Source organism: Leucopleurus acutus, assembly GCF_964270905.1.
Source record: "Leucopleurus acutus genome assembly, chromosome: 17".
Lineage (NCBI taxonomy): Eukaryota > Metazoa > Chordata > Mammalia > Artiodactyla > Delphinidae > Leucopleurus > Leucopleurus acutus.
In genome coordinates, this window is record NC_139159.1 from 48,209,798 (window position 1) to 48,281,886 (window position 72,089).

Genomic DNA, 72,089 nt, shown 5'->3' on the forward strand with positions numbered 1-72,089 from the left:
GCCCTGGAGAATCACTGGACCCACAGCTCTACTATGGAACTGCTGGACTTTTTGCGTGAGTGAGAAATAAACTGTAGTGGTATTAAGCAGCTGAGATTTGGGGGTCTTTGTTACTGCAGCATAAAATAGCCTATACTTTCTGATACCAGTAAATATTATTACCTTAATTTAGAGATAAAGAAATGGTAGAGCCCGCCTGGCCTAGCCCCGCCGGCCCGCCCGCGCGCCCCACGCCGTTGGCGCCGGCATGTCGGGCCCCGGACAGCCGGAGCCGCCGCAGGCGGGCGGGCCGGCGGGCCCCGAGAGCGCGGACGCGGCGCTGGGCGAGGCGGGGCTGAGTTTCACGACCACCGACCTGAGCCTTGTGGAGATGACCGAGATCGAGTACACGCAGCTGCAGCACATCCTCTACTCGCACATGGAGGCGGCGGCGGCCGACGGCGAGCTCGAGACGCGCCTCAACTCGGCCCTCTTGGCGCGGAAGGCGGGGGTCTTCGCGGCGGCTGGGGGCGCGGCGGCGGGGGGCGCGCCGCCCGTGTACCCGGTGCTGTGCCCGCCTGCGCTGGCCGATGGCGGCTTCGCGGGCGCCAACCAGTGCCTGGGCCACATCGACTTCCAGGAGCTGCGCATGATGCTGCTGAGCGAGGCGGGCGCGCCCCCCGCCGCCGAGAAGACGCCGGGCGCCGACGGCCCGGGCGCCGGCGCACGCCGGCCCAAGGCGCCCGACGGCGCCGGCAAGGAGAACGTGGAGGGCGCGCCCGAGGCGCGGGCCAAGTCGGCCGTGCGCGTCCGCCTGGAGGACCGCTTCAACAGCATCCCAGCCGAGCCCCCGCCAGCCCCGCGCGGCGCGGATGCCCCCGAGCCCGGCATGGCGCTCAACAATTTGGTAACTCTTATTCGCCATCCATCCGAATTAATGAATGTTCCTCTTCATCAGCAACAAAACAAATGTACAACATTAGTGAAAAATAAAACTGCTGCTGCAACTACTGCTCTGCAATTTACATACCCTCTGTTTACTGCAAATAATTGCTCTACTAGTGGAAATTCTAATCTTTCACAAACACAGAGTTCTAGTAACTTATGTTCTGTACTTGAAGCTACCAAGCATCCAAGCTTTGCCTGAGCAGGTTTGGATTAAAGTAGGAGAAGCGCTATGTAAACAAGCAATAAATAAGAGGAGTCGGAGTAGGGTACGTCAGTTGGACACAAACATAGAACGAAGAGCCCTTGGAGAGCTCCAGAATGTGGGTGAAGGCTCCACAGCAGCGCAGGGTGCTTGGCAAGTCGGTGGAGTCGTCCCAGGCCACCCTCGGGGAGCAGACCCAGAGCGGGCCCCAGCGGGGCAGGTCCCAGCGCAGGGAGAGGCACAACCGCATGGAAAGAGATAGAAGGCGCAGAATCCGCATTTGTTGTGATGAGTTGAATCTTTTAGTCCCGTTCTGCAACGCCGAGACCGATAAGGCAACGACTCTGCAGTGGACCACAGCGTTCCTGAAATATATTCAGGAAAGACATGGAGATTCTCTTAAAAAGGAATTTGAGAGTGTATTTTGCAGTAAAACTGGCTGAAGGCTAAAGTTGACCAGACCAGACTCCTTGGTGACGTGTCCCACACAGGAGAGTACAGAGTAGCCCAGCTATGGAGATCAAGTGACTGGATGTGAACACTAATGCCTGGGAAGTAAACGGCTGTTCCTTCGTGACCCATAAACATTTCCTAAGACCCTGGAACTCAGCTCTGATAGTCTAACTCTAAAGGAACATGATTCAGCTGATGGGACTCCAGTGGGGACTTTGAAAGCACATTTTGTAAAAATATTTATCTAAAACAAAATGCTTACCGATTAATGTCCTCTTAGACCATTTGGGGAGGAAGACATCTTGACAATTAGTAAGTAATTTTTCAATTATCTGTCTGATTCTGTCATGTTTTCTTAACATGATAACTTGAAAAATTAACATCCTTTGTAATTTCTTTAGTCTTAGAAGGTACATTGCTTTTTACTTATTTTATTTACATTTTAAATAAGCCCCCTTAGCAACTAGAACAAGTTAAATTGTTGTTAACTATAAGTAGTTTGGACATTTTATTTCATTTGTTTATCGCTTCCCCTTGTAATGATTTCTAGCTGCATAGAACTGTATTGCAAAATGCAGTCCTATTTTAAACCTTTCTGCTAGAAATTTTCCAGAGATCTCCTTTAAAGGTACTTTTGTCCATAAATGAAATATTGTCACGGTAGATTGCTTCAATGCCCTCATTTTCATATTGAGAGTCATTACTTTCTGTGTAATAAACTGTAGTGTTTGGAACTGAGTTTTTCAAATGAGTGGCTTTATTTATTACAATAGATAATACCAATAGACTTTAGTGCAATACAGTCACTTTCAATAAATACTGTCAATGGGAGATAGTTAAATGTTTGTACACAAAGGAGGCAGGTAAATCAGACGAGACCTTTGTATGGAAGGGATACTGTACATTAAATTCTTTATTTTTTTTGTAATACTGTGGCCAGTCATTAATCTGAAGATTTCATATATCGTTTTGTTTCCTAGCTATAGATCACCAGAACACTGAAGAATAAATATTTGAAAGTGAAAGTGACCAACGATTGTTTCTTTAATCACCCTGTATTTAGGATATAAGTCGTATGTTGCAGACTTCCACAGACCATGAGTTCCAAAGAGATCAGATTAACGTCAGTCTCCAAAATACAGTGGTCCTGAGCCCCCAGCTGCTTGACTGCAAGCCCATAGGCCTTGTCCCCGCCCTCACTCTGTTCAATTCTCCCAGTTACTTGTAGGAGCCCCTATGTGCCCTCAAACCAGACTGTCTGTTGCTGGCAGTCACCATGGACTGTCCAATGTTACTCCTCTTATGCTCCAAATCCCACTCATTACTGTTCACTGCCTGAGATGCCACTGAAAGCTGTCTCACCATTGCCACTGCTGACTGGCCTTGTCACGGATGCTGCCCCAGGTGCAGTCTTGGCCGCTGATCCCTGGTGTGAGACGAGCCCGGAGTCTCACGAGGTCTCTGGTGAAGCCAGTTCCTTCAGTGCTGGTCCTCGGCCCCTAACAAAGGCTGTGTCCTGCTCAAGGAGCCAGGTGGGAAACAGCCAGCCCACGGTTGATCCCTTTCTCCTGCCCCTGCGCCTCTCCAGTGGCCGCTACACAGTCTATGCAACCCACTCACTCCTCTTCTCTACCACTCACACAACCAGGGGCTCCCGGGCAATCAGGGTGTACAAAGGAGCCAACAGAAGGAAGCCTGTGGTCCTTCTCCCCAGCTGCCCGGCCAAGATGCCCTGTTTGAACAATTCACAAGGATCTTGGGGGAAAAAAGAGCAACAAACAATCAAAAACCTATAAATGTTCCTACACACAAAGCCTTTTTAAGTATGATGAAGAATTGGAAGAATTCTTAACTACATCTTTCCTCTTGGACTCTTGCATCTCTGCATGTGTAGGATGACAGCATATGGGTGTGGAAAACTGTACAAAATCTGAAAGGTGTCCACACCATATGATGGGGAACAGACTCAGAGAAAGAGTAGAGAAAGGAGATGAAAATGAAGGGCTGAGAAAGGAAGGGAGGAGTAACGGGGTAGGCATCCAGGCTGGAGCTTAATAATGAATGGTGTTCGCTGGCTCCCCGGGGAAGCCCTGGAGCCTCTACTGCTGATATAATTGAATTATTGATAGGAAATATATGAAGCTCTGGCCCAAACTGACAGCTGGAAGACAAGCTGACAGCAATTGAAATTGATTTTGCCCCCAATAAAGTGGAGGCATTTCTGATCTTCAGAGATGCTCAAGGCCCCTGTGGGCAGAGATGGTGAGGAGATCCAGGTTTTCAAAGGGTCTGTGACTCTCCCCGACCAGGTCTGGAAGCAGCAGGGGACCTTGGCCAGAATCATGGGCTTACCCAGTGATGTTATTTTTTTTGTTTTTTGTTTTTTGTTTTTGTGGTATGCGGGCCTCTCACTGTTGTGGCCTCTTGCGTTGCGGAGCACAGGCTCTGGACGCGCAGACTCAGTGGCCATGGCTCACGGGCCGAGCCGCTCCGCGGTATGTGGGATCCTCCCAGACCGGGGCACGAATCCATGTCCCCTGCATGAGCAGGCAGACTCTCAACCACTGCGCCACCAGGGAAGCCCTGTTATTTTTTTTTTTTAATTTTTATTGGAGTAGAGTTGATTTACAATGTTGTATTAGTTTCAGGTGTACAGCAAAGTGAATCAGTTATACATATACATATATCCATTCTTTTTTAGATTCTTTTCCCATATAGGCCATTACAGAGTATTGAGTAGAGTTCCCTGTGCTATACAGTAGGCCCTTATTAGTTATCTATTTTATATACAGTAGTGTGTATATGTCAATCCCAGTCTCCCAGTTTATCCCTCCCCCCTTCCCCCGTGATGTTCTTTATTTTAGTGTGAATCCCTGATGGCTCCTCCAGGACTCTGGGCATTTCTCAAGCAGTGTCCAGCTCCCACTCTAATCTGCTCACTCCAGTTGGAGCCTGTACTACTTTGCTAAGGGCTGATGTAACACAGTACAGTCGACCCTCAGTATCCACGGAGACTGGTTCCAAGACCAAAATCCCATAGTCAGCTTTCTGTACCTGCCATTCTGTATCCACGGCTCACCCAACTAGGGATCATGTCATACTGTATTTACTGCTGAAAAAAATCCACCTGTAAGTGGACCCACACCATTCAAACCTGTGTTGTTCAAGGGTCAACTATACCACAATCTGGGTGGCTTAAAAATGACAGAGATCTATCTATTGTCTCAGTTCTGGAGGTTAGTAGTCCGTGATCAAGGTGTCAGAAGGGTGGTTCCTTCTGAGGTTTCTGAAGAAGGCTCTGTTCCAGGTCTCTTTCCTTGCTGCTGGTGGTTTGCTAGCAATCCTTGGTGTTGCTTGGCTTATAGACACATCATCCCAATATCTGTCTTTATCTTCACACGGCACTCTCCCTGTGAGTGGGTCTGTCTCCACATCCAAATTTCCCCTTTTTATAAGGACACCAGTCATATTGGGTTAGGACCCACTCTACTGACCTCATCTTGATTATCTATTTGATGATTCTGTTTCCAAATAATTAAGAAATAAGGGTCCAAAGGGTCCTATTACCACAGTTTGCAATATATAAGTGTATCAAATCAAATAAATAAATGTACACAATGTTATATGTTAATTATATCTCAATAAAGCTAGGAAAAAAAGAAGCAGAAAACAAACAAACTCTATTACCAAATAAGGCCACATTCACAGGTACGGGAGCTTAGGACTTCAACACCTTTCTCTCCCATTGCAGAGCACAGGCTCTGGATGCGCAGGCTCAGTGGCCATGGCTCACAGGCCCAGCCGCTCCACGGCACGTGGGATCTTCCCATACCAGGGCACGAACCCGTGTCCCCTGCATCGGCAGGCGGACTCTCAACCACTGCGCCACCAGGGAAGCCCTTCAACACGTTTTTGAGGGAGACAGTTCAACCTATAACAGAGCGGTTTACACCAGACCTGGCTTTCTCTTCTTTGCAATGACTCCTGGCCCTCTTCATATAGAAGACTCTGCATTCTGCTTGTCTCCCGGGCCCGGCCCCAGGGGCATCCCGGCTCAGTCCTGGAGCTCCATGCCTTGTCTGCGCCCAGCTGGCTCCAGAGCGCTCTCAGGTAGGCACCGCTGGCCCTGAAGGCCCAGGGCTTTTGGACAATAGTGCCCTGTGTCACCGCCATTAGTCTCATCAGCTTCTACAGGGTCCGGACCACTTCTGTTCACCTAGTGTGCTCAAGCACCAGCCCTGCTAAGATGTGTGCAAGCACCATCCTGACAGATGCTAAGCCCGCAGAGCATCTGTTAGGGTGATAATCAACATCAGGAAAGTGGATTTGCTACAACGTTCATGTATCTCAAAGGTTAAGGGAAAAAAACCCTGCATTTTCTCAGTCTCTGGGGTCATCGCCAGAGCACAGAACTAGTTCTCAAAGGATCTGTGTAGGAGTCCCAGCTCCCACTTACCAATTGGAGTGGCTTTGAGCAGATCATCGAACTCTCTGGCACTTTCTTCTCTCACCTGGAACACACATGCCTTGAACTAGGCATTTCTAAGTTCTTTGGCTCTACAATTCAAGGAGAACAGGCAGAAATCAGGCAGGAAGTATGTGTGATATATGGTGATATCTATTCTTCCTGGAAGCTACAGGGCAAATAAAGTCTCTGTTGTTCACTGGTGAAAATTTAGGGCCCAGCACACTACCTGGGGTATGTAAGGTGCTCAATTGATATTTGCTGAATAAATACAAGAATCCACGAATGAAGGAATGTCACAGAAATGCAATGATTTTCATAAATTCTGACCCTCTCACCCTGCCTGAGACAAGCTCTAGGAATAAGATTCCTTACAGTCACACTGTGTTCCTTAACTAGATCGGAGCAACTCTGGCATTAGAGGGGCTGAGTATGCCCCTAAAAGGGGGCAGGGACCCCAGGAAGGAGACCAGCGCTGAATGGCTTTTCTGAAACAAATTTTATCTGCAAGTTTCTCAGACACCCTTTTCTCAGCTCCCACTCTCTTAACTTGGTGTTGACTCAATCGCCAGGCCACCTGAAACTCTGGCATTTAACTATTGTCCCGCCCCAGGAAAATTCCCAAGAAAAGGGAAAGCCCTTGAGTAAAACAAAAATGTTGGCTTCCGTGCACTTGTTTGTAGAGGGGAATCCCAGAAGACAAAAAAATTCTCTCGGGATAAAAAAACGTACAATTTTTTTCCTCCCTCTGCTTCTTCCCTTCACTGTCCTTCTTTCCAACCTGGGCCTCTTCCCCCACTCAGGGCTCAGAAAAGGAGAAGAAGATAAAATAATTGCAGGAGAAACAGAGGTAAAGGAAAAGAAATGGACCAAACAAGGGATGTCCAAAGTTCTGGAGAGATTTTTTTCCTTTTTTTTACCAGAAAAAGGAAAAGACTATGTACATCTGGCATCTCAGCAAAAGAGAACTGGAGAACTCTAACCCCTCCTCCACCAAATCCTTGCACAACTGCCCCAGACACTGTGTGCCTTTCAGAATTGCCTCATCTGGGCCGGGGCCCCATGACCTGCTGCAGATCTGGAGCACCGTCCAGGGGGCTGGCCCGAGGGGCTGGGCAAGGGGGCAGCCGCTTCAGGAGCAGGTGTTGCAGGCCCAGGGCCAGGCGTGATGCTGAGTCCTGGAGCTGCCTAGATGGGAAGGCAAAGGCTACAGGAGAGGCCCCGCAGGCACCGCGGGGACCCACGGGGACCCACGGGGACGAGTTCTTGATTCTACGTGGGGGCACCAGGGAGCCTTCACAGAGGAGCTGAGACTTGGGGGATAAGTAGGTGTTTGCCAAGGAGAAAAACAACGAGGGCGTTCCAGTCAAGGGAACAGCATGTGCAAAGGCACAGAGCTGTAATGGGAGCTGGAATATTCTGTCAACCAGAAGCAATTAAGTAGGGCTGGATGGCACAGCTCGAGGTGAGAAGGAGAAGAAGGTGAGGTCAGGCTGAGAGGTGTGACTGTTGCTTGATGTGCTGAAGGAGGATACGGGAAAGGGACAGGGTGAAATTTGTGACCTAGACAGGGTAGGATTCAAGGTCAGGCGACCAGAAAGAGCAGTTGCTATGGACTGAATGTTTGTGTGCCCCTAAATTCCTAACCCTCAGTATAATGGTATCAGGAGGTGGGCCTTTGAGAGGTGCTTAGGGTATAAGGGTGGAACCTTGGTGAAAGGGACTGCATAAAAGACCCCAGAGGGCTCCCTGGACCCTCCCGCCACGTGAGGATGCAGGGAGGAGTCTACCGCCCAGAAGAGGGCCCTCACCAGGCCATGTCTGCACCTGCTGTCAGTCTTTCAGCCTCCAGAACCGAGAGAAATAAATTCCTGTTGTTTATAACTACCCGGCCTCTGGTATTTTCTTATAGTAGCCTGAATGGGCAAAGGCAGAAGCCAAGAGGGGAATGAGCTCTAGACGCAGCATGGCAAGGTGGCGGTCAGGGGCTTGGCGGTTGATACTACCTGGGCGTCGGACAGCTCCTTAACCTGTCAGGGTCTCTCCTGTGAAATAGCACATCTACACTTGAAGGCATTGTGATTATGAGAAATAAAGCAGGTGCCTGGCCTATAGGAGGCCCTCAGTGCGGAGAAGCCATGATTCGAAGTACAGTGGAGGCCCACTTAGTCACACTGAGACTGTGCAAATTCAACTAGCTACGCTCAGCAACGCCCTCCAGCCCCCCCAAAAAAAGTGCAAGAGAAAAAAAGGATTTCATTTTACTTATTGTGGTGCTTTAAAGATGGCCACAAATTCTTTGACACTCCTCCCATAGATAGTTGAGGTCTGTGTCTTGTCCCCTCGAGTTCAGACAGGCTCCGTACATGCATACAATGGAAACTTATTCAGCTATAAAAAGTGAAGTACTGATATCTGCTGCAATGTGGATGAACCTTGAAAACATTATGCTAAGTGAAAGAAGCTAGACAGAAAAAGCCACATATGCTATGATTACATGAATATGAAATGTCCAGGTTAGGTAAATCCACAGAGACAAAAAAGCAGATTGGGGGTTGCCAGGGGCTAGAGGGAGAAGGAAACGGGGAGCAGCTGCTTACTGGACATGCTATTACCTTTTGGGGGGTGATGAAAATTGTTTAGAACTAAACAGAGGTGGTATTTGCACAACATTGTGAATGTACTAAATGCCACTGAATTGTTCACTATAAAATGATTAACATTGTGTTACATGAATTTCACATAAATACAAAAATAAAGGTAGTTGCCTTTGTGGAGCATAAAAAAATATTTCTCATAATTTGGGAACTTTTTTCCCCCGTTGTAGAGAGCTTCAAAGGACATTTTGCATTTGTCAAAAATCACACATACTGGCCTGCCATGGAGGACTGAGTGCAGAATAAGAGAATTAGCCTTTTTCTTGCGGGGGATGGGGGGGCTATTTATTTATTTATTTATTTGGCTGTGCCGGGTCTTAGTTGCAGCGTGCGGGATCTTTCATTATGGCATGTGGGATCTAGTTCCCTGACCAGGGATCAACCCACGCCCCCTGCATTGGGAGCGTGGAGTCTTAGCCACTGGACCACCAGGGAAGCCCCGAGGATAAGCCATTTTCTTTGACAAACTTGGCAGCATTTCCAAAATGATAAAATGGTTTTAATCACATTAGTAATTGGAATATACCCAGACTACTGGTTTAATATGTATATTCCTAGTAGTGTAATATCCTATATGTAGGAAAAAATCCACTAATGTGAGCACTTAGAATTTGTAGACTCCACTTAAAATTCTGTAGAGAATTGTTCTCTTATCAGGAGCGTATTGATTAAAGGGTAACAGTTTGAGGACTAGACATCCCACATGTTAATGCTGGGGGGGTGGGAAGGAGTGGCTAACAGAAGCAGGGAAATACGACGCTTGCTTCTGGGGCTTGAGTGTTTCCTTTAGCATTCCTGGTGGTACCAAGAAATGGTGAGTCGGGTGGGAATCACTGGGAATGCTTTGGCAATACGATGGATGAGTTGAGGAGGAATTCTGGGGAATGGGGACAGCGTGGAGCTCAGAGGCCTGACTATTATGGTTTTGTGTGGGGTTACAGCCCGGGAGATCAACCAGGGAGACAAGTGCTGCTTTGAGCGGCAGTGCCGCCCTAGTTCCTAGGGAGCCGATGTTCTTTAAAACCTTGCCCTAGATTCGCTGAGCAGTCAGTCCTTGCAGCAAGGTGAGGGTTTTCAGAGGTGGCCCTTAAAAAGCCTTCTTCAAGGATCGACTTAGCATTTGGGGGGGTCATCACAACCTATTTCATTAAGGTGGAGATAAATACAAGGATTCAGATTACGAGCACAGGAAATACCCCGATTCGGGGTCAGGAGACCCGACTTACGGTCTCAGTCATGTCACCAACTGCATGACGTCAGGCAGGTCACTGAACTTCTCTATTGCCCGCTTCTGTCAAGTGAGAGGCAGCCCCAGAAGCCCTCCCCAGCAGTTGGTTCTAAGTCGGTATCATTCTAGAAGAACACAAACATATAGTTACACTGACCAGCTCATCTCTAAGCTAGAAGCCTGGGGATGAATATGTTTTATAAACTATAAAAGCCATGCGAAGGTAAGGAATTTTCTTCTGGAGGCTGAAAACACTAAGGTATATTTAATTCTCTCAATCAACAATCATACATAGGGCAACAGATACTTAGCGAGCTCTGTGCTGGGTGCTGAGAATACAAAGAAATGTAGAACAAGCCCCTGACCTGGAGGAGCCTAGAGTCAAGAGAGGAGACAGCCAAGGGCAGTGACTGTTGGGACGGGGGAGTCCTTGCACAAGGAGGCATTCAATCCTAGCCTCAAAGTATAATATTGTAGCCAAGGTGCATTTGTCTTCAAGGAATAGAAATCTCTTCAAATTAGGAATTGAGAGATCTCCTGGAACCTAAGCCAGGAAATGAGTTATGTAGCCCAGGGTCGTTAATCTGGAGCAGGACACTGGAAAGTGTAGAGGAGACACAGAGGCCCTCTGCCCCTCCCTTCCTCTCTCTCTCTCTCTCTTTCATTCCCCCCCCCTCACTCCTTCCCTCCCTCCCTCCCTGCCTCCCTCTCATTTCTGATTCCCTCTGTGTGTCTCTTCCTTCTCCGCTGTAGATCAGCTTCTCTGCTGGCTCATCACTTTATAAGTGATCCCCAAATGGCTGTCATAGGCTCCAAGCCCAGAATCCAAAGAAACTTCTACTACCATTTTTTTTTTTTTTTTTTTTTTTTGCGGTACACGGGCCTCTCACTGCTGTGGCCTCTCCCGTTGCGGAGCACAGGCTCCTGACGCGCAGGCTCAGCGGCCATGGCTCACGGGCCCAGCCGCTCCGCGGCATGTGGGATCTTCCCAGACCGGGGCACGAACCCGTGTCCCCTGCATCGGCAGGCGGACTCTCAACCACTGCGCCACCAGGGAAGCCCTAGTACCATTTTTGATTTGCTTTGTTTTTGTTTATTTATCACTACCTGGCCACAGTGTATAGAAGCTGATTGATCCAGCTCAATTCTCCAATCCAGGACACCCAACTCACTAGCCAGCCAATGGTCAGCTGTTTGGGGCTCAGCTGACCATCTCTGGTCCAATCAACAGAGCGCGTACTATCGGGAACTCTCTCTTCCAAGGGCCAGGCAAGCTACGGAGGAGTAGCTGGCTTGTTTGTTGATGTTGAATCTCGTGGAGAAGAGGTAGGAAGAGAGATGGAAAGGGCAAGGTAGTAGCACGTGTGAAGGACCGTAGGTCCATCTTGGCATAATGAGGCATCTTGAGAGGCTCCGTAAAGGACACCTCCATCCAGAGGTACTATTTGAATAACAACATCTTAACCGGAGAGGCCTGGGCACCAGCCCATCAGAACAGGCAGCGGCTGTCAACAGCCGGAATGGCATTAATGGCTGAATATCAGGCCTGCCTTTATGTATTATGAAAGCTTTTCATGCACCTGCATTTTCACTAAAGGGTGTGGCCCTCTCTTATCAGACTCCCCTGACCTCACTTTCTCTTTTATCAAATGGACAGTTCTCAGACCGGGGAGAAGAGTCGGCTCTGTGGGCTGGGTCCGGGCTGGACTTCACTTCCACGCCGCCTGTGGAGTGGATGGCACGGTTGTTCCTTCTGCCTGCTGCTAGGGTCTTAGGGGACTTGATCTGCCTGAGGGAGTTTAGGAGCTGATTTTCCCTTTCTCAGCCTTTCTGAGGAGAAAGAGAAGGAGGGAGCTAAGTGTTCGAGCCCCATTGGAGGCTGCAGAGAATTCTGGAAGAGTGAGTACTAAAAACAGGGGAAGTTTCTGAAAAGGGTTTCTCAGCCAGCAGTACTTTAGCCCTGGCTGGGGCGAGTCACTGCCATTCTGTGTAGACGAATAACTCATCTGAGTGACTCTCTCCCTTGCCAGAGGGGCCACTGGTACTTATGGAGCACCTCCTATGTGCCAGACATTGAGCTAGATGTGATGTGTATCATCTCATTCAATCCTTGCAAGGATTCGATCCCAGACTGTCTCCACAGCCCACATTCAGATTCACTGCATGAACTTTTGCATCCCAAACATCCTTAGAGCCCACCTATTTCATATGAAGCTCTGGGTACTGTCAGAAAAAACAACCAACATTTGGAAATAAGGCAGATAAGGTGGACGGCACACCTTTCCATATCATAGCAGGAAAAGACCACCCAAGAGTGTCTGGAATTACCCTGCCCAATGCAATAGCCACTAGCCATTGCGGCTACTGAGCTTCTGAGTGGTTGCCTCTGAATTGAGACATGCTGTAAGTGGAAAATCTACACTGGATTTCATAGACTCAGCATGGAAAAAAATTGTAACATAGCTTATTAATAATTTTCATGTTGATTACATGTTGAAGTGATAATATTTCAGATATATTGGGTTAAATAAAATTTATTACTAAAATTAATTTCACCTTTTTTAATACGGCGACTCAAAAATTTAAAATTGCGTATGTGGTTTGTATTTTATTTCTATTGTAAGCACTGGTCCAGTGGAATGTACTTAGTACATCTCATTGTTTCCTATTGATTAAAAGTCCCAGACTTAGTGATGTTACTTGTTAATTTATAAATTTTGTCCAGGGACTTCCCTGGTGGTACAGTGGTTGGTGGGGCAGTGATTAAGAACCCACCTACCAACGCAGGGGACACGGGTTCGAGCCCTGGTCTGGGAAGATCCCACATGCCGCGGAGCAACTAAGCCCGTGCGCCACAACTACTGAGCCTCCGCTCTAGAGCCCGCGAGCCACGACTACTGAGCCCGCGTACCACTACTACTGAAGCCTGCGCCTAGAGCCCGTGCTCCACAGCAAGAGAAGCCACCGCGATGAGAAGCCCGTGCACCGCAACAAAGAGTAGCCCCCGCTCGCCGCAACTAGAGAAAGCCCGCGCGCAGCAACGAAGACCCAACGCAGCCAAATATAAATAAATAAATGAATTATAAATTTTGTCCAGTAAAGAAGCAGATAATTTCTGTTGAGTGGAACAAATAACCCTTAAGGATTAACTGGTTTTATATCTAACCCAGCCATTGTGTCCTAACATTTTGTTATTAAATTTCGTTGTTAAATCCTAACATCTTGGCTTCTCACGTATTGGTTCTCTCATTAATTAATGAGTTTCAAAGAATCCTTGACACGTTCATGACACATTTGAGAGTTGTGATTTTTACTTTTGAGACAAGCACTGTCTAATAGAAACAGAATGCAAGCCACATATGTAATTTTAAATTTTCTAGTAGTCACATTAAAAAGTAAAATTAGGGCTTCCCTGGTGGCGCAGTGTTGAGAGTGCGCCTGCCGAGGCAGGAGACACGGGTTCGTGCCCCGGTCCGGGAAGATGCCACATGCCGCGGAGCGGCTGGGCCCGTGAGCCTTGGCCACTGAGCCTGCGCGTCCGGAGCCTGTGCTCCGCAACGGGAGAGGCCACAACAGTGAGAGGCCCGCGTACCGCAAAAACAAAAAGGGAAAATTAATTTTTAAAATATATGCCTTTTAATTCTATATGCACCAAACATTATCATTTCTACCTATAATCAAGATAAAAACATCTTGATTGATAAAAACGTTATCAATGAGATATTTTACATTCTTTTTTCATACTAAGCCTCAGAAATCCGGCGCAGCTCAGTCTGGACCAGACACATTTCAAGTTCTTCACAGTCACCAGTGGCAAGTGGCTCCTGCACTGGACAGGGCGGATTTTGACTTTATCCTTTGAAGTAAAGAATATGACCAACAAATAAAGGCAGCTTGAGACATCTGGGATCCATGTGTGAGCTGGAAGGCAGTTGTCTCTATAAAGACAACCAGAGGCCTGGGCGGAGCAGGGCTGTACCTGAAAGTGTGTCCCAGTGCTCACATCACTTCAGTGGGGCTCCTGAAAAAGGGCACAACCTGAAACTAATGAGAAAACATCAGGGAAAAAGAAAGGAAACAATAAAAAAAGAAACATTCTATAAATTAATTGGTCTGTACTCTTCAAAATGCCATGAAGACAAAAACCGAGAAATTGTTCCAGATTAAAGGAAACTAAAGAGACATAACAACTAAATACATACAACTGAAGATCCTGGATTGGATCTGAGACCCAGACAAAAAGTTTCTTTCTTCTGCCACAAAGGTCATTTGTAGGATAACTGGTAGATTTGAATAAGGTCTGCAGATTAGATACTAGTATCACATCAGTGTAAATTTTCTGGTTTTGATAATTATATAGTTTCATATGAGACTAACTTTTTTTTTTGGCTGCGCTGTGCACCTTGCGGTATCTTAGTTCCCGGACCAGGGACCCGGCAGTGAAAGCGCTGAGTCCTAACCACTGGGCTGCTGGGGAATTCCTGAGACTATCTTTTTTTAAAGAAATAAACACTCAAGCATATAGAGGTAAAGAGGCATCATATCTCTCAAATTTACTCTCAAATGATTCAGAAAAAAATATTTAAGGAGAAAAATGTGGTAATATATTGACATTTGGAAAATCTAGGTGAAAGGTACATAAAAATTCTTTGTACTATTTTTGCAACTTTTTTGTAAGTCTAAAACTTTAAGAAGACTATTTCACGTTTGCTACTCTAGTTAGGAATATGCAACCAAAAAAGGCCTTTAACTCCAAATTACCAAGTTCCACAATGTTGAGTCTATTTCTTTGATGAGAGGCCACTCTCAAGTTTTGCTAAATGATACAATCAAGATTTTAAAAATAAGATACAATATATAATAAATGTTTTTTTCTTAATAAAAGACAAGACTTTATTCTCAGGAAAATATAGTTGTTGTTTTGTTGTCATTAGGCAGAAAAGATTTTATTTCCTGGGAAAAGTAAAATTCCTCATTGTTAGTGTTTTGCTTTAAAGTTCCTTGAAAGAAAGAAAAAAAAATGAAACAAAAAAATCAAGTAGGAAATAGGAACATGTTTTCTTAGTTTGTTGAGCTGGGTTTTAGTTCTAAATTAGATTACTGGCCAGATTACTCAACTACCTGTTCAATTCATTTTTTTCAGTGTCTTTTTAATTTTTTTCATTTTTGTTTCTATTCTTTCTTTCACCTTCTTAATATATCAAACACATTTTATAACTTCTTTCAGATGGCTCTTTCACTCAAGCTCTTGGTGAGCTAATCCTTTGTCTTTTGCAGACTCACCCTTGTCATTTTTCACTGAGCTGAGATTGTTTTATAAGTGGGGATGAAGATCTAATTGCACTTCCTGTTAAAGCTCCTTTCCTTCGTGGTCCACTACTGGAGCGACTTGTGGGCAGCTTCATTCTCCATGTCCTCACCTGGCCCACTCCTCCCTCAGCCACTGGCTGCACTCGCTCCACCGCGGTTGCCTTGGGTGGAGGGCGGAAAAGGTCTCACAGGATGGAACCTGAAGGAAACTAGGCACTGCTCTCCTCTGACCATGACAGTTGTTACAGCCAACTTTCTTAGTCACTCGCTGATTCTTTGGAGACAAGTCACAGGTTAGATGTTGAGCACTCTCACCATCGGCTGCTGCTGCTCTGCCCCTCAGACTATGGTACAGGGATCCTATCCAGGCAGCCCTTTTAGGCCAAGTTCCTTGTCTTGATCCTGGCTTCCTGGAAACACGTCTACATTCTTCGCCTCCACAAACCCTGAGAGAGCGGACGATTTCTTAATGCAGTTACTTCTCACGGCTCTGCCATCAGCATTGCCAGCTAGACACTATCTCGACTTGAGAATTTCCAATGAGCCTAGCTTCACTCTGTGTCGTATATTAGATTCCAGAATAGTTTGTGAAGTGCCCCCCTCCTCTCCTCCACTGAGCAGGCAGGTGATGCTGGAGGGACATGCCCAGCACTCTAAAGCATTCTCCAAAGAAACTGTCTCATTTCCAATTTTTCTGGCTCTTCTACCTTGATCCTTCATAAGACCCTCCAAGTATGGACTAAAGTCACCAAAAATGACTTTCTGGACACCTCTCTTGCAAATCCTGGGAAAGAAAATAAAATAAAGGACCAACAACCATATGTCTATTTGACCTAGTACTGTTTATGGATCATATAAGTAGATTTTGTACTTTAAACTCAAGTTAGTAGACTTTCCCTACAGAAGCCAATTAAGAACTCTTGAATCCAAGAGAAGATGAGGAAAAAATATTGAAAAATTTAAGACTTGGCTATACATAGGGTACGATAGGAGATGCCTCAGTGATTCAGGACTGAATGCAGTATGTTTCCTCTAAAGGTTAAGAAGTGAGGAACCTTAGGCTGAATCTGCTGAAGTGGTTTGGCTGGTATGACAAAACTCCTCAGGCCTCACAAGGACAGACTCAGAACGTGCTACCAGAAGTTCTTGAAGACTTTCCTCTTTCGAAACCCTTCACTTTTCACTTGCTTCCGTGTTTCCTAATACAGCCTTCCCAGCTCAGTCATTCTTCTGCCCAGATCTCTGGTTCTTGCTTCTCGCTCCTGCGGAGTTAAATGGAAAGGATCGTAGGACAGTTTTAGGGTGTAATGTATGGGGCAGCAATTTTTAAGTCTCTATTGACAGTTTCACATGCTGTTTCATCAAACTTGCTATTTTCCATGTTTTAAAACTGTGCCAATCTTTTTACCATTCAAGCAAGCCTTTGACTAATGAATTTATTGGCCTACTGTACTGTTTCATTTAGTTCCTTTCCTTTCTGTGACTTCTCATGCCCAGAACTGGATTAATCATAATCCTTGTTTCACCCGTTCTTGAATGGATCTTTCTAATGAGTATTTGTGAACCCACCGCCCTGCTCCCAAGCTGATAACTTACACTTACCTTGTCTTCCTGTCCTAGCCTGTCCCCCTGCTTCTTCTCCAGTTAACCTCTAAATTTTGTACTTGTCATTCATACCCTTGGCAAAGGAGTTTTGTCACATATATGTACGCCTAAGCATAAGATCTGCTCATGTTTGAACTTTATAAAGATATTGTACTGTTTTATGTAGTTTACTGGGGCTATTTTTCCCTCAATATTGTTATTAAAATTCAACCATGTTCCCGACTGGACTATAGTTGACTTATTTTCACAAATGAAGACGACGTCATCAGGAAAATATCCATTTCCCTTCAATGAACATTTGGATCGTCTCCAATTTATTCGAATTCAAATTGTGCAGCTCTGAATAATCTTTTTCAATTTCCTGAAAGCACACATGCAAGTATTTTAAATACTTAAAAAAGATATGCTCAACAGAGAATTGCTCAGTTGTAGGGATGTGGAATGTTCAACTTCACAATACCAAATTGTTTTCCAAAGGGATGTACTAATTTAAACTCCCATCAGCAATGTATGAGATCTCCATCCACAACTTCTCTATGTCTGGTATGGCCAGACTTTCAAACTATGCTAATCAAGATTGTGGTCTTGGTTTGCATCTTCCTGGTTAAGCCTCTTTTCATGTATTTATTGATCAGATATCTCTTCTATAAAAAAGCACTTTTAAAATCTTTGTCCATTTTTCTATTTTCTTGTAATTCTTTATATATTTATACCAATTTTTTGTCCACTAGGTTTTTTCTCAGGTGCTTCTTTCCACTTCCAGATATAAAAATTCCTATGCAATTGAATTTATATTAACGTTCATATATAAAGATCCTGAATTTACATATAATTTTTCTAGTTAGGTTTTCTATGTCCATCTTAAGAGATCCTTCCTTACAAACTTCAAGGTCAGCAAGTTATTCACTTACATCTTATGAACATTCCAAAGTTTGCTTTTAAATCTTTCATTTTTAATTTGATTTTTGCCACGCCTCGTGGCTTGCGGGATCTTAGTTCCCCAACCAGGGATTGAATCCGTGCCCTCGGCAGTGAGTCCTAACCACTTGACTGACAGGGAATTCCCTGGATTTGATTTTTATGCATGGCAGGAGTTAAGGAAAACAGTAGAAATGGCATTCATTAAAAATACAAACAAACAAAAACCCCCATAAAATCATGTGTTACCTTTCTTCTCTTGACACACTAGAAGTCCTAAAGTGCCTACCTGTTTCCAAACTAAACCAGGATCATTAATGTGAAAAACCTTTTGTGACAGGTAAACTTTATCATTAAAGTCTGGGAAACATGATCTGCTGAGCAGATCCACACTTTTGTTTTGCAGACTGAAGTTCTCAAGTTTAGAAACAGCTTTTATTTTTGGGGGGTGGGGCCCGCCATGGTTTTACACGCCCTTGTTTTCCCAAACGTTACACATTCCCTCTCCTCCTATAGATTTCAGCAATGTGGGCACTAAGTTATTACAGCTCATGAAGTAAATGCATATCCCTGGGCTTTAGAAATTAGAATCCCAGAGACTGGGTGCTGGGAATAAGCACTTTAACCCTGATTTGATCAAAAGCATTAAAAGTGAAAGCCACTTGCCTGTTACTTAGAAAGCAGAGCCTATTTCTTCTTCCTACACTCTGTCACGGAGTTCCTCACCTGTGAGTGCACGGAAGTCGTCTTTAAATTCTCCTATCTTGATGCCTTTGTTCATACTCCATCGGATACCATCCATTCTGCAAGTCTGACTCAAACATAAATCTTCTCTGAAAAGTCCTTCTTAATCACTCAGAACAGTGACTGGCCCTAACCAACCTCCGATAATAGAAAAAAATGTAAGCCCCTACTGAAATACTGATAGGTTTTAGAAGTTCTTGAATTGGAAATAAATTTACTACGGACAAGTCTTCGACTAACATTAGTTAAGTTTGGTCTTTCAGAAATTTTATAGAACGGACTTATAAGAAAAAAAGTACTCATCACCCTGGCATCACCTAGGATTGATAATAGCTGTGCCTAAATATATGCATTCAATATATTCTTGGTTTCTGCATCCAAAAGACACATATGCTTGCTTGACCAGCAGGATGGTTGGATATTCTTACAAACTGAGTAATTATGGTACACAGGTCAGAAGCATATGTCTTCCAAATAGTTGGTCTACCATCAAGTTTTGAAATACTTGGGGGTTGACAGTCATACATATCAAAGGACCCGGGTGAGTAGCATAACCAGACTTGGATGTATACAAGCAACATTTTTAAGGTTAGTTTTCAGACTTTTAAAGCAGATCTACCACTGTGTTGGGTTCTTGAATACCATTTTGTTATCCAAGAGTATCAGTTTCCTTAGAGGCCTGTTGTAAAGTTTCTAAAAAAAACAAAAACAAAAATCCTACAAAGACCCAGCAGTATCTTATGTTTAGGTCTCCAGTCTATTAAAAGGAACTAGAATTAATCGAGATTGTGACTGCTATAGGTCACACTAAAAATAACACAAAACTACTTTACAGATGCAATTTTCAGAAAAGTATCCAAGTCCAGCCATTTTCCAAGGGCCCCATCTAAGCCACCACCTTAAGACTGTAGATATTTCAATTCCACCACTGTAATTTCCTATATGGTATATAACAAAGTATAATAAAGCAATTTATTTAATGATTCCTTCACCTTTTCCCACAGGAAGGTGTATATCTCTTAGCACCAGTTAAAGTTCCTCACACACTGCAGGCTCTCGTGCAGTGACTATGATGTACTTGAATCCAAACACACTGCCATTCTCTCCTAATGGAGAGAGAAACCATTTAAATGATGCCACCACCGCTGAAAAGGGTCACATTCTTAGATCTACATTCAGAGCCTCCTGAAGATATTTAAACATCTCACCATTGTTAGAGTTCCCAAATTATTCAATCAAGTTGAGACCTGACCTCAAATAATCTAAGATTGCAGATTATAAATTGGCTTTAACTAGCTTTAAAATATGTACTGGGCCATGGCAGGATTGGTGACTATTTTTAGGGAAGACGGGAAAAGGACTGAGCTCCTATAGTTACTAAGCCACTTGACATTACATTCTTTTAATTCTTTTGCTCCTCCACACCAATTTCTATCTTCATCACACAAAAAACTAACAGCTATTAACTGGAAAAGCCAAGACCATAGGCCGAAGTGGCAGCAAAATCCATCCTTTTAACTGATCACACTCCTGCCCACTCTCAAGGCACAACTCTGAAGTGGACATAATACATTTAACAACTCCAATACTACACACACACACCAAATACATTACATTGCTGGAGCCTCCAAATTCCTGAAACTGTTGACAGAAACAGACATGAAGCCTGAATTTGGGGCAATTTAAGAAATGTTATAAAAAATTTATTATTCAAATCTCAAGGCAAAAAAATCTCAGGATGAAATCTTCCTTTATCTACTGGGCACTACTATGTAGAAACCTATTAACACCTAATATTAATGAAGTATTATCACAATTTATTTCAGAATCAAAGTAGTAGATAAGACTGAGGCACATGAATAGGCAAAATGAGACAAGCTTTAGATTTTATTTATAATTTACTTGAATAAAACCCATCTCCTCAGTCTTACTTCATTCTCCATAGCTATAAAATGATTATTTCATGTCCTTGGCCTGGGGGTCAGGAAAAATCAATAGAAAAAGAAAAGAGCTGTGTGTGAAGATGCATTATGATGTTGTCCCAAATGCATAAGAGATCTTTTCCTCCTTGAAAGAAAGACCCCAAGGCCTCCATTGCACTTTTATTTGAATGTAACATTTGGGACAATTGTCCCAAAGGGCTGATATTTCCCAATTTAATCTGAGGTCATAATAAAACAAGCAACAAAACAGTATTCGGGATTTCAGTTCTCACCCTTATCATCAAGACTCACTGCCTCCCATCATCAGTATTTATTGAGCATTTACAGTGTACTAGGCACAATAGAACATACAGAAAACATTGTCCCTGCTCTCGAGGAGCTTACATTCTAAAAGAAAAAAAAAATACACCTCTTTTAAAATGGTATTTTTGTTTGGTGTTTTCTGCAAGGTACTGAGGAAATAGCTTGTAGGGTGAGCTTTGGGTATAACTTAGCCCCATCATTATTCAGAGAGGAAGAGGAAGGATTTTAAAGGCAAAGACAATGACAGACCATTCAGGATAGGTAGGGTTTATAGGGAGATAAACACAATCTCATCAACTAGGGAGAGATTTGCTGCAGTGTATAGGATGAGGGAAATAGTTTGTGGGATGCAAGCAAAGGAAGCAGGGTATCCTTAGGCATTGAGTGGAGCCAGAAAGATCATGCGGCCTTTTCCCCAAGAACATGGCCACCAAGTAGGAACGGTTGGTGACAAGACACAAGGCTTAAAAAAGGTAATCCTGTGCACCTGACAAATAGAAAGAATAAAAGATCAAAATTGAAGGCAGGCTATAAGAGTATCAAGAAATTCTTAAAAACAAAAGTGATTTGGAAGCACGAAACTTACAGTTAATGCTACCCAATGTCATGATGGGCCAAGAACATTGCGGCTTCCTAAGTTAGAAAATGCCATATACCAAAATTTTAAATGGAACACATTACTTTTTTTTTCATTCAATCCCCCTGTCTCTGAAAAAAAAAAAAAAATTTTTTTTCAGGGGGATGGGGAAGTAGGGACATGGTTGGGAACAGTAGTAGCTATCTTAGTAGTATTTTGCTGTTATGATAAACTTTGTATTCAAACTTAGTAAAAGCCCATTTAGCTGCCAAGAGGGAATAAGGAATAAATTTCCAAAAATGTACAATTTTCTTTAGAGAAGTTTCAGAACCAAAAGACTAATTTACATGAAAAGCTGTAGAGAAAGTAGTTGAAAAGTCCATTCATAAAACTTTTATTCCACTTACATGAACTTAATACACATGTTCTTAACAATTATGCTTGGATTGTTCATGAAAATCTCATAAGACATTAAACAAAGCTAGCCATCATCTCAAGTTATTTCCCTGTTAACTATTTTTACAGCACATGCATGTTAGGCAAGTATCAAAAAAAAAAAAAACCCAAAAAACAAAACAAAAACAAAACAAAACAAAACCCACAAAAGCAAAAAAAAAACCTAAAAAATGTTAAATACATGGGTTTTTTGTTTTACTGCTGCGCTTGATATACATGAAGTAATGAATATCAAGCAATTCATTTTTACTGCATCTTTACTTGTACATTTGTTCTTAGGTTGCCTAAAACATTTAAATACAAATAAAATGAGTGTAGCAAAAATAATGAAAGCAAACAGCAGTTAACTTTACAAATAATGGAATGTGAACCGTTTCTGCCCTTATCCAGAGTAAATTGAGTCACAACTAAAGGAACGCTTCTGTAGCTGTAGTCAATGGTGTGCACATTGAGACTTGAGTATTCCACAGATAACACATGGTTTAACATGTAATATCCATGGGGTATCTATTTCTACTATAGCCTTATAAGTGCTCCAAACCTTAAAGTACCCACAGCTACACCTGTGACTGGAACCAATTATCCCTTTTATTCCCCACCAGGACAAACCAATACGAGGCAGTTTTCTTTGCTTAGACATGGAAGCAGTTTTAACACTGGCCCTTGTGAAGCCACAATGTACCAAAAGTACTATGCCAAACATTTATAACTTGTATAAAAATTCCACATTCCCATATTGGCCACCTCAAGATGAAAACAGATAACTCCCTAAATGTTAACTGGCTCTACTCCCCTAATATTAAACATAAAAACCACATGGGAAATATAGAAATTCAAATAGAAGTAACATAAACCTGTCATAAATCGTAAACAAAAAACTATTTGTGGGACAGCATGGATGACAAATGGTCTACTGTGTAAATTTTAGAATGAGGCAGACAAAAGTTGGAAGGCCTTTTAATTTTCCCCTCCTTCTCCTGCTTCAGCTTCGTCTCCTTGGGTATCCGATGTCCACAACTAGTTAAAAGAGGAAGGGGGGAGAGGGAGGGAGGGAGAGAGAGAAATTTTAGTATATTTCAGTTTAAAAAACCTTAATATATATGCCAAAGTACCAGAATCTAAGCAGTTTTTGTTGGAAGGCTTTCTTTAAAAAATTGCAGCATTTAAGATAGCTTCAAGATGTAAAACGCCTCCAGGGAATTTATTCAATATCCTGTGATAAACCACAATGGAAAATAATATGAAAAAGAATGTATATGTGTATAACTGAATCCCTTTGCTCTATAGCAGAAATTAACACAACACTGGAAATCAACTATACTTCAATACAATAAATTTTAAAAAAAGATACAAAAGACATCAACATAATACATTTATTTCCTCCCTAATCATTCTGTAAGCATACTAAGTACACAACAGAGTTGTCTTCAAATAACAAAGTCAGATACAGGAAATTCTTGGTTATTCATAGGTGAAGAAAAAGTAGAAGAAATCATAGAAACACTACAGTTCTAAATATCAATAGCTATCAGAATAGTAGATTGTCCCAAATAGCCCCAGTGAGAGACGGATGTGTAAGTTTAGTGCAACTAAACCAGAATCATCAAATTCAGTCCCCATGCTCAAGGAGCTCAGGCTGACTACTTTCCCCTGGTAGACTTTAGACTGCCACTCTAAAGAGAATACCACACTCTATGAAACTCAAGAGTCAGGATCAAGTCAGAACTAAAATACAAATTTAACTAACATTTTTAGTTTACAAAAAAAAAACACAAAAACTACCTTTGTGAATTTGTCTGATTCAAAATAAATAGATGAACACAAAACAGTATGGTCAGAACCAAATCTTCGAAGAGGTAAAAACTGAATTGTCCCATAGTAGTAGGCCTATGGTGTCTACTAATTTGTAGATTGTTACAGTTTTTCAGCAGTTTAAAAAGATGATTTCAAAATTATCTCAGCTGTTTCAAATATTTTTTTTACAAGTCTTAGCACTCTGTAATGATTTTTAGAGGAAATTATAAAAGGATTGTTTCAAGATACCTTAAATTTTATATTGCTTATACACTGCAGAATGAAGGGGGGAAAGCTCAATATTTTTCTATCCCCCAAATCACCCATTAGTTTTATTTATTTATTAACCAAATATGTTACTGGCCTGGAAAGGAGACTTCTTTGAACATCATACAGTTATCTGAATGACCTCTAGAAGTCTGTAAGCTTCTATTAAACTGGTGGTCTTGTAAGACAAGATGGAATTTTTTTTTTTATCATCTCTTTCCAGTTCTTTCATGGATCCTGTTTTTTCCATATAAACATTAAAACTTTGATGAAGGATATTTATATTTCTCTTCCTAGGGTTATGTGTTGACAATACTGGTCAACCAGATCCAGACTCAGATACTAGATAGTTTTGACAAAATTTCTTTACTTGACAGATAAGTGATCCAATCAACCTATAATGATAACAGGCAATATGACAAGAGCTCAGAGAAGGCACATAGCAAATAGTGACAGAATCAGAATCAGAACCTTGGTTTTCTTCTTACTCAGCTGTTGTAATACGCTCTTCATGCTATACTGATACCAAGATTCAGCTGGAAGTATATATTTCAGATCAGACCTTCTCAAAAAGTGATAACACAACTCAGTAGTGACTAGGTCTCAAGTTCTACCTTTCAGAACTATCTCATCATTTCAAACCAGAAAAATTTGAAAAATTCTTAATATTAAAATTAGCTAACAAACTGAAGTGCTTCTTTCATTTGATATACATAAAAAGATTCATTCTTTAAGGAACTCTATACCTTATCCTCTTGACTGAAATAATCTCCAGAGTGTGTAGGGAGCCTCCAATTATACTTTCTAAAATAATTTTCAGTGTTTAATAATAAACAAGTACATAATGACGTTCAAAAAACTGCTGAGAATATAACTGGTTCAGAAAATTGGCAATGGGCTAGATAAAATAAAGCTGAGAAAAGTTAAATGTATACAATGATGATGTACAGTCCCCAAAACAAATGCCCCAAAGCTAATAAAAACCAGTAGCACTAAACTATAATCTTCATTCCTAGCTCTTTATCTGGCACACAGAAGATACTTGCTACTTTTTTCACCCAAGCCTCAAAACTTCAAATTTAATATTCATGTGAAGGAGAAGAATGTGAAAACCTATGGGACCAAAGAGACATATCAACCAACTGCAATATATAGACTATTTGGATCCCAATGCAAATAAAAAACTGTTGGAAGAAAAAAAAAAAAAGACAATACAAAGAAACACAAAAAGACAACTGGAAATTGAATGCTAGAAATTTAATATTATTAAGGTATTAACTATATATTTTTTCAGTGTGGTACTGGCATTGTGGTTTTTTTTTTTAGTCTGCAGTATACCAAGGACAATCACAACCTGCCACAGTAAGTCTTTTTTTTTTTTTTTTTACTAAGAGACTAGGCAAAATAGATGTCCACTTGGACTCTGTAGAGTATCTGAAATTTTGTAACTGAAGTTATTAATGCCCTACCATAGCTACAAAAATAGAGAAGCAACTTTATGGTCACTGTTTTTAATGGAATTTAAATATGAAGAGAGGGCTTCCCTGGTGGCGCAGTGGTTAAGAATCCTCCTGCCAATGGAGGGGACACGGGTTCAATCCCTGGTCCGGGAACATCCCATATGCCTCGGAGCAACTAAGCCCGTGCACCACAACTACTGAGCCTGCGCTCTAGAGCCCGCGAGCCAGAACTACTGAGCCCACGTGCTGCAACTACTGAAACCCGAGTACCTAGAGCCCATGCTCTGCAACAAGAGAAGCCACCGCAATGAGAAACCTGCGCACCGCAACTAAGAGTAGCCTGACTTGCTGCAACTAGAGAAAGCTCGCGCGCAGCAACGAAGACCCAACGCAGCCAAAAATAAATAAATAAATAAGAGAACTTAAGGGACTTCCCTGGTGACGCAGTGGTTAAGACTCCGTGCTCCCAATGCAGGGCACCCAGATTCGATCCCTAGTCAAGGAACTAGATCCCACATGCATGCCACAACTAAGAGTTTGAGAGCCACAACTAAGGAGCCCGCCTGCTGCAACTAAGAACCAGAACAACCAAATAAATAAATAAAAATTATTTTAAAAAAAGAGAACTTAAGTATGCTTTTGATACTAAAAGCAAAACTCTTGTGACTAAAATGGAAAGAAAAGAATCAACTATATTGAAATGAAAAATAAAACGGCTTATGTAATTGAAAGTTCAAAACCATGAATTACAAAGTCATTTTAAAAACCAGAATTTTAACAATGGGTATATGTAACTAATGAAAAGATACATTTTTAGTCCTTAGTCTAATATTTCAGTTTCTGTAAGATGGTTTTCTTCAGAGTTTTAAAAGCAGATAGGATCTTACATTAAAAAAAAAAGAATAAAAAAAGCGAATATAAAAATAAACTGAGTCACACGAATTTTTTGTTTCCAGTGCATATGTTATGTTTACACCATACTGTAGTCTATTAAGTATGCAACAGCATTATGTCTTTAAAAAAAACCAATGTACATACCTTGTTAAAAAATACTTTATTGCTAAAAAATGCTAATCATCAACTGAGCCTTCAGCAGTTGAAATTTTTGCTGGTGTAGGGTTCGAAACACTGAAAATTACCAAAATGTGAACTCAAGAGACATAAAATGAGCAAACGCTTTTGAGAAAAACAGCACCCATAGACTTGCTCAACACAGGGTTGTAACAAACCTTCAATGTGTAAAACTCGTAGTATCTGCGAAGCACAATAAAACAGAGGTATGCCTATAATCTCTTCGCCATGTTAACCGCTCATGATGCTGGTTTGTACTTACTGTCAAGTTGTCTCTCAGTAACTGCATTATTAGTGTGCTGTCTTTGTATGACTCTTCACTTAATGTATCAAGTTCAGCAATGGCTTCATCAAATGCCTGTGATAAAAAAAAAATACATTTCAATGCTCCAATAATAATGATTACTAAATTTCCACATAACAGGTAAAAAATACATACCGTTTTTGCAAGAGAGCAGGCTTTCTCAGGGGAGTTCAGAATCTCATAATAGAACACAGAGAAGTTAAGGGCCAGACCCAATCTGATAGGATGTGTTGGCTGCATTTCCTTTTTGCTGATTTCAAAAGCTTCTTGGTATGCCTGCTGTGATTGATCCACAATCCCTGGATAATAAAATGCACCAAAATGTATTGATAAAAGTTGCACTTCACCTTCACCCCTCAAACCAAACCTTTACTATCCAATTATAAACTCTGAAATATTAAGCTGTAGCAACCTTAACTGATTAAGGCTCCTCAATTTAAAAGAAAAAAAAAAGAAAAGCTTCGTTTGGAAAACTACACTAGCCATTGATCAATGTCAAGACAAAATAACTCTAACCATCTCAGTATTATTTTTAATAATTAGTTTGTACTGCTCTACAGTTATACTATAACCACTATTAAAATTGTGAGGAAACATTCCTATACATAAAATTGGCTTGTTAAGAAGCATACGTTTCAGAATACCAATTATTCAGCAGTAGATATATAGTTGACCCTTGAACAACAAGGGGTTTAGGGATGCCAACTCTTCATGCAGTCGAAAATCTGAGTATAATTTTGTAGGCGGCGCCTTCCTTGGCGTCCAACCTTGGATCATGTAGTACTGTAGTATTTACAGAAAAAATCTCTGTGTAAATGGACCTGTGCAGCTTAAATCTGTGTTCCTCAAGGGTCAACTGTTTAGTTGAAGGAAGGACGGGGAGGGGGGGGGAGAAGGGGGGGAGGGAAGAAGGAGGGGAGGGAAGGAAGAAAAGAGAGAGAGAGAGAGAGAGAGAGAGAGAGAGAGAGAGAGAGCGCAAAGTCCATTATTACTCTTCATTTAGTGCTCTGAACAATTAAAAAACAACAGAACAATTCTCTAACTCCAGAAGGGACTCCTTCCTGTGTGTCATTTTCTAGGCGCCCAGCGCAGGCTGAGGCAGCATACCTTTCTTGTCGTCACCAGCAGCAACCTCGGCCAAGTAGCGGTAGTAGTCTCCTTTCATTTTCAAGTAGAAGACTTTGCTCTCTGCTTGTGAAGCATTGGGGATCAAGAACTTTTCCAAAAGAGACTTAGGAAGAAAAGAAACAGTCATAATAAGACTAAAATATTTACAAAACTGAAAGAATCTGCATTTTTTAAGAGCATACTATAGCCTAAGTTATAAAACTTTAATACCCAGTCATTGCCAATAATACAATTTTTGAATGCTGTAGACTCGTAAATTTGTGGTTTAAGAGCAGAATGCTTTGGACAGTAATACTTAAAATTTGAAATTAGTGTTCAGCTTATTATTTAAGGATGATAATTTGAATATTGGCATCTCCCCCACAGTGCTATCAATTTACATGCTGATAAAGACTGCATGTTTCAATGAATGTGAAAGCATGATAGCTCATAATATTATATCTGTTATTACGCTTTATTATTATATTATTTAACAAAATGGCAAACTTTTCATTTTCAAGGTAATCATGACACTAGAATGCAAAGAACGTAAGAGATTAACTTTTTGGTACTCTGGAGGAATATATGACTTAAGCAGAAACCGATAGTATAATAGACACTACCAGAGTCCATGACAGAGGAAACAGAACAAAAGAACAAAACGTCATTTATAAGACTACAATTAAAGTAATACCTCACAACAGGTAAAAAGCTGTTCAAAGTTTTATTTTTCCTAACTAAATTAAGACACTGGTAGGAGTATGAGAATTAAAGATCTGAAGAGTAAACCTTTAGTTTCATTAAAGTGATTTTCAGCTAATAAGATACATATTTACCGATCACCCCAAACGGGTTAAACTTCATTCTACGTAATTCTGTTCAAAACTATAACAATCTAAGCTAAGTAAATCCTAACATGCTAATAATTATATTCTACAATGGATTTAAAGAAAAACTTGATTTCACTGTATTAGGGGGATAAGGCACAATAAACTAGTATTTTTTTTTTAAGGGGGAGAAAGATAATTCCAGTAGTAGAATTAGGCAAAAAAAAATTTTTTTTAAACACTCCACTTCTTCCTACTAAATACACTCTAGGAATCAAGGTGAAAGTCAATTTTCAACTGGGCTTAGCCCCAAACAATTCTCAATTTTTACAAGGAAAAATGGTATCTAATTCTTGGTTTCTATTCTTCTGGTAGTAACCCAGTAGTTTATATAGCACCTACTTATATGCCAAACAGGCTGAAAAATGCTTTTAAATAATAACTCTAACTTTGTATGTCTACCTCATTATGTTCCAAATGGTGAATGGGAGAGTAAGCTTTAACCCGGCTTCTCCCCCTTTCTGCAACTTAAGCAACAGATACTCAGATGAAGTGGGTAGTTCCAAGTTGGCAGTAGGAGCAGGTTGCAATGCATTACAGGAAAGGGTTGGAGATGAGAGAATTCAACCTGAAATAATGTTTCCTGTGATTATTAACTGATATTTGAAACCATTGGCCTGAAATCAGAAGACCACTTTGGTTAGGATAACAAAATTCTTACTACACCACACCCAGACTTTCATATTCAAAGATCTCTCAGCTGCAAAAGTGTTTTGGAATTCATTCATTCATTGATTCATTTAAACTGTGAGGCAGCTTCTAGTGTGAAATCTCAACCAAACTAGAAATAAAGGAACCCTCTGGGCTTGGAAGACCACTGCTTCCTCCGAAGAAGGAACGCCTATAACCTAAGACTTGGCAAAATTCAAACTTCCCGTCATTTTGTCCTTTAAACACCATCATCCTCTTTGAGGCATGAACACTCTGTGAACACTATAGCTGCTCTTTGGGGATCTGCGGATCTGCCTAAACAGCAAAAGATAGTTCCATTTAGTATAGTAAGTGTTTTTTTTTTTAACTTAAGAAACAAATGACCAGGCTTTTTCAAGTTTTATATCTTAATACAAAATGCATTATTCATTCCACTATGGGAGACGGTATAGCATAATGGCTTTGGATTCAGAAGTCTAGGTTTAACCTGTGGCACTCCACACTTGGAAGGACAAATTCCACTTTTGACTGGCTAGGCTAAAAGTTAAGACTATGAAGTCCAACTAAGGAAAAAGTGTATTGAGATTAACCAGAATTCACAAATCACTTCAAATTAAATAGCGGGAAAAATATATATAAATCTAAAGAAGGTTCCATGTACAATTCGATTGTGAACTGCTCTCTGGCTCATTTATGTATATTTAAGATTGACAAAGAATATTTTCAAACGAAAGAAGTGACAACAAGTAAAAGCCTAACCATGAAATCAATTCTCTACCTAGGCATTTCTATTTCGTATTTTACTGCTTCAACATATTTTTTACATTCATTTATTCTTCAATACTTAAATGGACCGGGCTAGGCACTGAGAAGAGTGAGCAAGACAGTCTCTAAGTCTGAGGATAAAATGTCTAGCAGGGAAGACAACAGAAACAGAATAACACTGCCTCGTCATGTCCTTCACTTTTCAATGACTTTTATCTAACCCACTGTATATATGTAAAGATGAGGGCCACAAACGTGTGCAGTTAGTTAAGGGTGAATCACTTAAAATGTAAAATTTTAAAGTATACGTCCGAAAACTTGCAGAAGTTATTTAGGCAAGGTGTCAATAAATGTCATAAGCAATTGTAACTCATCTTTTATGAGTAATAACTTCTATATCTCTAAAAACTGTTGTTTTACATTTGGGTAACCCACACTGAGAATTTTTAAATTAGCAATTAAGCACCTCTTCCCTCAAGCTGAACACTGAATTTAGCCATAACATCTGATTTAAACAATAACAACGGCAAAAACTACTTTAAAGCTATTAACCAGAACCTACAAGTAACAAGAAGGCAAGACACCAGTAGTCAGGCTGTTTATTGGCCTAATGATAGACTAAAAGGACGAAGGATCAACAGTGGCGAATGTTTCTGGTAAAATGCTGACTACAAGAAGTTGAAAGAGCAAACTCATCACATTGTACCCATTAAATGAATATGTGCAGTTCTTTGTATGTCAATTACACCTCAATAAAGCTGTTAAAAATAAAAGAAGTTGAGAAAGGGATGAGAAATTTTTTAAATAAAAGAGTTGAGAAAGGGATAAATGACAAACTTTTAAAATCTTCTGATGACATAAAGGTAAGAACCATTAAAATTTAAAAAACAAAAAGCAAGATAGACTGGATTAAAGATTAAATTTGGTTCAAAAAGCTAACTATGAAAGAACAGAATGTCCTCCACCAATTCCCCTACCATCCCTGTTCATGTATGCCACTCCTGTCAAGAGGTGGAATTCATTTCCTTTCTCCTGAGTCCGAGTTAACTTTGTTGTCTTGCTTTAACCAACAGAATGCGGTGAAAATGACTCCTGTTCCAGTTCTAGGCCTAACCCTTAAGAGGACTAGCAACTTCCCCTTTTGCCCTCTTGGAACCCTAAGCCAGCATTAAAAAAAAAACAAAAAAAACCTATCTTTTTAAAAATTTTTTTAAGGTTTTTTTTCTTTCTTTTTTTCTTAAGTTAATTTATTTTATTTTTGCTGTGTTGGGTCTTCGTTTCTGTGCGAGGGCTTTCTCTAGTTGTGGCAAGTGGGGGCCACTCTTCATCGTGGTGCGCAGGCCTCTCTTGTTGCGGAGCACAGGCTCCAGACGCGCAGGCTCAGTAGTTGTGGCTCACAGGCCTAGTTGCTCCGCGGCATGTGGGATCCTCCCAGATCAGGGCTCAAACCCATGTCCCCTGCATTAGCAGGCAGATTCTCAACCACTGCGCCACCACGGAAGCCCCCCCCAAAAAAAAAAAAAAAAAATCTATCTTGCTGGAGAGAAAGGTCAAGTCAGCCCCAGTCATGAAACATGTTTAGTGAAGCCATTTGGATATTTAAGCCCCAGCTGAAAACAGCAATGAGTGACCACAGCCAACACCATGTGAAAAACTGTCCAAAAGAATCCAGACAAGCCACAGAGTTACAAAACAGAATAAATCACTGTTTTAGTTTTGATCGGTTTGTTATGCAGCAATAGACAACTGAGAAAAATAATAAAAACATCATTTTCAATAATAAACATGCCATTTTTGATACTTAATCACTTTACATGGATTAATTTGATCCTTCCATAACCTTACCTATGAGGTACAAACTACAATTATTGCCATCTCATAGAAGACAACAAATGGCGCCAAGCTCAAAAACCACAGCTAAGTTGTGACGGTACAACTCCAACTAGGCAATCTGACCTGTTCTACAACATTATTCTACGTTTTCTCTGCCTCAGCAGGATGATATGCCTACTAAGAAGGAGAATATGATTCCAAGATATTAATTAGAAATCAAAATGAAGGATGATGATTCAGTTCTACGCTGTGCTGAGGAAACCAAACCTAGAGTATATTGTTCCTTTAAAAATAGGGACTTCCCTGGCAGTCCAGTGGTTAAGACTCCAGGCTTCTACCACAGGGGGGACATGGGTTCGATTCCTTGGCCAGGGAACTAAGATCCCACATGCTGCATGGCTCACCACCCCCCCAGCCCCCGCCAAAAGTATCAAGTCAGGATTTGACAAACTGAAGAGTATCCAGGAAAGCAAGCAAGAGTGTTGATGAAAACTGGAAACAGTCATGAAAACTGAAAGAATATGACATGAATGGCTCCAGAAGACAAGACTAGTTAAATCTGGGTAGAGGCAGATTTCTGCTCAGTATGAGAAAGCTTACGAAACAAATTCGGAATAGGCCATCTCGTCAGATAGCAAGTTCTACTCTTCTTACAGAGATTTTCAGGAGAAATGAGAAAAATCACTATTTTTTAGAGGAGATTCACAAATAAGATGTGGTCTCATTCAACTCTAAGATATGGAAGATACAGAGTTCACTGAATTACGTTAATTGTAACACTACAGAGGTGATTAAGTATGTTAATTTATCAAACTAACCAAAGAGAAATAAAAGTTCAATTTTCCGGATTTAAAAGCCAGAGGAGAAAGGCAAATGTAGGGAGAAGACCATGATGGAAATAAAAACAGGGGGAAAAAAGGAAGCAGCACTTATCAGAAAGCAGCAGTGACAAGAAAAACTGGAGAAGAGAAAATGAAGAGAGGAAAGAACTAATAGCTATTTTCAACATACAAAAACTTCAAAAAATACCCTGTGCTAAGTATACAACTTCCTATAGTTCATTCATGTTGTAGTAGTAAAGCGGAGGTGATGACAACTGTGGGACATTGTGAGAATCTAAATTTAAAAGGAGACATAGCATTAATATAAGGAAAGAAGCAAATGAGGTGTCACAATTTCTACTTATAAAATAATGGTTAGGCTGACTACTGATGAACCTTCCACTTGTAAAATTCTCCATATAACACTGACTTTCTAATCTAAATGTAATTTATAACAGAAAAGGATTTTCAGGTCAAACACAAACTTTAATAACATCTTACACTCAAGCACTTAACTGAGACTACAATGTTAATATTGAGCTGATCTCCATTTTAGCCAGTCAGAGAAAAAAATAACATGAAGGAGCATGTAGCCTGGAGTCAGTACCCACGGCCCGCATGTACACTCCATTGGTAAGAACAGTCACTTGCCTGCATTTAAGAGGGACACTGGGAAATTTGGTCTAGCTGTGTGCACAGGAATTAGAGGGGAGCCTCAGTTTTATTAAACAGATAGCAGTTTCTGTCACACAATTGATGGAAGCATTTTTTCTTAGTTACTGGTATTGATTATGAATTATTAATATGAAATTGAAAAGAACTAGTGAAAATGGAAAAATGGTATGAATTTTTTGTAGAAAAAATTAAAAAGCTAAATCTTTTTATAATCACTACCTATATGATTTTTTAAAAATTTTCACATCAGCATTATATGCTAAATATGAACGTTAAAATGTTATCACACAACAGGGAGGGAGTAGTTACTTGTCTGAAGAGCAGTTGTACTATATATAGTGTCAATACGGATCTTGCCGAAATAGAATTTGTTTTAGAGATTCACAGTAGTTCCCCTCAAGCAGTTTAAAAAAATGTTTTTGATGACAGCTACTGTCTTTTAAAGATAACCATGGCCATTTAAAAATACCTAAAATTAATCTGCTGAATTAGAGTTAATGCATATTCTGACTTCATACAGTAGCCATCCCCATTTAACATTATGTGGGATTGAAAGCATGAAGCCCACATCTGAAATGTCTCTGTAAATGGTTTATAATCCAGAGCTAAATACATGCTATAGTTCTGGAGAGGGCGCTGAACCTTAATCTAATCAATGGATAAATTATGTGGAGCTTGAGATTTTAGAGTTAAAAGATTTTTTTTTCCTCTATAGCACCATGTACAATTAACCTCTTAGGTTGTAAGAACACTTAAGATATGGGGTCAAGTAATGATTTTTTCCCCCAAGCCAGTCAATTTACCCAGGGCAGAATATATTAACAATAGTTTCTAGCACGTGCTCGATCCAAAGATGGTCTACATAACATCAATGCTTTGACTCTGGAGTGCATTAACATTAAGGAACCACACAAACTGACAGGTTATCTAGTTCTGACTGCCCTTCTTGAGCTAGGCTCAACCTGCCCCCACTAGGAATTTCAATAAACATTCAATTCTAACTGTGGTCAAATATTTCTAATAAAAAGTTTGTAAACTGAAAATCCACCTCTATTCTCGTGATATACCTCTCTCACTGTCCTTTAATATGATTACAGCTGGAAATTAAGAAGAGTAAAATATCAAGTCTGTAGGAACAATCAAGACTACAAACTATCTAAAACACCAAAACTGCAGCTTGAGCTGGTGGCAAGGCCCTAACCTCTGGGCATCCAAGCACTTCTTGGAGCAACAGATTGGTGTAATAGAAAAAGTATAAACTAAAATCAGGAAGACCTTAAATCCCACTCTCATCAATTTTGAGATCTCAGGCAAGTTAATCTCTCAGAGTCTTAGTTTTCTCATCTATTAAAGAAATAAATTTAATTTTATAAAATGATTTTTTAAATAAAAAATATATTTACAAATGATTAAAATGAAAATCTACTTCAAAAGGCCGCTACGAGGTCTAAATGAGAGTATAGTTTATATACACAGGAAAGCACCAATCACAGCTCCTACTCAGTTAGATGTAAATATAAGACATGGGGATCTTGACAACCAAAAAATCTGCTTTAGTGCACTTGTACTCTCAACTTTAGTACTTCAGTTCAGGTTCCGTAATCAGAAATTTGTGTATCTAATAAGAGCGGTGAAATAATGCACAAAAAACTTTCATTTAAAAACACAAGATTAAAGAGGGCAGGGACATGCTGAGCTCTGGGCTTTCCCACCTGGTTTTGTGGTGCGTCCTGAAGGTTCTGATGAAGGAATACACTGAAGTAATTACAGCAAAACAAAAACAAAAACAAACCTACAGGATTAAATTATATCAAAGTACATAAGATAAAGGAAACATTTTCTGTTAGTACTTGTTCTTCTTACAGCAGACTTGTAAAAGGCACAAGCTTACACTGCTTACTACCTATGTTCAAATCCCAGTTCACTGCTTACTAGCTATGTCAACTTGATGAAGTTCTGAAATTTCTCTGGGCCTCAGGTTTCTCATCTGTAAAAGAGACAGAAAATAGGTGTGACCTCATGAATCTCCCCCCAGCAGGACTCCCAGGGGTCCACAGATCACTCTAAGAACTGTTGACTGACTTAAAGTAATCTGTACCATTCACCTTTCAATATACCCAGCTCTAACACTATGTTCTCCCTCAAGCCAATTCTCAAAAATATTCAGTTTAGTCTACATTTTCTGTACCTCTCAGGTCTGAAGAGCTTTCAACTGAAGGAAAAACAAAAGGAAATATCCCAATTTCTGTCAATATCAACAATGGACTAGCTAAATAAATTGTTACACTCATCAAACACTATACCACCGTTAAAAAGAATGCGGTTAAGTGCCAGTATGGAATGAAGCATAAGATATACAACAAAGTGTGTGGGTTCAACTTACAGAATAGTTTGTATATGATCCTACCTGTGTATATTCTTCAAGGACAGAACTGTTTGCGTGGGCACTGCAAGTTCCCAGGAGGATACAAAAAAGATTAGACATTACCTCTGAGGAAGTGGGATGACATCAGAAGAGTTTTGTTTTTTGAACTTTATATCCTATGCTCTGCAACATGTTATCCAGAGCAAGTGTAATTTAAAATAATTATGATTTTGCACCTTTGACTTTTCACATACGTATTCTTAATCTACTTATAGGCTCCTTAAAGACAAACGTTTTGCACATATTAGGCACTCAAACATCAAATCCCCAGGCCGAATTTGTAGACTAATTTGAACTGCTTCATTTAAATATAGCAGAGGAAACCTAGAACAATCTTAAAGGAGAAAAGCCTAACATCAAGACTATCAAAAGTTCATCATCTTACCAAACTTCTAAATATATAGTTAAGATAAAATGTAGTAAAAATTGAGGTTGATATTGTAGGTTAGATAATGAATATTTTGCTCAAAAAGGAACAATGTTCTGCTTCTTTAAAGACCTAGAAATTGCTCAAAAATGACAGGTGTTTGGGTGCTGTACTAAGCACATATATTCAGAAACAGCAGCCAAAGGGCATCCAAAGCATACCCTAATATGCTTTCAGGACCCTTGGATAAGCGCCAGGTACTATGTAATGCCTCTGGAGGGGGCAACTAAGGGAGACAAACAACTACAAAGCTTCACCAGAGATAGGGTGGGAGGACAGTTCGAAGCAGCAAGGTAGAGTAAATTTCTTTGCAAGTCAGGACACCTAGATTTTGGTACTACAACTCTGCCACCAAGAGGAGTGATGGGAGTTTCAAACAAAAATCATGACACCTCCTTATTCAATTTTCTTGTGTTTCACAGTAGCATGCATTTCAAAACCTTCCTTCTAAATTTCACCCCAGGAAAGCTTCTCTAACGCACTGAACACGTCCCGCCCCCCACCATTCCTCACTTGTCCTTTCCTTTTTTTCTTAAATGGGAATCAGACAATGTAGAGAGTAAGGGTCCTTAGACTAAACTTTAAAAAATTAACAAGAACTCATTGTAAACCATTTATATATTTATTTCAGCCCTAAAGAATGACCACCTGCCACTATGCAAATTAAATCACTGGGCTAGTGGCTGTGATTTAGCTTGTCAATTAGAATACATGAAGCCAATTAATGAAAATGTATTTCAAAGGAAAATCACAGTTATAGAGCTGGGATTTTTCCCCCTTTCAAAAGAGTAATCCATTCATTATAAAATTGCATAACCCATTTAAAAAGGACTTTGGCAAACTATACTTAGTTCTAACCTTTGATAAAGTAATCATACTTATGGGGCATCTATCTTAAAAAAAAATTGATACTTTTGCACCACAGGGTGTTTTTAGAAGTCCTCCCTGCTGTTTAAATTAGAAAATATAATGTCCTACCTAAAGATAATGGTTTGGTAACAGAACAACATGTGTCTCCTAATATGATGCACCAAGGAGGGCACAATATCATTTCCAGGAATTCTTCCCCAAAATGCACAATCTGAGTTTACTCATGAGGGATCACCAGACAAATCCAAACTGAGGGATATTCTACAAAACAACTGGCCAGTACTCTTGAAAAAAGTGGCAAAAGGCAAGGACTGAAAAACTGATCCAGATTAAAGAAGAGTAAGGAGACATGACAATGAAATGCAAACTGTGATCCTGGATTGAATTCTGGACCAGAATTAGGCAATTATAGTGGTATAATTTGTAACTGCTATAGGTTATATAATAGTTTATTTTATCCATTATTTTATTAATTTATTGATTTTGATCATTATACTGTAGTTACACATGTTAACATTTGGGGAATCAGGTAAAGGATATATGGGAAAATTTGAACTTATTTCAAAATAAAAAGTTAAAAAATAAATGGTTAGAAAGGCAGTTTAATTACCATATGTAGAAAAGGCTATTTTCACTTTTGGTTACTTAATATTACACTTATATAAAAGTAAGTTTTAAAGAAAAACCTTCTTAATAGTGACTATTTCTAGGGGACTTCCCTGGTGGGGCAGTGGTTAAGAATCCGCCTGCCAGTGCAGGGGACACGGGTTCAAGCCCTGGTCCGGGAAGATCCCCACATGTGGCAGAGCAACTAAGGCCTTGTGCCGTAACTACTGAGCCTGCGCTCTAGAGCCTACTGAGCCACAACTACTGAGCCTGCACGCCTAGAGTCCGTCCTCCACAACAAGAGAAGCCACCGCAATAAGAAGCCTGTGCACCGCAACGAAGAGTAGCCCCCGCTCGCCGTAACTAGACAAAGCCCGTCAACAACGAAGATGCGGTGCAGCCAAAAATAAATAAATAATTTTTTAAAAGTGATTAAAAAAATGACTATTTCTGGAAGACAGCATTATCAGTGAGTTCTGCTCTCCACTCTTATACCCTTTATGTGCTCATCTGTTTTTCAAATTTCCTTATTGGGCTGGTACAGCTTGTATTTAGGAGAAAAAAAGTCACAAAAATAAGTGATGCGTTTGCAAATTAAAATGAGGGGTGGAGAGGAGGTTCCCACTTTGTCTTGGAGAGTATTCCAACAATTGGTTATACTGTTAATTCAATTTCCATTAATTAATATACATTAAAAAGTCACTAAGCAAACAGTAAATAGTCCCAGAATAATAAAGCAAAAGAATCAACCTCTAATGAGACATTTACGGACTGCAATTTGAAAACATAGCTGGGCAAGTGTCTCCTTTGACTTGATTTCACCAGATGTGTGCACGGGGAAGACCAAGCCTCTACAACCCATTGCTCTGTTTTAGACTGTACTATCATGGCCCTCTTCCCTGAACACAAAGGAAAAGAGGCCAGGATATAGATAGTACGCTTTCATACCAATCAGGCACAAAAAATGCCGATGGCTGAAAGGGAAAAGGTGCCAAGAACTTGAGGCACAAGGCCCTCAAGTGTGATTCTTGCTATTTTCATTTTAAGTACAGAACCCTAAAATATAGTCTAAAACTAAAGCCATCACTTTTAATGAAATTAAACAAAGTGGTAATTTTTCCAGTTACAAGATGGGATTTAACCTTCTCTAAAAAACACTTCTAACTTCTCTAATGTCCAACTCATTAAACAATTCAAATACATGAAATTCCAATGCAACAAAAATTGGGCACTCCTCGTAAATTAAATGCAACAGGATCTCTCCTAGATTAACAAACAAGCATACAGGTCATGCAACTGGACAAAGTCTTATTTTGCTTCAGCTTCTTGATCTGTGAAAATGAAAAAGCTAGGGTAGATGCTCCTTCAAGCCCCAAATCCAATGATTCTATAAAATTCACCTCCCAATTGATTATTCAATTAAAAAACTCAAAAGCCCCACAAATGTCATTTTAAATAATATCCCCAATATGAAGTTTAATTCAAATTCTATAGCACAATGTAGAAGTTCACAATTCTGGTCCTGCACAATTCCCTTGTGCACAGAGAATTTTCCCAGAACTTTCACTTTATTCTGTAGAGCCCCTGAGACTTTTATCATTCCTAAAGTCTCAAAATTCTAAAAGGCAAGCAGCTATTTTCATTGCAACGAAGGCCCATCAATTTAGAAATTATTCTCTTACTCCCTCTTGTGGCTGCATTGCTTTCCTTTCTTTCAATTGCAACTCCACCAGTTGCTCCACCAAAACTGCTAATGAATTAGATGGTGTCAAGAACTAATTTGGTACGTATTTGAAGACTTTCTGTGTAATGTTGGCACACAGTAAAATTTTAGGTATTCTATAAATGATAAAGTCATATAGATATGAAGGGACAGAGCTTCTTAACTTCAAGGATGGAATCATAGAGGACTCTGACCAGTCACTTAACTGAATGCATTTTCCACTAATAAGAAATAGATGGCAAATCTGCACCATCTAACTTTTAAAATAGCAACAAGGAATTTGACAAAGCCAAGATATATTATTCTATGGTGTTTAAGGAATGTTGAAACCAGCCTAAAATTTCATTTTAATTCCTGTTAAAAAGCCAGAGTAGTTTGGCTCCCTGATTCTTACCAAAAACGAAACAAAAGACAACCACATAAAAATTCAATGCTGATAGAAAGCCTGGAGTGTTCTAAAATGTTTTTTTTTTTGAAAATTAGTATTTTAGTCATATTCGAAATGTACCTCCTAAAGATTAAAAGATGGTGAAAAGTACCAAAAAGAAATTATTGAGCATTGAGTGATAACTGCTAAAACTGTCTGACACTAGGGTCCCCTTCCCCAGAGCCTTTCTCAGAGCTAGCATTAATGTTGACCTACTTGGGTTGAAGTTTCTCACCAATCAAGGCCCCATTTCCCAATATTTCCATCACAAAGCACTTTTTGTTTTAAAAACCTCATTTTTTATAGTGTTTTTTAAAACTTGCACATGCACATTGTGTGTTGTGTATAATTCCTTAGTGGGACCAGATTATCAGCCACTTTTAAAAAAGAAGGTTGAAGACCAGCTCTTCTGAATTTGACCAACACACAGTACTTTCCCCTCTAGGCTGTTGAGATTCTTTTTATGAGCAGAGGCTTTTTATATTTATTATGTTTTTCTTTATGCACAGGGCTTATAAAGTAGCAAGTAATCAATAAATATTAAATAAGTTTAAGCATTTATTAAAATTCTCTTAAATTTAATCCAAAATTAATAAATCAAGCCACAATGAAGTGATATCAAAGAAGCACAAAAGAAGGTAAGCAGTATATTTGCTATCTACTATTACCACGGGGATGTATTAACTCTATATAAAATATCCTAGAGGTAGATGCTATTATTATTTCCATTTTGCAGATGTGGAAATAAGAGTCACAGAGATGTAATACCTGCCCAGAGTCATAAAATGAATTTTAAAAATTCTAACACCAAAAGTCTGCATAGTCTGTGCTAGGTTGTATCACCCCTTTAAAGTAAAGCAGCACACATTATAGTTTATTTTTTAGAAATATTCATAAGATTATTCTTCAAGTCTTATCCCTATGACCCAATTAAATTTAAGTCTGATGATAATCCTCTCTTATCAGATGGAAACTATCAAATGGGAAACTGAAGGGAAAAGTCATTACTGTTAACAAAGTGTTATGATCCATTTGATGTCATTTCCAAACATCTTCTAAACATCGTAGTAAAATACTCATCAAATTACTGACTTGAGAATTTGCTTGTTCTAAGAATACTACTGCCTACCTATACACTGTCCTCAACTGTCAATTTCCCAGAATCACATTTTAAAGGTAACGTGTTTTGAGTAGGATTTTCATCACGTTTCCCTTGGTTGAATGTGGTCCAAGTATTCCTTTGAAATTCTGGGCAATGGTGTTTAATGTATGTTGTTTTAAGGGGCAAAAATAATTATGAGTTGACAATTCATGAGTCTTGGATCAACAAGAGAAGTAGGTCTTTCTCAGAAAAGCATTTGTATTTAATCACTTAGATGAGAAACATTCAACTCACCACTGGGTTCCCTGGTAATACCGCTAATTTAAAAAAACTCGTAGATCCTGGAATTTGTTTGCGAGATGGAAGTTAACCTCCACTAAAACATTTCTAACTTCTCTAATGATGTCCAACTCATTAAGCAATTCAAATAAATGAAATTCCAATACTACAAAAACTGCACCTTTTCTAGGTCTTAAAAGAATGAACATGCATACAAGTCAACCAATTGGACAAATCTTAGTTTGACTTACTTAACTCTATAGATTAACATTTGACTGACTGTCATTACATTCTTACTTTGCCATCCTACCTGTAGTTAATACCATCGTAACCGTATTTTTATTTGGGGGAGAAGGGAAGAAAACTCACAAATTCTGTCGAAAGAAAGAAAAAGCTTATATGCTGAAACCTTTTAGTTATCTATTCCAATACAAACAAACATGAATGTGCCATACAACAGGACCATACTGGTAGAAGTCAGATATATTCAACCATGCTTTGTTGCCCCCAAGATCCACACTATAGCAAACTAACGTCACCAGAAAAACATTAGTGAAATCTGCCAAGATATAAGACTATTTAATACTACATCACTACTTATGTCACATTATACCTTACCAGAAAATGCAAAATTATATCAGTGACAAACGACAACTGCTACTGCATAGCAATTTTTACAGATACAAGTTTTTCATCATTATAGGGAAATGCTCACTAGAGAATAAAGGAGAATGACCTGTTGCAAAGAAATGTACTTAGTACAATGGGAACTGATAAGAATGTGGTGGCTAAGCATGCCATTTCTCCCAAGCCAAATTCAAATTTGTGCCACCTACATATTAAGCGTATCATTCCTTCAGCATACTTTACATATTAAATACCACAAATGTCAATGGTCCTGTTTTTAAGGGGAATAAAGAAATAGAGCCAATCTTCTTAAGTTCAAAAACAACATGGATATCAAAATTAAAATAAGTTACAGGGCTTCCCTGGTGGCACAGTGGTTGAGAGTCCGCCTGCCGATGCAGGGGACACGGGTTCGTGCCCTGGTCCGGGAAGATCCCACATGCTGCGGAGCAGCTGGGCCCGTGAGCCATGGCCGCTGAGCCTATGCTCCGCAACGGGAGAGGCCACAACAGTGAGAGGCTCGCGTACCACAAAATAAATAAATAAATAAGTTACAAATCAGAGTAATGAAACCCTCAGGAAACCCTCGGGCCATAAAGATGGGAATCAGCAATGGCTTGTGTCAGGGAAAGTAAGAAGACCAAACTAGAGCTGAAGGCGTTATAGAGGGTATTCTGGCAAAGATGGAGCAAATGAACAGAAGGAAAGCACTGTTTTATAAAAAGGTAAGAAGAGTAAGAGCTGTCTGTATATAGCATAGAACCGGGAAAAGAACAGTAAAGATAGCAAGTCCGAGTGAATGACCACCACTAGCTGTAAAAGGTTTACAATTTAGCTTCTGTCCATTAAAATTAGGTCAAGTTTACCCTTCCTCACACCATCACTTTCTTGCCAATATGCTTCTGAGTGGGAGAGTAAGGGGCAGAACTACTACTAACTAGTACAATGGCAATGGCAAATAATCCTGGGTACTACCCACGGGAGTGCATCATACAAATGAGTATCAACAATGTAAACGGTTGAGAACCTATGATGTAGGCAACACAGCAATAACTTGCAATCAGAAAATGAAGTCAAAGTTGAGTCCAAGATGTCATTTTGATTAAGTCTAGAAAATGTGCTAAAAATTAAGAGGCTAGAAAGGACAGGTAGTTTCAAAAGGAAGATGAACTCTTGCTTGTAGCACGCTGAAATTGACAGCAATTCTAAATCCTCTAAAGAGCAGTGTTTATTCTCAATGTAAAACCATAATAAAGAAAAGAGCGACGGAAACCAGGATGAAATCACAAGAGGAATATCTCAGGAATTCTAGAAAAAAAATTCTAATGCTTATTAGAATTGCAATGGACTACATTAAGTTTTTAACTTAGCTGACATCAGAACACCCGTAATTTTGACTTTTAAAAGATTTCTCATACACACAAATGTTCTTCAATATAAATGTGTCAAAGATCACCTATTTTGGAATAAAAAACTTGTGGTCAAATTAATCTAAATGGTCCAATAACATTTAATATTATAAATGAAGAACTATTTCACATACTGGGCTCCCTCTATGTGGTAGAACCAGTCATCAGATATGAAAATAGGTAATATATTCATGGGGGAAAAAAAAAAACCCTGTCTTTCACAGGTTAAAGCCCCAATTCCAAAAAAAAAACCCCAAGGTTAATATATGAATGTGATAAACTATGATAGAGGGCACTGAGAATCTATTTCTGACATTAGTAAAAGGAGAAAGTTAGTCCAAAGAACAGAACTGGATGATCAGAAATCCAAAAAAATGGTCAAATCAAAAGCTCTGATTTTCTTTATAAGAGCAGAATTATTTTTGCATGTCTATCAACACACCTTGTTGGCAAAATCTGGTGTCACTTCCTTTGCCTGTTTCATATGGCCATTAAGTCCCACATTCCTTAATTTATAACATAGTAGACCCTTCATGATCTAACCAGTACCCCTCTCTCTCCTAATCTCTTGCAAAATTATTGGAAAAGGCTTTTAAATAAAGCAATGTTCCCACCCACTGTTCTGATAGAATGACCCATCACTTAATTTGCTGGATTAACCAAATCCTACTTACCTAATAGACTGGCTTTACATTAGGCCTTTCATTCCTAAGTAAACATCAATCATGCCCATGACTTTGGGCTAAATACTTCAGATAAGTTTTTCGGCTACTCTCTGGAACTCCCTTCAGCTTCTATCAGCAGTTATATCCTTATTAAGAGTCCCATATTTGTTTCCCGAACTATGCCATTATACTTGGCTATAATTACTTAAAATGGTATGTTACTTAAGTGTTATGAAATATAAGTATGAAAAGAAGTGTTCCTATGAAAACTAAGCTGAATGCGCGAAACGACTAGTTTTTAAAGGAGAGTCACACACACGCACACCACTTGGGTTATTCAAACTAAAAGATTAGAAAAATTGCATATTTCTAGGATTATGAACTGATTATTCTTCTAGCTTTCAAGTTCTCACTCTGCTATGCAAACTCAAACAGCATTTTGTAAAGGACGCATCTATTTTAGGGGTGTCTAGTAAATTATTTCCAAACTGTGGATCTATGCATATTCAAAGAAAAGGTCTTAGCTCCACATTAGCAATGGGCAAATGAACATACACATCTGTTTTAATTGAAAATAAATGATTAGACCAAGTATGAACACATACTTGAACCACTTTCCAATTAAACAACTAACTTGGGTCTTCCTACTGTACCACTATTGAGGAGTTACCAGTAAGATTTCTTTACTGATAAAGTTGGGATTTTAGAAGAAAAAATGAAAATCAAAATTATTCTCCATACGCTATTACAACTCTAAGGTAGCTTTATTTTCCCTCCTTTCTAATTCAAAAGCCTCTGCTAGGGCTGAATAAAATTTCTTCCTCTTTCTTGGGCAGATTAGATGCATAAGTGTGCATGTTCCTCCTCTACTTTAAGATTTTACTAAGGTTTTTTTTTTTTTCCCCCCGGTACGCAGACCTCTCACGCGCAGGCTCAGCGGCCATGGCTCACGGGCCCAGCCGCTCCACGGTATGTGGGATCTTCCCGGACCGGGGCACGAACCCGCGTCCCCTGCATCGGCAGGCGGACTCCCAACCACTGCGCCACCAGGGAAGCCCATTACTCAGGTTTTTTGCTTTAAGTCCAATTTTGAATCCTTTCATCTTTTCCTCTTAATTCACTTTTAACTATCTTCACAGCTCATCTAATCACTAAACATCTCCAGGTCATCTATATCTCCTCTTAGAACAGGCAGGAAAGACTTCATTCTTATCTAAGTATTGCTATGCCAAAAAAGGACAGGTAACCTGTTGCTCTTGATCAAGCTGTTATTCTTCCCCTTCCCACCAAACGGCTACCATCTACCTCTCCTTTCTTTGTTCCTTTATTTTCTCTCATTTACACTTCACACACCTCAGACTTCCCAAATATACAAAATACCTCACCAGGGTCAATGTTTAATGGTTATCATGAAAACTCTTTTAAAAAGACTACTGAATTTTATTCCCAAAAAGACTATCAAATGTACTCCTTCCTGGAAGGGACTGTTGCTATCTGCTATGTCACATAAGGTCTTTGTACTCTGAAACATACCAAAAACAATTAGTGACAAAAACATGTAAATATATACAGTAGTGAAAATGAATATAACACTGCAGAAGTCTTCTGAGAAGCCCTTATTCCAATAAGTGAACTGCCTAGTGATTTTCAACTTAAAACTCTATATAGCAGTTTTTAAAGCCTAAGACACATATTAACACATTATTGACCAGGGGATTTCTGCAGAAACTAATGCCTGTGGCCAAAATCTGTCTCTGGTCAAAAATGTGTTAACATATTCAGACTAGGAAGGACCCCAAAGCTGCCTGGTTTCCTAGCTTGCTCCTGCTTAATGGCAGTTCCATGAGCTAGAGATAAAACCCAGTGCCCAGCAACCACACCTTGAAAACCACACCTTAAAAATGTAGAGAAGCATAATAAAATGGAACGCAGTCAAGTTAACTGAATCACACAACTACTGTTGCCAACTGTTACAAATGGCAGACTCATGATTTTACTGATTTGTGAAAGGAAGCCATTCTTTACCTTATACCAGTGGCTTTCAATTTTTAAATGAAACCTTTGAAACTTTGCTGGCCAGTACGGGCCCTCTGCCCTACAAAAATACACAATTTTTAAAGCTTCTTGGATGTTTTAATTCCCATTCTTGGACTCCTGAGTTACGAGACCTCTATATTATTAGAGGCAGGTTTGTACTATTGTCACTGCTTTAAACAGAAGCCCAAAACTGAGATAAATTGGGGCACTAAGAGTACCTGATTTTCTTTCTCCACAACAACCCTATGGGGTAGATATTATTCCCATTTAATTGAGCTCAGTTTTCTCTGAGGGATGGAAGATTTCTTTAGGCCACTCGGCTATTCAATGGTAAAAAGTTGGTTTGACTCAAAACCTGGAGCTCTTTTTACAACACTACATTCTTCTTTGAGTTTGAATTAGGTTCAATCTAGTATGCATATCCTCATTTCATTTTCCATTTCATCATGTTCAGATAAAGTACCCAATTTTTTGGCTTCTTTTGAGTTTAGACAGAAGAGGTGTTGATCCCCTCCCCCACGAACACGAGAGCTTTTGGTCTAAGATCTGGTAGAAAAGGCAGACTACATTAGTTCACAATTTAATGACACAAGGAAGAAAACTGCAATTTTTTTGGCATAAAGAGAAGTCCATGCTGTGAAGAATAAAGCCAGTGACCATTTTCCACAGTAATGCTCTAAAACTTTTGTCCAAAGTAACATGTTCCCTGCTCTTTCTCTGCTTAAGTAAATGATATAAATTAAGCAAACTGCTCTTTCTCTGCTTAAGTAAATGATATAAATTAAGCAAACACTTGATAAAGTGCCCATAACCAGAATGGCGGTAACCTAATAATGGACTAAAGAGCTCTTCAGAAGAACTTTGAACCGTAGAGGTTAGTTCCCCCTAGTAGGAAGAAAGAGAATATTTTCTTAGCCAGTATGATACAGGTACTCAATAGAACAATGAAGTCTGGTTCATCACTGATGCCACCAGCCAATAATGTTAATTCTGAAAAGGAATTACCTGCTTGTTTTCCTCAAATTAAAAGTCAAAGTTCAGAAAAAAACTAGAGTAATAAAAATTATAACTGGTTATATTTTTATAAGTAAGATATTGAGATATAATTAAGCACACTTTCATTAATCATCAAGTAAATCAGTTCAAACAATTATTTTCTCTAGGAGAAATAACAGTTCTGCTATATTTTACTCTTCCATTTTACTAAAAAGGGGAAAAGGAATTTTATGCAAGATGTTTCCAGAGTCAACATGACCTGCTTGAAAAAAAGATGACAGGGAAAGAAAGAAGCCTGCCTGTAACAAATCACAGTATCTGTAAATATCGAATTTTCCCAAGTTGAAACAGAAAAGGCCTTGGAAAATTAGCAGTGCTGCTGACCTAGTTCTATTATCCTCTTTTCCAAAAGAAGGCTTTTTGCTCATTTACTTAACAAATACTTGAGTATCTACTATATGTTAAGAGGCATGAGCCATGCAAAGATCACTACTGGAGCTTTACTTTAGAAAAGACTAAGGCTGGAAGCAAAAGCTTGTTTAGGATTCTGAGTCTTCTGTATAATAAAGTAATTAAACTTTCATTAATCTATACTTTCGAAGTGGAAATTTCGTTTAGACTCGGTAAGAAGCCAGTGCTATTCTGAAGGAGAACATGGGTAGTGACCAGTATGAAACGCCCTTAATAATCATAACAAGGAGAAGCTATTTAGAGATTAATCCAGTTATTCTCACCCACGGATCCTATTTTTTTTCCTTGATAAGGAAACCAAAGGGAAGTAAGGTTAAAACTGCTATAGTCTTTTCCTAGGAAAATCCTCACAATGACAGGACCTTTTATACTTCTTGTGTGGAAAACATGCAGATACCTACCTGGAATCTCAAATAAGCTGTAAGTAGAGGGTAAATGTTACTGCGTCCCCCACTTATTCCTAAAATTGACTTTTGTCTTAAGGGAAATTATAACTTGTAGCAAACTCTTTGAAACCAAAATAAAAATTATTTGATCTATTAGGTGTAATAATTGGAGGAAAAACATCAGAGCGAACAAAACTCAGTAACGTACACAGGTGCTAATCAGTAAACAGCAAGGTGGGAAAAGCCCGACATGTTTTTTATTATAGGAAAACATCATATTTTCAAATTTTAAATATTCTTATTACCTTAGCAAACCACAAGATGAGCATTTGTCATTTAGTATCAATAAAAGCCAGAACTCCCTTCTCATCTTAGAAATGAATGATAGCTATCAATGTAAAGATTTCAAGTAAGCAATCAAAAACAAACCACACACAAGACAGATACCACACAAGAAGACTGGCGCCCATGTTAAGATAAAAAATATTATTGTTCTTTAAAAAGATAGCCTAAAGAAAATCATCATTTAAGAAAAATACTCATAATTTAGGAACTGAAGATATTCCATTAGTCTCAGACTAGTATAAAGGAATCATAATACCATTATAACTTTAACAAAAACTCCAAACCCCACAACATGAGAAATAATCCTATATCGCTCATTATAGTAGTTCTTCCGTAAACAAGGTTCAAATAATTAAGTAGTGCAGCTGGATTTTCAGAGGAATTGGGATACTGCATCCCTCTATATACCAGAGCCCTGCCATACTGAGACCCAATGTGTAACCTGAAGTCCTGAAATACAAGAGAAATCATTTAGTAAAACCCACTTCAAATATTATTCCAAAAACCATGGTTCATTAAAAGGGGAAAGTATTAGTGTATATAAGTTGTTATATGCTAAATGGTTGGATCGTCTACCAATTTATCCTCAGATTTAAACTTTTCTGCCACAGAAAATCATCATTTGTAAGAAAATTTTAAAATTAACCAAAATGTAATGTTCAATTCTTTTAAGCTATTTAGAGAAGCAGTGCTTCAACAAGTGGATACTGAATACTTAAAATACTTCTTGAATGAACCTGGAAAAATCAAGCTTGAGTTTTTCATAATCTTTTATTGTGGTTGTCAGTGTTCAAAGTTGAGGCCTCCAACACTTAAACGCAGGAAGAGGCAAAAGCAACTGTGAAGCCAGTTTTCCGCATGGCTGACTCATTACATTAACATTACAGTGGCTAATCCAGGGAAGGCTACTAAGTCTACAGTGAGTCTCCTATTACATCGCACCTAAAGCAGGGTATGTAAAATTCCTGCATCCATATACGTACTTTAAAGAAAATCAGCTCTAGAACTACTACAAATATTCTAACCATAACTGAAACGATATACAATTACTTTACCTTTTCAATTAGAACAAAACACACTACTAATCTATTTGAACTGATTGATAATCATCTTTGCATTTACCTTATACAACTGTTTTAACATCTTTTTGTAATGACACCCTGAAAGACTTGGAAATCTAGAATACCCCATTTGCAAAAGGAAAGGAAAAACCAAAGAAAGAAAAAGTTGAGAGTAACCTAACTGATATGCATTACAGGAACTCTATATCATAGCGACGCTAAACTGAATGGTTTGATTCTCACCAGTACATCATTGCAGATATCTCTTAGCTCGGTCTCAATTTTCTCTCTGTATTCTCGAGCCATCTGCTGTTTTTTCTCAGCACCTTCCGTCTTTTGCTCAATACTTGAGACGACCCTCCAAGATGACCTACGGGCTCCTACAACATTTTTATAAGCAACTGAGAGAAGATTCCTCTCCTCATTGGATAATTCAGCTCCTTGCTCAGTTACAGACTTCATGCAGGCCGCCATGTCGTCATACCGCTCAGCCTGCTCGGCCAGTTTGGCCTTCTGCACCAGCTCATTTTTATCCATGACTGGATGTTCTGCCGGGAAAAAAAAAAAAAGTAGCATTTAGATTTTTTTTTTCCATTAAAACAAACAGACTGAAAATTATACTTTTTGTAAACAAGCTATGTTAACATCTCAAACCTAATTACCTATGGAAGATTCTTTACACGAAAAATTTAATGCAGCCTCACAAAAGAATGCTAAGAAAAAAAATACTGGCATGCTCAGCATGCAGAGGGTACATTTAAAGCCATTAACACTGGTTTAGCAAAACTAAAATTACATTACCTCATCTTTGTTCAGGATCCTTATTTCACATAAGGTTAAAGCACATTCACCAAGAGGCGGCCTTAAAAACCAACCGTTATCTTACTTGGTCAAAATCTCAACTCCAGTTTCAAATATCACTAAATAATCCAAAATTGAGCAGCTTTTAGTGAAAACACCACCTATGAAGAACATTACACTATCACACTCCCAGAATCACGATACCTGTCAGTTGAATGTAATTCGTGTCCTTTTACTTTGGTAATAGCTACTCTTGTCAGGAGGGTTTAAATTTTAGTTGGTATCCCCCCCACCCCAAGTCCACTGATCTTTGCAACAGCTGATCGTAGCATGCCAATTTTCTGGGAGAAATGACCGAACTGCTTGTTTTAATATATTGTGAATGTAAAACCACCACCAAGGATCAATACATAACTGACCCTAAGGCTTCATTTATCTGTACCTTGTTATATGCACACAGGCTTAAAAAATAACACCCATGAATCCTGGAACTTCGATTCTTACTATCTGCGAGCACTAAAATGTATCTATTAAGTGCTTCCCGGTGTCACCAGTGTTTCTGATGTCACTGTTCAGTTTAAATGCAGAATTACTGCATTGTTCCTAGTAGTCAAAATTTAATTGAATACATTATCACCCGAGCTGCCCTTATATCGTAACTTCCTAATTCTTTCTCATTTTAAAGCTCCTTCGACTTTTCAATTTCCCCCGTTTTACTATTCCTTAATATATCCTTTTGAAAGGTCCTAAAGCAGCACAGAAAGATACTAACCCATACAGTGGTCCCACAGGGTACAGGATTTATGATGAACAGAAGAGTCACTGTCATTCACTACAGGAAATGACTCCCTTTCTTTACCTTCCCAGGGAAATCCCACAATACTTTTTGTTTCAAAAAACCAAATCGGCACAGGTCCTCTGTGTTTGAACAAGCAATTAGCGAGCTTGAATGGGAACTAGACTGTTTCAATGCGAAAACTAAAATTTGTGATCGCATAACCTCCCCACACCCCTCTTCTTGAAATTACTAATTTCTCCCCTCTTCTTGAAATTACTAATTTCTCCCCTAGGAACTCAAAAATGCTCTCGGACTAACGCTGCTTCTAATGAAAATTATCTAAGACCAGTACAAAGGTTTCTCTCCCCAACTCCTCGGGTGCAAGCGGGAAATGGATTAGGTTTCTCAGAATAACCAGCGCTCCAAGGACTGGCCGCACCCATTTAACCCTTAGCCGGCCTAAGACGTCGAGGTGGGTGAAACGAAAACGGGCCGACTGCGACTTTAAAGTGCAAACCCTTCCGTCCGCGCCATCCGCAACCCCCCTCCTTGGCTCCGCCCAAGCTGGTGCCTCCGCTCGGTCCCCGAGTCTCCCTCTTTGTCATGGCGGATCTGTGTCAAGGAGCCCAACCTACTGCCGAGTGTTAATTCCCCCACCGGGGCCGGAGGGAGGAGCCGCACGCCCCCGCCCGAGCCGGGGAGGGGGAGCCGCCCGCGCCGAGGGCACCGACGCCAGCGCCGCCCGCAGAAGCGGAACCAGACGAGCCGGCCGCGGACACACCCCACTCTCCCACCGGCGTCCGTCCGCCACCGGCCACCGCGGGTGCTCACTTAGTCTACGGGGACCCGACAGCTGCGGCAGGTGGGGGAGGGGCGAGCCACACCCAGGCGAGCAGGGCCACCGCCGGCTGTTATGCTCTGGCTCACCCGCCCCGCAGAGCGGGGTCCCCGTCTACACACCCAGACCAGGACCCTTCAGTTCCAGCCCCCGCGGGAACGAGCGAGACGCGCGGCCCACCGTCTTCCCCATCCTCATCCCTACCTGGGTTTCCAGCCCCCCTCCACCCGGACATAAAAAGCCAGCCCATCCCCCACCCCGCCAGGAATATTCAAGTCTCCCCGCCGCGGAACCCAGGAAATTCGGCTCTGGGTCGCGGGCGAGCCCCACCCCGGAGCCGACTCGCCCGAAGTGCGGCCTCGCCCAGGTCTACCTGGCGGGCGCTTCCGGGCCGCCTCGGCTCGCAGCCCGGTGCCCGGGCCTCCCGCCGCGCCGCCACCCGGGTGGGGGAGGGCTGGGTGCCGCCACCGCAGCGCGGGGCGCGGAGGCTGCGCCGAGGAGCGGGCGGGAGAGGCAGGGGAGGGGGGAGGCGGCGGGGAGGGGGCGGCCTCACCTGCGCCACTGCAATGCCCGCAGCCGCCGAGTCATTATCTCGGGCGGAAGCGAGCAGCGGGGAGGCGCTGAAGAGGGAGCTTCGGGGGCGCGGGTGGGAACGGATCGCAGCCGGCGGTGCCTCGGCCGGCCGGGAGCCGGCGACCGGGCGGGTCCCGGGGATCTGGCGTGTGGGCGCCCTTCCCACCGAGGGGGCCGGGACCGGGGCCGGGCGCTCATCGCGACCGATGCGGAAGCAAGTAGCCCGAAGCAGCCGCTAGCCGCCCGCCCGAATCCAGCGGAAGAGAAGCCGCCGCCCGTCTCCGCCTGAGGAGACTCCGCCTCAGCCCAGCGCCGCTCCCGCCGGGCGAGTGGGGCTGAAGGGATGCGGAGCGGGGACGGCCCCCGCGCTTTCGGAAGGCTGGCCTGGGACAGGAAGGAGCCGGGCGAGGCGGCGGCGGCCGGATCCCTTACCTGTGTCCGGAGTGGGTGGCGACGGACGGACGGGGCTCAGCGGTCTCTGGGCGGCAGCGGCGAGGCTGAGACTCTGTCCCTGGATCTCGCTGCTCACAGGCTACAGCCGCTCCGCAGACACGGGGTTTCCTCCAATCACCAGCCCCGGCAGCAGGGGCGCCACACGCACGATGACGTCAAACGCTGCTATGGCAACCGTTGATTGGTGCCCACAGCTCAGGGGGCCCAGAGCAACCGCCGCTCCCCAGCGCGGGGCCGTCCTGCCCGCCCGCACTAGAGGGCGAGCGGAGGAGCGCGCGTCCTCTCCGTTCCCAACACTCCTCCCCAGCCCGCTCGGTTTCCAGCTTTTCTACTCCTGTCCTGAGTGCGCCTGAACAGGAAGCTCTTTTTTTTTTTTTTCTCCTGGCCACCAATACCCCCACCCCTTACTCGCCTTCCCTTCGGATCCCTCCGCTACCTCCGCCGGCTCACTCTTCTAAACCAGCCAGGAGGAAATTTCTCCCCACCCCCACCGTAGCTTTTCGTGCGATCCTTCTGCGCCTGCGCCAGTTACTCCCTCTAGAAGGGGCTCCCGTTCAGCAACATCCGGGACCTTTCACATCCTCCCCCACCACCACCTCCCAGCCGCCTGGCCCGGCCCGCCCTCCGTGTTTCGCGGTGGTAGCTGCCCCCGGGGCCATCCGAGGGGCGGGATTACGAGAGCGGCTCCGCGGCGCTAGCATCCTGATCTGGACTTGGGGTAGTGGGAGGGCGCGGTCAGAGGGTCGGGTAGGGGCGTGGTGGCGCGCTAGCCTGCTAGCCCGCCGCTCCCCCACGCCGGGCGGGGCGACCGGGGCGCGCGGCCCCTCCCTTCCTCCCTTCCGTCGCCGCGGCTTTACCTGCTGGCTCGGGGAAAGCGGCCGGAGGCCTTTTAAGGCTCGGCAGAGAGTGAGGCGTCCGGTCCCAGAGGGTGGGCTGAGCGACGGGATGGTTTTCCAATCGGAATTTGGGGATCAGCGCGCAGTGACAGCTGCGAGGGGACAATGGGTGGGCGCGAAGTGGGGCTGAGGTGGGGCGGGCGGGCGGAGCTGAGGCCTGGAAGGAGGCTCTCAGAAAGCCTACAACCTCCGAGGGGAAAAGACAGCTTCCTTAGATGGAGGCTTTGAGGTGGCCGGGGAGGCCTTAACAAGAAGGGAGGCAAAGAAAGAGGTTTGACCGTATTGCCTCGTTTCTCGTAGGTTACATTTTTGCGTCCAAATAAAGCTTTCACTTAAAGACCTCATGCTGCAGTGGTTTAAAACGTAATGATGATTACGTATTTTCTCCTGAAGCAAGGTTTTAGGGACTCCGGGGTTCCCGGGGCCCGGATTGACCCAGCTGGCGGTGGGCCGCAGGCAGGCCGAGGAGCTGGGACCGGGAGCCAGGAAGAGAGGAAAGAGAAGGGCGGAAATTGCAGGTGCCGCATTAACGTGCCAACCTAAAACGGTAGGGCCTCCACCCAGTCAATTTAAGGAAGTTCTAAGAGATGAATTCACAGTGTGAAATGTCCCTGATCCGTGTTCCTTTAAATGTATTAGAGCTTAGAAGAGATTAGTGCCTGGTTGACCTGCAAAACCAGTTGCAAAAGTCGTCTGGAGTTTATAGAACTCAGAGCTCTTCCTACTACTCATGTGTAAACTCCATCTTGGCCTCATTGACTTTTCCAACATCTCTTTACTGAGCACTTACTAGGGCCCTGCTTTAGGCACAGCTGACAAAGGAGCCTCACAGGAGTGGAGCCTCACAGGAGTTCAGCCTCAAGTTCCGCAGAGGATTGAACTTACTGGTAGCAGACACATAAAATGTTTCCTCCTTCGTCCAGCACCTGGTTCTTCCGAGCACCTTGTCTTGTTCTGTATGATGGATACAGTGTCTGTGCCACAAGACTGTTCTACAAATGACGTTTTGCCTGAAGTTCCAACTGGCATTTATATAGTAAAAGATAAACCAGGAAGAGAGTTTTCCAGTGACCGGTTCAATTTCAGTGCTTTTTATTTTCCCCATCGGAACAGAGTCATAGTAGGCTGAATGGATGAACAAATTGATCAGGGTTTTGTTTCTGGGATATTAAAGTCACCTTTCTTTGACTCCCAAGCAAATTCTTTTAGGGAGTGACTCACTTAAAATGACTAATATTTCAAAAGATTTCTTAAAAAAAAATTTTTTTTGTCTCCAGTTTTGTGCTAGGCACCAGAAATTTGACAGAAGATACTAAGTTTAAAACATCTTTCTTAAAAGGAAATTGATGGGAGTTCCTGGTGGCCTAGTGGTTAGGATTCCAGGCTTTCACTGCCATGACCTGGGTTCAATCCCTGGTCGGGGAGCTGAGATCCTGTAAACCACGTGCTCCCCACCCCCCAAAAAAACTGATGTTTCTTTAATATCTCAAATACATGTCTAGATAGAATATATGCCGTTTGTTTTAGAGGAAGTTTAGGGATTTCTCTACATAAATAAGTTGTGGATTTACCTTAGGAAACAGCTAAGTTAGGTTTTTGCCTCCTGCTTTAAACAGCAAGGTTTTTTGGTGAAACGACAGGAGCTATTAGGTTTTACATACTCAGATCAACATGCTCATTGAATAAAGTGTAATGAGGTTGCAGGGGAGCAAGGATAGGGAATGTCATGAAAGCCCCAATTGATAAGTATTGTGAGGAATAGGAATAATATATGGCAAGGATCATTGAAAACGAAGAAATAGAACCTATGAACTTGAACTCTAGGACAATTACTAGAGACTTTGAGTAGTAGCCTAACCTGTTTTTATTTTCTTCACTGCTCAACTCTGTTGCCTCCGTCAAGTTGCTTAACCTTCTGTGCCTTGATATCCCCATCAATAAAATACTGGTAATAAAAACACTTAACTCATTAAATGGTGTTGAGGATTAAATGAAGACATATATAGGGGACTTGCCTGGTGGTCCACTGGCTAAGACTGTGCTCCCAGTGCTGGGGGCCGGGGTTTGATCCCTGGTCAGGGAACTAGATCCCACATGCTGCAACTAAAGATACCGCATGCCACAACTAAGACCCGGTGCAGCCCAATGCATAAATAAATATTTTTAAAAATAAATAAATGAAGATATATGTATACACATACATATATTTATATATACATATATAAATGTATAATAAAGGTATCTTATATAAGCAATTATATGAGTATCTTAAAATGTGAAAGATATACATATGTATAATATAATAATGTATAAGTGATCTATATTATATATTATACTTAATTATCCTTATTATAATATATACAATATTATATATTTTATATACATAGTGTCTAGCAGCATTCCCTGCTAACTTAGCTATTATTATTCATTTGTAGATGGATATATCTGATGTATCTGCTCTTCAAAGGGTTGTGAATATAAAATGAAACCATATATTTAAAAAGTCTTTGAAAAGTATGAGGTATAAAGGTGTTCACTCTGGAAATGCAACTTTGTTAGTCTGTTAGCGCAAAGAAGCCGTAAGTGGTAGGACAGTGATTATTGCTCCATTCCTGTACAAGAGACTGCAAAGATCTCCTCAGATCTATGTTATACATTAAAATGGGAAAACGTTCAGGTGAATTAGTGTAAGTCCATCGTTTTAATTGGAAAAACATCTCATAGGATGGACTCTATTGATGATGTGGCAGTTACATGATCTTTTAAGCTTAATCACAATTCAGTCAGGTTATAATCTCACTTCAACATTATGCTTTAATTGTAGAAATGCAACATAGTGCAGTGGGCTTTGGAGTCAGAATGGGATACAAATTTTCGTTTGTCATTCAGAGCTACATGACCTTAGGCTACTAAATTGGACATACTAATATCCAATTCCATCAGATTATTGCAAGAATAAGTAAGAGATAGAGTAAGGAGAGAGCTACACATAGTGCTCTATATCACAATTATCTATTGTTGGAATAACAGCCTAGAGTTTGTGGTAGAGGCAGACTAGTCATTCACCAAGCCTATTTTTCTCTCTTAGAGCCTCAGCTGGACTCCATTGCCCAGTCTCCCTTGCAATTGGGTGTGGCCACGAGCCTGATCAGTAACTATTAGGATGTGACCAAAATGATGTGCTTTACTTGTGGCCTTGGTCCATAAAAACCTCCCTGTTTGAACCTTTATTAGGTCCCTTAACGGACCTCTCTTTGCCACCTGAAATGGAGAGGATTTCAAGGCTTTAGAGGAGAGGGACTGTAAAATGAAAGGAGCCTGAGTCCCTGAAAGTCTATGAAAGTCGGCCTTGAACATTTTGGACTTTATTGAGGGATATCTTCTCTTTTTTAAGCCACTGAGATTTAGGATTTATCTGTTAAAAGAGCTAGCACTGTAATGTCTGTAGATGTCATTGGCAAATCCAAAGCATGGTAAAGATTTTTTTAAAAGAGAAAATGGGAAAGAAAAAAGGGGGTTGGGAGGGAAAAGAAGTGAGAGAGTAAGAAAAGGGAACCTGATCTTGTGATAAAAGGTATTTTATATATTTGCGATTAATCTATTGACTTTTAGCATGACCTTAAGAAAGTAACATTTACTCAATTCTAAATCAATCTAAGGGACTTCCCTGGTGGCACAGTGGTTAAGAATCCACCTGCCAATGCAGGGGACATAGGTTTGAGCCCTGGTCTGGGAAGATCCCACATACTTTTCAAAGACGTTTTAAATATATGGTTTCATTTTATATTCACAACCCTTTGAAGAGCAGAGACATCAGATATATCCATCTACAAATGAATAATAACAGCTAAGTTAGCAGGGAATGCTGCTAGACACTATGTATATAAAATACATAATATCGTATATATTATAATAAGGATAATTAAGTATAATATATATCTATAATATATATAAGATATAGATCCCACATGCACACCACAACGAAGAGTAGCTCCCACTTGCCGCAACTAGAAGAAAGCCCGCGCGCAGCAACGAAGACCCAACACAGCCAAAGATAATAAATAAATTAAAAGTAAATTAATCTGAGTCTCACTACTTTACTTTTTAATTTACTATTTACTTGATGCCATCCTCATTCTGTTGTCTACTACTTTAGCCTTATTTTTCCAAAAAACACTTTCAGTCCGTACCTTTTAACTGTATCCCCACATCCCAGACTCTAGCCCTGTGTTCTATGATACTTTGGTCATAGACTGGGTTTTTTGCATGCTGATTAAAAAAACAAAAATGTAAACCAATAAGAAAGCCAAGTCAACTGTGAACTCTCATTTCATCCCTTCATCAGGCACTTAACTAGGGCCCACTGGTCAGAGATGATGCTGCACTGGAAGGGTAAAAATGCATGGATCGTGCTCCCTCCCTGAAGGAGCACACAGTCTAGGGACAGAGCCAAACACCGAATGCAATTACAGTGAAGCACAGTGAAGTAAGGGCTTGTAAAGGTAAGCAGATTGTGTTTTGAGAAATCAGAGCTGTGAGCACTGTCCATGGAGAAGTGAGGAAGTTTCCCCGAAAAACTCATATTCATCCTATACTGACTGATTTGCTCATCAGCAGAGTCAATTTTGCTTTTTTGCCTCCAATGGCATTTTTAATTCCACAGTGAAATTTTTAGCTTCCTTACATTTTTTACCTTACCAGTGACTGATAGATACCATATCTCCCCACATCCTATTAAGTACACAAAGAGACATTTTCTAAAGTTTTCTTTTCCTATAGTAAATCATCTTCAGTTGTATACTCTTCTTTGTAGTCTTCAGATAGCACTCTGTTTCCTTGTGCTATAGAGTTTTTTTCGATCCTATGATGGGGTGGTGATTGTTTTCCTATTACATGTCAATAAGGGAAGTTCCTTCCAGTCTCAGAGTTGGCCAACTGGCAGATGAAATTTCCTCTGCTTCTCTTGACCATCGTCTTGAAAACAGATCTAAAGTGGTAGGGAGAGTGCAGGAACACACTCACCTACCCAAATGCTGGAATCCTGCAGACATTTACATTTATCACCTGTTGAGCAACCGCCACGACAGGATCTTCCCCCGACCCATTGTTCAGTTGTCTGCAAGGAGGAGAATTTATGTTGACAAGAATCAGAGGCTATCTGGGGTTCTTCTTTAATCAGCTGTGATAAATGGAAAAACTACAATCTTAAATGCTGAAGGCTGTCAGCATGCTTCCCCACGATGCTTTATCTGCAGCCCCTTATGCCAGGGGTCTATCCATCACATTCTGTAACCAGCCACCCCTGCCTCCCTGGTCCTCTGTAATTCTGCTGGGCCTTCTCCTGGGATTTGGAGATTCTGACTGAATAACAGTGTGAAGGCTTAACTTCTTCGTACCCATTTTGCTCTTCTTTCTCAGAGGATAAAGTATTCATGACAAAATTTCTTGGTTTAGTTTCCTCTGCACTGTAGTCAGTGGAAATGCCCCTTGCAAATGGCTGACTCTTATTTTTCAAGAACTTTTTCATGATATTTTAATGGCAAAATGGGAACCATTGTAGCAAAGATTGTAGCTTGGCACCATTTTAACATCTTAACATTTAAGTCTCCTGTTGCAGTCTCCAGTCGAATTTTTTTTTTTTTTTTTTTTTTGCGGTACGCGGGCCTCTCACTGTTGTGGCCTCTCCCGTTGCGGAGCACAGGCTCCGGACGCACAGGCTCAGCGGCCATGGCTCACGGGCCCAGGCGCTCCGTGGCATGTGGGATCTTCCCAGACCGGGGCACGAACCCGTGTCCCCTGCATCGGCAGGCGGACTCTCAACCACTGCGCCGCCAGGGAAGACATCCAGTAGAATTTATTTTAGGTTCACAGCAAAATTGAGAGGAAGGTACAGACATTTTCATATAGCCCCAGCACCCCCTTATGCATAGCTTCCCCTATTTTTGACATCTCCCACCAGAGTGGGATATTTGTTAAAACTGATAAAATTGATTTGTTAAAATTGAGTGGTATTTTGTTAAAATACATTTACAAATCATTATCACCCAAAGTTTCAGGTGTACCTTTGGGTTCACTCTGGGTGTTGTCCATTCGATGGGTTTGGGCAAATGTATGATGATATATATCCATCATTAAAGTGTCATATGGGGTAGTTTCACTAAAAACTGTAGTTTCACCTAAAAATTCTCTGCTCCATCTATTCATCTCTCCCTGCAACCCGCAGTAACCACTGATCATTTTACTGTCTCCATAGTTTTCCCTTTCCCAGAATGTCATATAGTTGGAATTATACAGTAGCACCTTTTCACATTGGCTTCTTTCACTTAGTGATATACATTTAAGATTCCTCCATGGCTTTTCATGGCTTTCCTCCATGGGTTTTCTTTTCTTTTTTTTTTGGCCATGCCCCACGGCATGTGGGATCTTAGTTCCCTGACCAGGGATTGAACCCTCGCCCCCTGCAATGGAAGCATGGAGTCTTAACCACTGGCCCACCAGGGAAGTTCCCTGGATTTTCTTTTCTTTTCTTTTTCAGGGCTGAATAATATTTAATTGTCTGGATATACCACAAAACTGTGATACACCCATTCACCTACCAAAGGACATCTTTGTTGCTTCCAGGTTTGGATAATTATGAATAAAGCTGCTATAAACATTCATGTGCAGGTTTTTGTGCAGACATTAGTTTTCACCTCCTTTGAGTAAACACCAAGGAGTGCCATTGCTGGATTGTATGGTCAAAGTATGTTTAGTTTTGTAAGAAACCACTAAACTGTCTTCCAAGCGACTATACCATTTTGCATTCCTGCCAGCAATGAATGATAGTTCCTGTTGCTCTACATCCTTATCAGCATTTGATGCTGTCAGTGTTCTAGATTTTGGCCATTTTAGTAGGTGGGTAGTGTTATCTCATCGTTCTTTGAATTTGCATTTCCCCAATGACATATGATGTGGAGCATCTTTCCATATGCTTATTTGCCACCTGTATATCTTCTCTGATGAGGTGCCTGTTAAGGTCTTTGGTCAATTTTTTAATCCAGTTGTCTTCTCATTGTTGAGTTTTAAGAGTTATTTGTATATTTTGGATAACAGTCCTTTATCAGTCATTTGCAAATATTTTCTCCCAGTCTGTGGCTTGTCTTCTCATCCTCTTGAACAATTATATTTTTAATATATTATATTTTTATATTTTGTAAGCAAAGGTAAAAACTTTAATTGGGTGTTAAGCATTAAAATAACTTTTGGAACTTACCATTGAGATTAGTGGTGCAGAAATGAAGGTGCTGGCTTATGATATTTACCAGAAATGTCTTCTGAATTCAGGAATCATTTCATATGAGAGGTACTCATATGTACAAAGCAAAATGACAAAAGGTACAGGTACCACCATGTCTGATCATCCTTTGGAGATTGCCACCATTTGATAACGGTTTGAGCAAGATGAAAGCAGCTGGGAACTCACAGTTTCAAAAGTGTATCATTTACAATTCAAAAGCAATCATGGAGTGGAAAGGTCAGAAGAAAAATGTGTCCCCTTCTGGCCTGTATTTCAGTCCTGAGTACCCAAGAATAAGCAAAGGGAACATGTGGAATTCATTAAGGGTTGAAAATACAATAAGAATGCATATATATCAGAAGACTTAAAATAAAAATTCCCCCCTTTAGGCATCTGGAAAAGGCATCAAGGGCAATGTGAATTTCTGGCAGTTTTCCCAGGACCTGATATAAAATTTTTCTGGACCTAAGAGCAGAATTTCTGTATTCTAGTTTCCCTGCTCTTTCCTCTGGGGCAATTACTCTCAACTTGAAATTATGTTTAGGAGGAGTTCACACACTTTCTTAACCATGAAATCCTCAGGAATCCCTGAAATATTTCAATATTTCAGCGACTAGATAGGAAATTTAAACCAAACCCACTCTATAGGACATGAGATGGTTATTTTGGGCAGTCAAGATGTGTGTTTTTGACATGACTAACTTTCATACAGTTAACGCCTCACTTATTTGTTAAACATTGATTTTTCAGTCAGGTTAGTATAGTCAGCAGGCTTCAGGCTTGGTCAATTAAAAACTGAATAAGTAACAACTGCAGGAACATTTAAATTGGTAAGGGACCAGTAGAAGGAAAGGGCACATGTGTTGAACGGTTTCTCTAAACCACCATTGGCCAAAAGATCTATCTAAGCAATTTATAAGATGAGGGCACCTTCCTTTTGTGACTTTCCTATCACAGCTTTGCAGCTAGCAATAGCTTATGCATGCAAGTGGCATAAATAAATCAAAGCGTATCTGCTAGGCAGCGGCTACATATATGAGAAGGTAGGGATTAGAAACAGTACAAAGGTCAAGCTTTAGAAAGAACAATCAAACCTGAGCTGCCGACAAAGAAGACTTGATTGTTTTATTAGAGTAAGTTGAGAGTCAGAGATCAGGGAGAAGCGAGAGTTGTACTTGACTGAGAATAGAGGGAAATATAAATGCAGGAAAAGCACCGACATCTGCTGCAGAGAGACGGAGAATGGAGAGTGCATTCTAGGACAGGCCTTCCGTATGGTACCCTAATGTTCTCCTTTGCTGAAACATCTCAAGGGCCTTTTTGGAAGGGCAAGTAAATAATATCAGAACCAGGGGATTCTGGAATGTCAGTGAAACACTCAACATCATCATGGATTGTCTTCATTGTCTTTAGGAAAACAGAACAACATCAACGGATCTGGGTTCTGGAAAGACCACATTTATTCTTTCATTCTGAACAGATGTTTATTGAATAGCTACTTAAATACCACATGTAACAGGTGCTGAGAGTGGAAAGATGGAAACTTCTAGACCACAATAGAGTCATATTTTTGTGGGAAAGACAAATATATTAGCCACCTCTTTGTAGGCAATTGATAAAGACTGGTTGAATGGAGGAATAATGAATAAATAAATGGATTTTTAAAAGAGAATAGCATTTTGGAGACTACTGATATTGCTACATATGAATAATAACATGAATAAATGAAATTCACTGATAAACACATTCTCAGTATTTATTTAAACCCAGAAATACTAGGAAGTATTTCTTTATTAAAAAAAACTGAGTAAATTTACTTTATGTCCATTTCTCTGCAGAGGACCCCAGGAGAGATTTGGTTAGTGATGAAATGAGGTAGGGGAATCAAAGGAGAAGAGAAACAAGTCCTGGATAATCCAGTTACATATAAATATTGAACATAAAAAGGACCTTGTCATTTTAAAAATATTTACTTTATTCAGGGGACAGACTCAAAACATAAACTTAAAAATGGCTATTAGAATTAAAATATCACCTTCAAGTCTATTTTTGAAAAATATACAAATAAACAAAGAATTGTATTATAACAAAAAAACCTAATATTCTTTAAAAGCCAAAATTTAATCCCTTGTTGGTTAGATCAATTTTATAGAACTTTTTTTTTAACTTCAGACTATTCTACAAAGCTACAGTAATCAAAACAATATGGTACTGGCACAAAAGCAGAAACATAGATCAATGGAACAGGATAGAAAGCCCAGATATAAACCCACACACCTATGGTCAATTAATCTATGACAAAGGAGGCAAGGATATGCAATGGAGACAGTCTCTTCAATAAGTGGTGCTGGGAAAACTGGACAGCTACATGTAAAAGAAGGAAATTAGAACACTCCCTAACACCATACACAAAAATAAACTCCAAATGGATTAGAGACCTAAATGTAAGACTGGGCACTATAAAACTCTTAGAGGAAAACATAGGAAGAACACTCTTTGACATAAATCACAGCAAGATATTTTTTGATCCACCTCCTAGAGTAATGGAAATAAAAACAAAAATAAACAAATGGGACCTAATGAAACTTAAAAGCTTTTGTACAGCAAAGGAAACCATAAACAAGATGAAAAGACAGCCCTCAGAATGGGAGAAAATATTTGCAAATGAATCATCAGACAAAGGATTAATCTCCAACATATATAAATAGCTCATGCAGCTCAATATTAAAAAAACAAACAACCCAATCCAAAAATGGGCAGAAGACCTAAATAGACATTTCTCCATAGAAGACATACAGATGGCCAAGAAGCACATGAAAACCTGCTCAACATCACTAATTATTAGAGAAATACAAATCAAAACTACAGTGAGGTATCACCTCACACCAGTTGGAATAGGCATCATCAGAAAATCTACAAACAACAAATGCTGGAGAGGGTGTGGAGAAAAGGGAACCCTCTTGCACTGTTGGTGGGAATGTGATTGATACAGCCACTATGGAGAACAGTATGGAGGTTCCTTATAAAACTAAAAATAGAACTACCATATGACCCAGCAATCCCACTACTGGGCATATATCCAGAGAAAACCATAATTCAAAAAGAGTCATGCACCTCAATGTTCATTGCAGCACTATTTACAATAGCCAGGTCATGGAAGCAACCTAAATGCCCATCGACAGATGAATGGATAAAGAAGATGTGGTACATATATACAATGGAATATTACTCAGCCATAAAAAGGAACAAAATTGGATCATTTGTAGAGATGTGGATGCATCTAGAGACTGAGTGAAGTAAGTCAGAAAGAGAAAAACAAATATCGTATATTAACGCATATATGTGGAACCTAGAAAAATGGTACAGATGAACCAGTTTGCAGGACAGAAATTGAGACACAGATGTAGAGAACAAACGTATGGACACTACGGGGGGAAAGCGGTGGTGGGTGGGGGTGGTGGTGAGATGAATTGGGAGATTGGGTTTGACATGTATACACTGATGTGTATAAAATGGATGACTAATAAGAAAATAAATAAATAAACATTAAAAAAACAACAACAACAACAACCAGGTATTCTTAAAGAAACTACAGATCAATAGTAAGGGTTTTGGTTTTTTTGTTTTGTTTTGGTTTGGTTTTTTGCTACTAATAATGAGGGATATTTTTCCCCTTGAGTGTGTTTTTATCTTAATGATTTAGCATCTAGCACAGTTTCTTGAAAAAAGAAAGTATGTTTATTGAATGGATGATGAGCCAATTAATGAGTGTTGGGTGTTTTTTTAATTGATATTTTTATTGAGATAATATTAGATTCACATACAGTTTTAAGAAATAATACAGAGAGATACCTTGCACCCTTTATCCAGTTCCCCCAATGATAACATCTTATAAAACTGTAGTATAATATATTGACTATCATATTGACACTGATACAACCTGCAGATCTTATTCAGGTTTTCCAGCTTTACTTGTACTCATTTGTGTGTGTGTGTGTTAATTCTATACCATTTATCACATACATGGTTTCCTCTGTCTACCCCTAAAGTTAAGTTACAGGACAGTTCCATCACAGGAGGGATCCTGTTGCCCTTTTATAACTACATCTATTTCTCTCCTGTATCCCCACCTCCTTTTTCACCCCTGACAACCACTAATCTGTTCTCCATTACTAAAATTTTGTCATTTCAAAGTGTTACATAAATGGAATCATATAGTATGAAGTTGTTGGGAATTAGCTTTTTTTTCACTTAGCATAATCTTGAGATAATCCCCTTGAGATGCATCCAAGCTGTTACAAGTATCAATAGTTCATTCCTTTTCATTGCTGAGTAGTATTCCATGGTATGGGTGTACCAGAGTTTATTTGACCGTTCATCTGTTGAAGGACATCTGGGCCATTTCCAGTGTTTGGTTATTTTTTTTTTAACATCTTTATTGGAGTATAATTGCTTTACAATGGTGTGTTAGTTTCTGCTTTATAAAAAAGTAAATCAGTCATACATATATATATGTTCCCATATCTCTTCCCTCTTGCGTCTCCCTCCCTCCCACCCTTCCTAGAGTGTTGGGTATTTTATATTTTTATAGAAAAGTCATATTTTTTGTTCATACTTTTCAAGAAGAGAGAGGCTTGAGAACCATTGAAGAAACAAATGTAAATGTGGCCTGTGGAAGAGTCTGCAAGTTTTCTCCAATACATCTTCTTGCTTTCTTCTAGAAACAGTAATAGAATTTCTGATATTCTGCTGGGCACAATGTTCCCTGGAAAAAAGACCATATTTCTTACCACCCACCCAACTAGGTGGGCCTTGTAATGGCCAAGACATGTAAGGAGATGTTTGATGTGAGACTTCTGGGAAGTATCCAGAAAGGGAAAGGATGCTCACTGCTTTGTCCCTTCCCCTTCCTGCTGGCCAGAGTGTGGACATACTGAGCGCTAGGTAAGCCAACCTGGACTGAGGCAGAATACCAAGAAAAGTGGAGCAGACAAGCAGAAGGAGCGTGGGGCTTTCAGAACTTCTCGGAACTGCTGTACTACCCCTAACCTGCATTTTTGTTGTTTTTGTTAATGAGATTAAGCCCCTGCTAGTTCAGAGTGTCTATCATTTGTAGTCAAAAGATTGGGATTGACATATATACACTAATATGTATAAAATGGGTAACTAATAAGAACCTGCTGTACAAAAAAATAAATAAAATAAAATTCAAAACAAAAAAAAAGTAATCCTAGGGACTCCCCTGGTGGTGCAGTGGTTAAGAATCCGCCTGCCAATGCAGGGGTCACGGGTTTGAGCTCTGGTCTGGGAAGATCCCACATGCCGTGGAGCAACTAAGCCTGTGAGTCACAACTACTGAGCTTGTGCTCTAGAGCCCACGAGCCACAACTACTGAGCCCGCGTGACACAACTACTGAAGCCCGCACGCCTAGAGCCCATGCTCCACAACAAGAGAAGCCACCGCAATGAGAAGCCCGTGCACCACAACAAAGAGTAGCCCCTGCTTGCCACAACTAGAGAAAGCCCACGCAGAGCAACAAATTAATTGGATACCTATTAGGTGCCAAATTGTGTGCTCAGTGCTTTATATATGAATTCTCACAAAACTAACACAGCCTAAAGAAATAAATAAATTTATATTTTTTAAAAAAGTAATCCTAGCTAACAGTGGCATAAATAGTCCTAAAATTGTTACCTATTTCGTATACTTGTTGCGGATTCTATGACTCTAGTTTGAGATTCAATTTTCTTTTTTGCCTATAGATGTCCAATTGCTCTAGCATCATTTTTTTTTTTTTTTAAGAAAGGTATCCTTCCTCCATTGAATTGCTTTTGCACCTTTGCCAAAAATCAGCTGGGCAATTTTTTTGTGGATCTATTTAGTTCATTCCTTGTTTTTACTGAATAGTATTCCATTGTATGAATAGACCATGGTCTCCTCATCTGTTCACCCATTGCTGGACATCTGGTTGTTTTTTTGGTTTTGGCTGTTATGAAGAAAGCTGCTGTGAACACTGACGTACCCATTTTTGTGTGGACATCTGCTTTCATTCCTCTTGGGTAAATATCTAGGAGTGGAATTGAAGGGTCCTATGGTAGGTGTATGTGTAATTTTATAAGACACCGCCAAACTGCTTTCTAAAGTGGCTGTACTATTTTCACAAGAAATGTATGAAAGTTTCAGTTATTCTATATCCTTGGAAACACTTCGTGTTGTCAGTCTCTTTAACTACAGCCACTCTAGTGAGTGTGTAGGGCTATCTCATTGTGGTTTTAAAATGCATTTCCCTAATGACTAATGAGGCTGAGCATTTTTTCATGTGCTTACTTGCCATTTGTATAGCATCTTTTCTATATTTTTTAATTTTTTTGACTTATTAGGTACATGTTTAAAAAACATCAAATAAGTATTTGAGGGAGTTTACCTTTAAAGGAATTCTGAAGTGCTTCTTCCCAGCTTCAAAGGGTATCAGGTTTTGAGGAAAACAAAAGTCACTCTTCATTAAAAAAAAAAAAGAGAGAGAGAGAGAGAGAGGACAACTTTCCTAATTTATTTAGTGTGTGTATTTGGATTTCCATGTATAGTACTAAGTTGTTTAAAGAAAGATATACAACAGAATAACTAAAAAAACATAGTGATTACTGCTCATCCTTCATTGAATTAAAGTGAACATGATACTTTGGTGGTCATATTGCTAACCAAATGTGAAGAACTTAACTTCTTCAAGCCAGCATGTTAGCAAATAACTTCTTAGCAATTTTTCTGACCCTTCTCAAAGGTAATCATTCCTTTCTCTGACTTTGAGAAGCCTCTCTGTGTTGTAGAAGATGTGTCTTGTGGCATGCCTCTCCTAGGAGTGGCAGTAAGTGCCACGATCCAGTAGGATAGTGGCACTAGAGATGAATGGAGGGTAGTAGAATCTTCCTTTTTGCTTTTCGTTTCAATCCAGTAGATTGAAGACCAGTAGTAGATTCAAGGCCAGAGTCCATTAAGCACATCTGACAAGGAAGATATGGAAGTCAGCAATTGGTTACATTGTTTAAAATAAATTAATTTTATTTACAGATTAATTTGATGGCATCACAACTCTTAGAGGCAATATGGCAGAGTGAATAGAGATTAGGTTATAAAGTCACTTGCAACCTCTCTGACTTTCTGATCCTCAGTTTCTTCATCTATAAATAGAGAAAATAATATCATATAATGTGAAAATTAGTGATATGTAAATAGTGTCTGCCACTATGCAGGGCGAATAGTAGAGGTTCAATAAATAATAGCTCTTATTCTCATATTTCAGTCTTCCTAGTCTACAACTCAAGTTAATCACTTAAAAATTAGAAGTGATCATTGTGATAAGGTTTTCACTTAAGGTTACTTTTTATTATAGATCGTTTTCATTAATTGGACACCTACTACGTGCCAAATTGTGTGCTCAGTACTTTATACATGAATTCTCACAAAACTAACATGAGGTAGATTTCCTTATTCTTTTTTTTTTTTGGTAACAGGAGAAAAGCATACAAATTTTATTGAATATTTACATGTACACGGGAGCCCTCACAAGAGAATGGTGACCTGAAGAAATGACCAGAGCAGGATGCTTTGATACCAGGAAAATTTTAATAGCCTGGTTTTCCATTTGCTGTCAGGTAATCCACTTGTTGTCTGATGTGAAAGTTGACAGGTGCAACTGCAAAATCTCTGCTGAGGGGTGGTGTTGGTGATGGGCTTGCGACTCACCCCAGGGACATAGACACTGGTTCAGGCATACTGGAGAACATTCAGCCACGTGAACAGCCCTGGGGACTGACATCTTGGATCATCTCCTTATTCTTATTTTACAGCAAATAGAGACCCACAAAGGGGAAGTAATTTGCTCAGGATTCTTCAGTTAGTCGAGGGGCAGAGCTTGAATTCAAACCAAAGCCAGATTCTGACGCTGGTATTTTAGCCACTGCGATCTCTTGCCTCCCATCTTTATTTTTATTTGCATTCTAAGCTTTACCTAATCTATACCTCACCTTACCTTAAGCCCCTCAGCTATGTTTGCAGATATCACTGCAGATATTATTCATCTAAGTTATTGGAATTGTAGCACATATAAACTTGAAAAATATGTTATCTGTTTAGCATTTCTGAGTTTTCTCCCTGACAGGCTCTGAGATCTAGAAGCTGACTTCTTCCAACTCATTATTCCATTCAGTTAAAAATATCCAAAAATTCCCAAGGACTAGTGTAGAGAATGAATATTGTATTTGTTGGTATAACTCTGATTTTTAATTAACATATTGAAAAGAAATTGTATGAATTTGAGTAGTACCCTTGTAACTTTTTCTTATTTCTTCTTTTCTCTTTCACCTTTAAGCGCTTTAAAATTTTAATTTTCAAACTACAATTTGATCACTGTTTTAAAAATTAAAATTCCCTGCAATACTTCCTAGTAGTTCCCCTTTTCCATTTAATCTGGCTTCTGCCTGGGAATAGATGATCCTTATTCTATGACCTGAAGGTCGAAGAATTCCAAACCTGTAGTAGAGGCAGAGAATTATAGAAACAGAACCCTCCCCTGCTTCTAAGTTGTACGTGTGTGTGCGCGCGGGTGTGTGCGTGTGTGTGCGCAGGTGTGTGTGTGTGTGTGTGTGTGTGTAGCTCAATTCTGGTTTGAAAGCTTTTAAGGCTTTTCATACTGGGAGGTTACAGAGATTTGGTATTAACAGGTAGTATTCATTTTTAATTAAAAAAATTTTTTTTTTGGCTGCATTGGGTCTTCGTTGCTGAGTGCGGGCTTTCTCTAGTTGCGGTGAGCGGGCGCTACTCTTCGTTGTGGTGCCTGGGCTTCTCGTTGCGGTGGCTTCTCTTGTTGTGGAGCACGGGCTCTAGGAGCACGGGCTTCAGTAGTTGTGTGGCGTGGGCTCAGTAGTTGTGGCTCGCGGGCTCTAAGAGCACAGGCTCAGTAGTTGTGGTGCATGGGCTTAGTTGCTCCATGGTGTGTGGGATCTTCCCAGACCAGGGATCGAACCCGTGTCCCCTGCATTGGCAGGCAGATTCTTAACCACTGAGCCACCAGGGAAGTCCACAGATAGCACTGTAAACCGTTTTATTTATACAGAACAACTTTAAATAAGGTCTGCTTGAGATAGGGTACTGCTAATTAGATTGTGAACTGTTGAGAGTTAGTTCTTTGTATCACCTGTAGCAAGTAAAGAATGCGGCAGGCAGATTAGCCTGACATTCAAAATTTAGAGACATGACAGCTCCTGCTCTGGGAAAAACCACCACGAGAGGTGAGGAGGTAAGTTGGATGTGCTCAATGTTTATGAAGGTTGCCGAAACCAAAAACTGAAGGACAGTTCTTAGAGTCTCAGGGTCAAATCTCATCTTTTCACCCACTGTTTACGAAGAAAAAATACCCGTCAGCATTGTCATTTTGAAATTCAAAGGACAGACTCTAAGGAAATGGCATCTCCAGATCACCTGTGATGACAGGAGTTTCCTGCAAGGATACTGGGTAGCAAAAGACATGTTGCCTCTTCAGGCAACAGCAGGGTGGATGTCCACGGCTCTCTGGTCAGCTCAGTGCAGCAGGTGAGAGTGGGAACAACACTCAGTGTCCCTTAGGATGCAGCCTGAGCACCTGCTTCAACTGCTCCTCGAAACTAACAAGAGTGTTGAGTTAGTTTGTCCTCATTCAAAATGGGACCGTTTCACATCAAGCCACCCCCATCCTGCATGTGGCCTTCTTGGGCCTTGGATCAATCCCCTGGTGAGCCCTATAAGTGGCAGCTAAGGAGCCTGGCTGGTCACTCAACACAGGGGGCACAGGTCATGGCAACTTAGGCAGCAAATAATTGGGCTACTTTCAGTAAAAAGCAGCTGTGGGTCTCGTGGGAAGAGGTTTCATCTCGTCCAAACTATGTCTACCGATGGCAGTGCTATCCTAATTGTCAGGGTTCTCTTTTTTTTTTTTTGCGATATGCGGGCCTCTCACTGCTGTGGCCTCTCCCACTGCATGTGGGATCTTCCCGGACCGGGACACGAACCCATGTCCCCTGCATCGGCAGGCGGACTCCCAACCACTGCGCCACCAGGGAAGCCCTGTCAGAGTTCTCTTTAACCTCTTCCTGTAGATCTGACCAAGCACCGAGAGTTGCCAAGACTTCTCTAAAATGTCTGTCAGATTCTCCCATTCCTTCCCTCCTGGGGTGGACAGACACGTGTTGCTCAGAGCCCCCTTCAAGAAATGACTGGCTGCCCAGCCACAGGGTGTGTGATTGTCCAATAGCCTGCAGCCGTCAGCTCCCTCAGGATCTGCTTCAGCTCTTCAAGTCAAGGTCACAGTCTTCTGGGGGGATCCCCAGCCAGGGGCTGAGTAAGATGGTGGTGCTAGCCTAGCCATGTCCCCTCAACGCAAGACTTCTCTGCCAGACAGTCCCTGTGACTGAGCTCCTCGTGGGGCTGGCAGACTTTGTCCAGTCTGATGGCCTTCGGACCACTCTGCCTGCCCAGTTCTGCTTTCTCCCCATCTCCTTTTATAGGTCTTACCTCCCAGTAGACCTCTGTGCCCCTCACTCTTTCTCAGCATCTACCTCCCGAAGAACCTAACCTGCAATGGTGGCTCCCTTCCCCTAACCTGAGGTATGTCAGATTCCACTGCTAGACGTGCTGTGGAGTTTGCAAAAGTCTCCCAAGATCCCGCACCCATCCCAGTGATGCCGATATTTCCCCCTGGGAACGGTGGAAAGGACTGTTGACTTTTTACCTAGAGAGGAGACGTGTAAAGGAAAACACAAAAGACGTGCTCAACACTTGAATAACCAACATGGGACCAAAATGAAAAACGGGCACAAATCACCCGGCTTGGGCTCAATATTGGAATTTTTTTCTTTCTTCTGTTCTTCATGTTTTGCAGGTTCTTTTTCATTGTTTTCAATAAAATTATTCACCACAGGATCATCTTAGAATGTCTCCACGATGCATTTAAACTCATTGATTTATAAAATTTGAATTTACACTTCTCTTTTCTCAGAAAGTAGCTATCAAGTTAAGTAGCTATAATATGCTTGAAATAATTGTTCTTCAATATTGTAGGGGACACGTAGTGATAGATTGGCTTTTTTCTTTCTTTTCTTTTCTTTTCTATGGCTGAAAATACTTGAAAGAACTGAAGAAACACTGAAACTTGACTTAAAAGAGG

The 72,089-nt window shown here is 40.7% G+C and overlaps 2 protein-coding genes across 2 annotated transcripts; one reads left to right on the forward strand and one right to left on the reverse strand.

Annotated features, from left to right (window-relative positions):
- Window positions 1–247: 247 nt before the first annotated feature.
- LOC309974151 (transcription factor-like 5 protein) lies at window positions 248–1,657 on the forward strand (the record flags this gene model as incomplete). Its single annotated transcript, XM_082858602.1, is given in 5 exon segments — window positions 248–1,110; window positions 1,112–1,286; window positions 1,288–1,569; window positions 1,573–1,622; window positions 1,624–1,657. Coding segments are annotated over 5 exon segments (1,404 nt in total).
- An 18,941-nt stretch (window positions 1,658–20,598) lies between these two features.
- Window positions 20,599–52,801, reverse strand: YWHAZ (tyrosine 3-monooxygenase/tryptophan 5-monooxygenase activation protein zeta). The gene is made up of 6 exons (XM_082858796.1): window positions 52,702–52,801; window positions 49,523–49,827; window positions 27,792–27,915; window positions 26,820–26,983; window positions 26,643–26,738; window positions 20,599–22,805 (listed from the first exon to the last, which is right to left on the reverse strand). Exons 2-6 carry the CDS (start codon window positions 49,814–49,816, stop codon window positions 22,746–22,748), a joined length of 738 nt encoding a protein of 245 aa, XP_082714922.1. The 5' UTR covers window positions 49,817–49,827; window positions 52,702–52,801; the 3' UTR covers window positions 20,599–22,745.
- Between the last annotated feature and the right edge of the window lie 19,288 nt (window positions 52,802–72,089).

Bases quoted from the DNA above. Each gene is read 5' to 3' on its own strand.
- YWHAZ (XM_082858796.1), bottom strand. From the start codon at position 49,816: ATGGATAAAAATGAGCTGGTGCAGAAGGCCAAACTGGCCGAGCAGGCT. The intron at 27,916-49,522 runs GTGAGAATCAAA...TTTCTTCCTAAG, and splicing joins ATATCTGCAATGATGTACTG to TCTCTTTTGGAAAAGTTCTT. The intron at 22,806-26,642 runs GTAAGTACAAAC...TCTTTTAACTAG, and splicing joins TACTGAGAGACAACTTGACA to TTGTGGACATCGGATACCCA.